Source organism: Mustela erminea, chromosome 8 (genome assembly GCF_009829155.1).
Source record: "Mustela erminea isolate mMusErm1 chromosome 8, mMusErm1.Pri, whole genome shotgun sequence".
In the NCBI taxonomy this organism is placed as follows: domain Eukaryota; kingdom Metazoa; phylum Chordata; class Mammalia; order Carnivora; family Mustelidae; genus Mustela; species Mustela erminea.
In genome coordinates, this window is record NC_045621.1 from 23,237,835 (window position 1) to 23,309,923 (window position 72,089).

Sequence of the window (72,089 nt, forward strand, 5' to 3'; positions counted from 1 at the left end):
TAAAAAGTTTTTCACTGAGTCTAAGAAACAAGAGTTAATTTAATGCTGAATACATTGAACCAGCATTGGGCAGATAAGAATCTAAATTTGATTGTCATAACTGTCAGGCCATTTAGAAACCAAATAACTCACATCCTGCTAATTGCTTTTATGTTCATTTATCCAAGAGACATGAGTCATCTCTCACAGAATCCCAATTATGAATGACTTACACCTTGTCGATGACAGAGCTCTGTGTTATTCTTATAGAAACTTTCCAAGGTGTATATCTTTCTAAATAATTTTAACTTTCTCTGATTTTAGTTTATCTGATGAACTTGCCTTTCTTTCTCAGAAATATGTGACCTAGGGGCTTGACCTTGCCTGCCTCTCTTTCCTGTAGCCAAAGGGTTGCTCAAAACCCAGGAAAACTGAGTTCCTAAACTTTTTTGCTATAAAAAGTGTTGATGCTGTGATGACAGATTAATCCAGGCACATGATTGCCGAAGATCCGTTTTAGAAGCGTGCTGTTTCATTAGGGAATCCAAAAATACCATAAAAGACAATAGAGAAATAAAAATCATGTAGTGCCTATTTGAATCTATTGAAACAAGGGTCACCACATGCTAAAGCAATCAAGTATTGAGTCTAGATATACTTTTATTAATTGGGTATTAACTAATATAGGGAATTAGTCCAAGATTGATGAGGGAGAATCAATATAAATGTAACTCACAGAATGTATTGTTTTCAGTATTTATTTACACAAAATGTCTGCTGATTCAGATTCAGATGTTATCCACTCACACATGTACGTGAACACACATATGTTCATACTCCAGAATTCAGCAACAAAAATGTTTGATCCTTTGGTTTTTCTACATTTCATAGCACTGGAAATAACAACTTTAACCCCTACCATGCCAATATTTCTGTCCATCCTCATGCTCAAATCAATTCTAGCAAACAGCAGCTCAAAACCTGCAACATATACTTGTTTATACTTGTTCAGACCTATTTTTGACAAATATTTCTTGGCTTAAATTTCTTTTATAGCATCAGGTTTCCATTCATATTAAGTTGTCAGTGTGAAACACAGGCACAGGGACAGCTTTACAAGATTTAAGCTATGAGGACTAATCCTTGATTCTTCTAAAATAACTCTCAAAGACTTTCTATCCTACATATCTGGGAATTTCACATTAAGGAAAGATTGATGTATGATTAAAAACAGGGTTCACGTATTGATTCAGCACAGGGAGTGGTAGTACAAACTGTCTGGAACATTATTCCAAATGGGAGGATCTAGCAATAGGGATCAATTTTTCTGCTGAGTCAAATGTTGGCTTCTCTTCTGAGAATTCTGATATATGGGTATAAGCAAATGCTGTATAAGGTGATAGTTTTTTAATGTGCAGATCTAGCTGGTAGGCACTAGTAAAACTATAATTTTTCTTTAAATGAGCAACTTTTCTGGTCTTATTAACATTTATATTTATTAATTCATATTTATAATTTATAAGGCACCCCAAGCTTTGATAAAATACAGGAGTTCTGTTTTCCATAAGTGGAAATAAGAACACAGATAGATTACTTAAGGTCATACGGTTTATTAAAAGCAGAACCAGTAGAAAACAATGCCTACCCTATTATTTTAAACTGACCACAGTAAATCATACCCTTTTGAAAAGAGTCATAAATAGGACTTCAACTCCAAGCCTGATATGATTTCTCTATCATATTTAGAGTTCTGAGGAGCTTAGTCAATTTCTCCCATTTAAGCCTCTCTATAGTCTATGCAGTGTAAGTTCATTTTTATTTGATGCTGCATTAGGACTCTCTGGAATTAAACAATCTCTACAGGGAGAATACTAAATTCTCTAAATAAATTTTCAAATTATCTGAAATATTTGGTTAATGGCTCTTATGGAAAGAGAATAATTTCTGTCCTTCTCTCTCTCTCTCTCTCCATCTCCCCCTCCCTTTCCTTCTTTCCTTCCTGTCTTCCTTTTCTTTCTCCTCCTTCTAGATCTCCTTCTCCTCCTCCTCTCTCCTTCGTGGTCAGCCTTATTGCTTATTAAGACAGGGGATCTCATTACCGTTATAAAAAATGGTTGTCATATCAAACTAACTACCACATTATTACAAATTACTCTGTACACAGTCATATAGATTCCTTCCCTCACATCCTACTCATACTCTCCCTGCTGTCTCATTCTTAACCGAGACACAAGTACATTACGACACAGATAATAATTCTCCTACAATGCAGGGACTATCAATGTCAATCTAAGTCACTCTAGGCCATTATAAATTTTATATGGTAAAGGGGGGTTTGTTATGATGAAAGACATAGGATACTGTGTTCCTGGTATATACATTTATAGCCAAAGGAAGAATCCATACAGCAATTCTGGTTAGAAGTTTAACTTCTGCATTTATAAGTAAATAAAAATCTTACTGCAGGATCCTTTTATCATAGTAAGTTCACTTCTTAAAGCAAAAGTATATTAGGAATATTTTAAAAACCAGTCTGTAGCTATAATCAGGAACCAGGAAGCATGGTAAAATAGACCACAATTGGTAAAGCAGGACTTGGTTACCTAGCATTGGGGCAGGATCAGACAGGCTAAGAATCTCTGGGCATCATGCTTCCTGGTTGTAAGAATACGAGCCAATCGTAGGAGCTCAGCACTGGGCCCAGAGCAGGATGAATGAGTGGGAGAGGTCAAGACCAAGTTGGAAAACAAATGCAAGAGAAAAATACTTGATTTGTGACTCTTTCATGAAGTCAAGATACAAGGAGTTCTGAAACGCAACAAATTTTTATCACTAAGTGTGAAATAGCCTAGATTAATAATTTACATTAGTTAAACCTCTTTTGGCATTAACTGGAAATGTATTTGTGATGATTGGCAACAGAGTTCATTCTTTTCATAGATTAAAAAATTATAAAATTGGTATGACAAACTATACAGATATCTTTCATTGTTCCTGAAATATAAGGATAAATTATAGTGTATTATTATTATAGCCAATAAAGGATCTTCACTCATAAGATGACGACCACATTTCAGAATCTTATCGATTAGTTTTAACAAAGAAATACTTCTGAAAGTAGTTAAATAAGCAAAGGTATAACCATATGCTCTAGATTTCCCTTACATTTAATGATACTATTGGTAGAACACCTAAGATGAAGTGTAGAAAAATAAATTCATTCATTCATTCAGCCATAACTCCATCAAATAGGAGGTGTGGTTTAGAGACACAGATCTGAGGTCATTAGCCAGTGCAGCTGTGGATCCTAGAAAAAAATTGCACCATAGTTTCAGCTCAGACAAATTTTAAAACGAATAGTGTTAATGCTACTAACAGTTTAAGTAAAGTGGAGATTGAGAATTGATCTGTGGATTTAGCAGCATGAGGATTTTTAGCAGCTTTGACAGGAATAATCATTTCTTTCTAGTCGTGGGGGGCAAAAGACTGGTTGGAGTAAGTTCAAGAGAGAGGGGGCAGAAGTGAGAGGCTGCGGATGTATTCAACACTTCCAAGGACTTTGTCTAAAAAGGGAAGGAGAAAAATGGGACACTAGATAGGGTACATCAGTTCCTAAAAGAGCTTCTTACAGTGGGAGAATAACATCCTGTTTGAATGCAGATAAAAAATATCCAGAGCAGGGGGGACAATTGGTGATACAGGCAAGAGAGAGAACAACTGCTGGGATGATATCCCTGAGGAGGCAGCAGGGGACTGGCTCTAGGTCCGAAGTGGGAGAGCTGGTCCCCGTTGGGAGACCAGACAGTAATAGCAGAAAAGACTCTCAATAATAGTTGTGAATAAATTTTAAAATGTTTAGTAGGTTCTTTCTCAGAATTTTATTATTTTTTAAAGATTTTCTTTTTAACTAATCTCTATACCAAATGTGGGGCTTGGACTCAACCCTGAGATCAAGAATCACATGCTCTACCAACTGAGCCAGCCAGGCACCCCAATTCTTTCTTGGGATTTTAATGTCTCACTGTCCTCTTGTATGTGTCTCTATATTCCCGCTTGTTCTTTTGTAAAAGAGGCAATTTAAAATATAATTCAGAGTTAGTGTGAGCATCTGAAAGGAATGAACTTTCACCCTTTCAACTTTCATTAAGGTTTATGGGACATGTACTTAGACTGTGTGAAAGGCAAATTGCTTTTCGTCTGATACTTCTGCAAACTACCCTGAAATTAAGACATCGTTAATGAAATATCCAATAACAGAAAGACACAGAGATTAACTCTTTTCTGGGATGTTCTTCACAATAGTTCAGGGGATCCTGAAACAGGTAGGAAAATAATTTTCTTCCAAGATTATAATTATTTATGCCTTTTTATCCAACAGACTGCATGACCACGTGTCAATGGATAACATGTTGTTAATAAGCATGTAGTGCATTGTTACCAAAAAGATAAGCATTGCACCACTACATGAGAGAAAAGATCTTGTATCTTGGAACTTTTCAGTGAGGACTGTAGGATCATTTCCTCCCATGTGAATCGCTTTGACATTTACAGAGTTCATGGAAGCAAGAGAAAGGTAAGGCCCATTATTGTAAAAGGAAAATGCCATAACTCTCATGGAATGTCCCTGGATTTCTGCCATACAGAGGAAGGAACTTGCAGTGGATGGCAATAAGGAATAAACGTCACTTGTGTGATGAGTAGCTAACCAAGCCACTTAAGGTTTACAGTCATGAAGGCAATGAAGTGTCAGTCTCTGCACAGTTTGGGTAGATGCTAGTAGCCCTGACTACGTTCTGTCATCATCTACGCAATTCATGATCCAAAGGGATTAAGAGACTCAAGCCATTCCTTTGCTCACTCCCGAAAGAGTAAAACAGACACTGGTAAATATTTGTTTAAGAAAGATCGTTTCTGATAAGCAAACTGGATGCCTTTTCAGAGGAACCACAGAAGTAGGATTAGAATTGTCTGGGTGGACTAGAGGAGGTGGTTAGAGAAGGGAAGTTGGGTGTTACCATGGAAGTCTGGAATCCTGCTCTACTGGTGGGTTAGCCTCTGCCGCTTTGGAATCTTTTAATTGCCACAAAGCCCCATTTCTGGTTAAACACAATGGAACTCATTTTGAAAGGAGGAGAGAGAAAAAACAAAGAACAGAGAAGTAGCTTTCCTATTCAGGGAAAATGGTAGGCAGCTAACACTTCAGAGGCTGGGAAAAGGTTTTACAATCCCTGGGACTTAAGGGTTAGCAGGGCCCCTGTACAGTGTCATACGTTCTTCGAGAGAATGAAAATATAGTATCTGAAACCTCAATAAGGCACGTGAAAAGACCCAATATATTCGGAATTACCAATTCTATAGCTCAGGCCACTACATTAAGAGAAAATGGAGAGAGGAGGGACTGTCTCAAGTTTCCTAGTTATGCATGGCGTTTCTGGCTTAAAAAAAAAAAATCAACGTTTTACACACACCCCCCCTTTTTATTACAACAATTTACCTATTTGTCAAAGCATTCCTAGCCCACAGTCCAGGCTAGACAGATTGTGCTTAGTTGAGTGCCACTGGCTAAATTTAACACCCTGGCTTTCTTGTTCTTGAGTATGAAGGAGAATAGCAATCAGAGGTGCTCTGCTCTAGTTCTTTTTAATCTGTTTTTAATTATAGCATAAACACAATACACACACCAATGGGGTGATTTCCATGGATTGTTCTGGCAGGTATCAGCTGGTTTCTAATTGAATGACTTATTTTCTTCCTTTCTTCATTCAAACCCTTTTTTTTATTTCCCCTGAAGGAACACTTTATTTAAAAGGCCATTGTCCATATTATTAATTACTATTTTTAGGTATGCAAGAAGTTTTAAATTTAGAACAAGCAAGATAAGGCAAGGACTATCTCTTTTTGTAAAAATGATACAAAGATGGAGAAATAAGTAATGATTTTTATACTTTTTTCAAAAACGATTTTTGAAATAATTTACCTCTTATGTTTTGGAAAATTTGTATTTCATAATGATGAGGAAAAATTAAACTGTAATATTAAACAAGTACAATAAGCAAATAACATGGGCTCAAATTCCATGATTTTTTATTTCATTGTAGATAGGAACTTCCCCCTTGTTTCTCTATTATTGTAATTATTATAGCAGTATTACTATTATTATTATTACTTTAAATATGTATATTTTAATTTAAAAAATACTTTTATATTAATATTTTATTTTATCTGTATAAACATATAAGTTCTCATTATTCCCACTTGATAAAGAAACAAGAGACTTGGAGATCAAATGACTTGCCAAAGGTCAGAGAGTTAATAATAAGTGGAAGAGTCAGAATGTGAATGTAAGACTTCCAGTTCCAAATTTAGTCATCTTTATGCTACAAACACTGTAGAATTCTCAGTAATCTTCATTTTCATATTTTCTCCAAGTTCCATACTCTTGTTATCATACACAAAAAGTAAATAGATGAATCTTGGGTTAATATTTCATTAAGGCTACATATATTAGCTATCTCCTTTATATATGCCTCTCATCAAATATTTCTGAAGTCTTTCAGGCAAAAATTTAACTTATTCAGTTAGGATTTTTTTTCACAGGTTACTCACTCTATCTAGACCTTGATTTCCAAATCTACAAAATGGGAATGATAACTGTAACTCTTAGAATTATTTAGATATGATTGAAAGAAATATATCTTCATTCTTATGCTTTATTTTTCATTAGAAATTAATCACAAGCATTTACTAATTTAATTTTTTATTTTGTAAAGAGCTGACAAGATTATATTGCAAATGTCATTAATAGTCTAGGCTCAGGGCATCTGGGTGGTTTAGTCAGTTGAACATTTGACTCTTGATTTCAGCTCATGTCATGATCTCCTTGTTGGATCCAGCCCCCTCAGGCTCTGCTCTCAGTAGGCTTAAGATTCTCTCCCTCTCTCTCATCTCCTCTCCTGGCTTGTACACCTGCTCGTTATCTTTCTCTCAAATAAATAAATCTTAAAAAAAAAAGAAAAAAGTCTAGGCTCTCATCCAAATAACTTGGAGGTAAGTTTAGAAAGATTCATAGGGAAATATTTTTCAAAGATGAAAAGAAACAACACGAGAGAATAAAGGAATTCCTTGTTTTTCTACCATGTGACAATTAGGAAGGGTTAGCAAACATTTACATTTTTTAAGAATAATTATATTTTGGGATGTTGCGAAATTTCTGACTTAGCTTGACCTTTTGGTGTTTGAGTTTGTCTGCTTTTGGCATAAGATAATTTCCTGACTTAAAAGACATCAGGCAGTTCTTTCCAATGAACATTTTAATTATTCAAGTTGCATAAATGACTTGAAAACATATGGAATCAATTCCTAACACAATAGTCATTGGTTAAAAAATTGTGAGAAAAATGTTTTTGCTATAAGTGAATTTAATTTTCTTGAACTTCAAATTTCACGGGCTTGAAGGCAGGCAGATTCCCAATAGACCTTAAGCAATTCAAATAGAGCTGACCATAATCCCAGTGCTAATATGAACTGTTGCTCGTACTATTAGCTTATACTGTGATCAGTTTGTATCTACACAATATATTTAATTTTATCATTGCCCTTTCCTTATCCCCTAAAACACATTCATATCATTCTTGAAACTGATGCCAGAATTCTACAAGATAAATCGTACATGCTACAATCCATAGAATATCAAAGAGCTAAAATATGTGATTTGTGCTGATGTTCATTTTGCATGGACTTTTAATGAAAAAGAAAATAGTTCATTTGATAATTAAACCAAATTGTGATGGCCACGGTTTAATAACTCACCAGTATTTACTGTGCTTCAAATTTCTCCAGTATATGATTTTACTACTTGTCTTCTAAGTATAAATTCCAAGTCACTGGGAGCTACAACCCTGCTGTTTTCCCACTTATTTTTCTGTCATTTCACTTAATACCACTGAACATCATGTGGATTGCGTGGGATTATTGCACTTGGTATGAAAAAGCTAGTGGGAGGACAGCAACAGTTATGTTGAAATCAAAGTCTGGCATAAATGCAAAGCCATCTTCCAATTCTCTCCCATTTCCATTTTGGCCCTACTATCATATATTATTGCTAACACTGATTTTGTTATCACTCTGAGTGATTTAATTCTGCAACACATTAATTTTAAAAATCATTATATTTCAATTGGTTTATCCTTAGAACTTTAGTAGAAAATGCATCATCAGATTTGAAATGGTGAAAACAAAGCAAGGTTGACCATTATGTTACTCACTGGTCACCAGACTCCCCACTATAAAGATTTAGTCCATTGATTTCTCAGGGTGGATAGGAATAGAAGTGTCCACAGGATTAAGACTCATTTTGTATTGTTCGTTTGCATTTACCGTTGATTCTTATTGTTTTCAGATTCCATATTTATGAATTTGCCTCCCCACTAAAATTTATTTGTAATCCAAAAATCAGTACTCACAGTGCTTTGTGATCACTTTTGGACGTGCACAGAACAGGAACAAATGTGAGTTCCCAAAAAGCATATCCCTAGCTGAGGTGGAAAAAGTGATATCCTGCCTTCTTAACATCAGTTGTCATTTTGTAAATATGCATCCTTTTCGTGATCTATTTAGTGTCACATTTTCTACATTTCTGTGTTTTGCTGTGGTTTCACGTTTAAAATGACCGACCCGCACGCATAGTGATGAAGGGCCATCTACCGTTCCTAAATGCAAGATGGCTATGATGTGCCTCTGGAGAAAGTGCATGTTTTAGATAAGCTTCATTCTAACCGGGGTTATCGTGCTGTTGGCTATAAGTACAATGTTAATGAATCAACAATAATATTAAACAAGATGTCTTTAAACAGAAACATACCAAAAAACAAGGGTATATATTAATTGGTTGATGAAAATGCAATGAAGCTTGTAGGAACCTAACCTTGTATTCTCCCTAGGAGCAATGGATTAGTATTCTTGGCAATGTTATTGGACGGAAATGCCACAAATAAGGAGAATTTATCCTATATAGGACATTTCATCATCTGGAAAAAGGGACACATGAGAGTTTAGAGGAAATTATTACTATATGTAAGTTTTTTAATGAGATGCTATGCCCATCATACCCTCCCTTTTAAAAAAATTATGACTTTTAATTGCTTTTTTAAAAAAGGCCGTTCTTAGTTATTATTTTACGTTGGTAGGTGTCACCTGCTGCTCTTTCCTAATCTAAAGCTCAGCAGAGTGACTTATTCTGAGTCCACTGGAAGCTAGCTGGTGGTCGTGGCACTTGAGTGCCCAGGAGTGCCCTGCAGTCTTCCAGACTGGCCACATCACGAATATGACAAGCACACTGCTACCTGCAGCAGGAAGAACATAAGTAGATCTAAATTCAAGCTTTACCCATTCGTGCTTATACAATCTAGAATGAGTTCTATACCTTTCTGAGTTTCTCTTTCTCTCTTCTTCTGTAAAATGAAGACAATAATACCAATTTACAAAGGAAATACTTTTCGTTACTGAAACCATTATCTAGAAACCCATAGCCGTGGAAGAACCTTGGGGGTGAGATGGGTGGGGAACCAAGCCGCTCCGCATTTGCCCCAGTTCTGTCTTTCTGGGAGGTTGTCTCTCTTTTACTACCACGGCTAACATCTGGGATCTTCTCAGGCCTAATTTGTAATTCGTAGTAGTTAAATCAGAATTCTGCAGCGTGTAAACAAGGCTTTTCTTGTGCTTTTGTCTTTTCCGTCCTTGTGGCCTTTTTAATTGTTTTTTCCTTATTATTTAGTAAAGTCCCTTTAAAACCAGCAACCTAGAGAAAAACAAAGTTCCCGTTGTGCTAATGAATCTAATGTGGGATTTCTGGCCAGGTCAAGAATAGAGCTGGAATAGAAGGTAGACATAATATTGAGGGTAGCAATGTTAATGGGGTGATGCCCAAGAAACATTAGGGAACAAAGTTGAATTTTTTCATTAGGCATAATTTCCTACTAGTAAGAGTACGCCAGTGGTTGTCACAGGGACTGGCTATAACAATAGATATAAAAGTGTTCAGTACAGGAATATGGCACATCCTTCTGAAACGTTTTGACAAGTTTAAATACGTATGCTAAAGTTAGATATTTTAAAAATTTTTTTGTAAGAAACCAAATTGTACTAGAAAAAAGGAGAGTGATAAGATCATTTAAAAAGTGACACTGATTCCATCCATTGAGTTCAAGACAGAGAAAGTAATATAATCATATAACTTCTTAATGAAATCTGTGGTGAGGATAATTATCCCTGTTTTACCAGAGGCAAAGAGATGTGTGCACATTTCCAAATCATGGGTAGAGTTTAAATTAGGACTGAAAACTTTCAGTTTCCATACATAACCAATACTAAATGAAACTTGTTGTGCGAATTAATGTTGTTGGTTGAATTCTACTGCTCCCTCAAATATGTCACATTTCGTAATTTTTAAGTCTCAAAGAAATCTGTTTGTGCTCATTGCAAGACAATAAAGAAAAATACTTCTGTAAATAGTGTTAAATGACTCCTGCTGGCTGGTGGAATCAGGGAAAAGGGAATGTTAGCCACCAATTTATTTCCCGATTCAGAAAATGACTCACTGTGGAACTTCGTGAACGTTGCTTAACCTTTCAGCATTCCAGTTTCTACAGCTGAGAAACAGGGATAGTATTTGTCCCACCTTAGAATGGTAAATGCTCTAAAAGAAAAAAAAAATTAATCTCATATCAAGGGACAGTAAAGCTGGTTTTTCATGTACTTGAGATATCACTGACACATTCACAAAACAGTTTCTGCCAAAGTTGTATGGTTAATGCTTCCAGATCACCTCCCTAAACACCACATTGTGCACTGAACTCTTTTTATCCTGCCCTGAATCAGAATGGTAATTGCCGTGGGGTGTGTTCAACATGACTGATGAGACGCATCCCACAGCCTGGATCACCGCCTATGCCAGAGAGCTTTCCGCATGGTTGTCAGGGAAGACAAAACTCAACAGAAGGAGAAAGATCCATACGGTGGGAATAAACTTTCTCCTTGAATTTTGATTCTGGAAAATATGATGAAAATTATGAATGAGCCAATTTCATTTGCAGTCTTCCTGCCATAATGTACAACTGTTCTGTTTCCCTCATATTCTGGATACCATAACTTAGGAATAAGATGAACATGTCCTCTCTTGTGCTTATTTTCTCCTTCCCCTCCTTATAAATTTGGCTTTCTTTTGTTTCTAAAGAACAATTATTTACAATAGTTAGCTCAGGTTCTTCTGGTCGCTGTCGCTTGACAAATCGATATTTTTGCCCCTTATTCTCCCAGCTGGGAATTATTGGAGTTCATGAAACTAAAGTCCCTGTGTCCCTTCAACTTTTCTTCTTGATCATCTATTGCTTACATGGAGTTTTAGTTTTAAGTGATAAATTCCAGTATACCTTAACTAGGTTGAGACAGAATGTTATGACCACCAAGAGACAACAAGCAGGCACTAGCAAACCTCATGCTCTCTCCTTTGGCTAAAGTCCTCCTATAAGGAGTGTAGAAATGACACCAAAAATAGATGTATGGAATAGGTACAGAATTCACACACACACACACACACACACACACACACACACAGCCAATGGGGCTCTCAAACACAACTGGACAACATCAGGACTCCAAATTGAAAAGCAGTGGAGAGAAATAAAGCTGTTTAGAAAATAATTAAGATTTCACATTATGAAAGCAAAGCAGACTTTTCCAAATGTAAAGTTGTACTTTAAAAGGGAAAAGAATAGAGTGACTTTCTGAAACACCATGTGCCCATTGCACAAAAGAATGTTTTCTAATTTTATATTGAGCTGCAATTTAATGCCACTGCTTTCAACACACTGTGACTAGCCTTGTCTATAAAACTAGATTTGGATTTTGAAAATTTGGGTTCACAGCCCATCCCTGCATGTCAAAGCAGAGTTGCTAATGTTCATATGTATGTATCCTGAAGTGTGGATATCTAAGCATAAATGTTAAATCCAATATGTGACTAGAAGTAAATAAAATGGATGGTCATTGTATAGTGAGCACACTATCAAGGTGTTTAGATGTTGTTAACATGACGTCACGTACCCAGAACACATAGACAAAGCTTCAAGAGCAATGTTGTTCCATGCCAGGATTTTCCAACCTGTTTGCCTTAAAACATATGAGATATTATTTTGTACTGCCAAAAAGTTTCATGTTTTGAGAATTGCTGCTTACTATGTACACCCTTCTCTTGGAAACTCATAATATATATTAGTCTATGAAATAATCCAAAATTATGTGAAGGCAGTAACTTTCTTTAATTCAGCCTTCCCCAGAATTACTTGACCAAGGACTGTCTTTTATGTTTTTTATTTTTCTGGGAATATCTAATAGAAGCTCTCAGACCCTCGGAGACAGTTTGGAAAATATATATTCTATAATTGAGATTTCAATCCCTTAAATGTAGGTTGAACTTCTGACTCTAAGCTTTCACTGGTGATTCCTTCAACATATTCTAAACTGTATATTTAAATTTTAAATGCAACTAACTTCCCTATTAGCAGAGACCTATTTTAGGCGTGACCTGGGAAAGGATTAACTACAATTCCTTTTTCTTCTGAATCTTCCTTTAGAGAATTTGTGGGCAAGCAGTTTCCTCATTTTGATGGTGAGCAAGCAGAAAGTATTTGTGTAATTGAATCAGTGTATACCAATATCAGAAACTTCTATTTTCTACAATAAAGAGTATTCCACATGGCAAAAAGAAAGACCTGATGAAGTTATTTTTCCCTTCCTTTTTACATATTCTTTTAAAAGAGTATCTGCCAAAGACAAAAAGAAAAAGACATCGAAGCGTCTCATCTGCTTATCATGTTTATCTGCCAGTGCTGTGCTTTGAGCACAGAACTGTCCCAACCACACACGTGTCTCTGGAGATGTGAATTAACAGTGAATTTCGGCTGCAGGAGCTGGAATGTGGTCTAGCAATTCTCTTAAAAAAATAAAAAGAAAAGTACATAAAGTTCATACATACTTTCCTTGACGAATATTAGCGTGTTTTGTTTTTCCTCTCCCCACTCCTTCCCCTATCCAATCTCTCCTTTTCCAGAATAACGGAGGTTTCTCTCTTAGTTTTGTTGTTAAGCATGAGTTTGCTTTCAGTTTTTCAGAAAGAATCATAGAATCTCAAAAGTCCATTTTCACATAAATTGTCCTCCTCCAAACTCAAATCCTTCCTTCCACAGATACATGCACTTTATTAAATGACACTTGTGTGTTTTGGAGGTATCTTCAGTGGAGTAGTGACATTCTCAAGAGTTTCAGCCCCTATTTTATTTTATTTTTTTAAGATTTTATTTATTTATTTATTAGACAGAGAGAGAGATAGAGAACGCACAAACAGGGGAAGCAGCAGAGGGAAAAGGAGAAGCAGGCTCCCAGCCGAGCAGGGAGCCAAATGCAGGGCTTGATCCCAAGACCCTGGGATTATGACCCAAGCAGAAGGCAGACCTTAACCAACGGAGCCCCCCAGGCGCCCCTCAGTCCCTGTCTTAAAGGTGGAGGACAGAACATGGAGACCAGGTGACTTATGCGTTGTCATATAGTGAGTCACCAACTTCCCTGCCAGAAGGAGGCATTTTCTCTATCCATTCACACAAAACTTTTTTTTTTCTTTTCTGTTTTTGTCATGAACTTTGTAACCATCATCAAATATGTTTAGATGAGTTAGAGAAACACACACACACACACACACACACACACACACACACACACACATGTCTTTGTAACACTGCAGCATTGTCCTTGAATTTTTATGATCATTCAGTTAGCATTTGTACCAGGTCAGTGTTAGTTTCCCTGTTATGCAAATCCACACCCATACTAAGAGACTCTAGGTTAGGAACACAGTGATAATATGACTACTTGGTTTCGGTGTTTGTGCATAAGAAGCCCCAGGTCATTTCCAGAAAAAAAATGAAAGATTCAGAGGACAGCCTCACCAGTGAAAATGAGCACTCTCCCTACCCACCACTTGCACCCACTTCTCTCTCTCTCTCAGTAATGAAGAAAAAAAGCAACCATGAAAAAGGGTCAAGAGGATATGCAGTTATGGAATATCAACAATAGACAATGAATTAATTCTCCATTAAGTCAAGAAAGTTGTAAAGCTAAATTTTCGATGCAATGAATAAGTGGCTTCATGAGAATTCTGGGTGCTTAGGAAGAGGGAGTACACCGAGATTAAGAGACATGTCATCTCCATGACAGCTAGGGCCACCCTGCCCCTTGAAATTTAGATGATGCTTGTGCAAAATCCCACAATTTCAAGGCCTGTATACGTCAAGGACTGCTCCTGTCATTTCCATGGAGTAAAAGCTGCCTCTGTTTCTGGGCTCCTATGACCCTACTGTGGCCCCTGCTAAGCACAGAGATAATATTCAGCCCTTCTCACATTTCCACCAAACACCTCCTCCCATAAGAGATGGATGGATGGGACCCAGCATATGGGTGGGGCTAGGGAGGAGTTTTTAATAGAGTTTACATTGAAGCAGTACAAATACTTCTAAATCAAACTTTAAGAAGCTCCATTCTTAACTACTCAAAAATATCCTTGATTGTGCTCAGACCATCTCCTCCTCTGCGCCCCACCCTGCCCCGGTGCCCTTTCAGCCTTGTGGTTCCCAAACACTAAGTCACTCTTTTCCCTTTTTTGCACCAGTCTCACCCCACTGCCCGCCCCCTTCTCATAAGCCATAGCAACGACTTTTCACTTCCTCAAGCTGAGGAGTAGAACCTTCTCTCGATGCCCGCCCACCCCCTCAGGGTCTCACTTTCTATTCCAAGCAGCCCATGATGGGTTTTCCCTAAACAGTGGGGTTCTGGGGCCACCTCTTTACAGATGGAATGTCACCCATGTCACAGTTTCGGCCGGGGCCACTCACTATTTCTTCTCTCTCAGAGGCGAAGCCACTTAAAGACAAATTTTGTGAATAAGTTTTTCATCAAATTCAAGTGCTCAATTAGAGTAAGACTTTATTCTTCCAAAATTTTGCAATGTTGTTGAATTAGGTGAGAATTGGGATAAGAAAACTTACCTCACAAGTGATTAAATTATCCCCACCAAGCACACACGCTGCCCCGTAACAGGGTCACAAGATGGCGGTGGGAGGGTGTTACAAGAGACCAGAAGCTCTGTAGCTACGTGGTCCAGGTGTGAATTCTGGTTCTGCTGTTGCTGTGCATCCTGGGGCAATTCCTTAATCTCTAAGTACCTCAGTTTCTCCACCTGTAAAATAGTAGGAACCCCCCCCTTGTCGTACAGACTAAATGAATTAATATGTATGGAGCATTTTGAAAAATACTGGGCACCTATACATGTGAGCTGGTTTTGTTTTAATTTGGACACATGACAAAAGACTAGAGAAGGGCTGGGCAAAACACAGACAGCAACAGAGCTCCTTTGGCAGAAGTTTTCCCCATGGGAGGTAAAAGAGATGGTTGATGTTACTATTGTAAGAGTTTGGAAAACTCCACTCAGGAATTAGTCCTTTGGCAGGTTCTGTGGTTATACACTTTTGTAGGTTGAATCCTAGAGAAGAGCTAGGGGTCTCTCCAGCCCCAGTATTTTAGAGTTGGGCTTTTTTTTTTTTTTTAATTAATAAACAAGGCTTTATTTTATGAATGAATTTGGGTATTTTCACAAAACTAGATCCTAGTTTCAATTGCAATGGTTTTCTATGCCTCTCATGTACTAATATTTTATTTTCTGAACAAAGTGAACCTAAACATCTTTGAGAAAAAAATTAAAAAGCATGAATGCATATGCTTAACAGAAGTCTTGCTCACGATCTCTCTGAAGAATGCCTGTCTTATACTCTCCCATCTATGGTACCTTGCATATAGTACTGCTCAGTAATTACCATTTGGTTTGATGTTCATCCTAAAAACAAAAACAAAAACAAAACCCTGAAAGATCTGTTTTAAAGACCTGTTTTTAAAAAACTAGCAAGTTCCACACAGGCTTAGCAGCAGCAGCAACAACAGCAATTTAGATAACTTTTCCATCCAATTCTGGGGAGACTTAATCACTTGGGTTCGTATGTTAATTTGCTGTACTTCTAACCACGCAGGAGCATTAGATCAGGGAGTAGTCAGTGAGAAAAGAATATGTTTGTTCTCATTTTCAAGTGTCCTAGGATAAATTGTATTCTATTCAGTGGTGCCAGAAAAAAATCAATACAGATCATAACAGTAAAAATATTCATTATTTGTGAAGAAGAAAGAAGCAGAACAAAGCAAAACAAAACCCCACAGTGCTGGGGAACCACAGATAGTGAAAGCATACCAGGAGCACTATTTGTACAAAACATGTGAAATATCCCCAGATAATTGTTCCAAAGGTGGCCTTGAAGAATACCTTTGGTGTCTAAAATTTTAAGTGATTTGCTTAATGGTCACAGACAATTCATTCATTTTTCTGCGTCTCATTGTTCGCCTGGAGTGATCACATTTAAAATGATAAGAACTGGGGGCACCTGTGTGGCTCAGTGGGTTGAGCTCTGCCTTTGGCTCAGGTCATGATCTCAGAGTCCTGGGATCGAGCCCCACATCGGGCTCTTGGCTCAGCAGGGAGCCTGCTTCCTCCTCTCTCTCTGCATTCTGCTCTGCCTACTTGTGATCTCTCTCTCTCTCTCTCTCTCTCTCTGTCAAATAAATAAATAAAAATCTTTTAAAAATTTTAAAAATGATAAGAACCAACATTTTTTAGACACATTTCTATGTGTCCAACACAGTGTACACAATTCACACATATTAGTTCATTTCATTTTTACAAAAAGTCCCATTAGAAAACTGCTCTTATGCCCATTTTACAGATGAGGAAACTCAAGCAAAAAATAAATAAATAAAAAACCTCATCCAAGGTTATGCAGGTAGTAAGTAGTGGAGGTAGGGTTTAAAGGCATGTGGCCAGGTTCTAGCATCAGTAGTACTACAATACTATTTGATTTATCAGGCCCTAGTACATGCCAGGGCACCATGGTATTCATGGCCATTGTGGTTGAGGCAACATTTCCTGGTTGGACAAACTGAGCATGAGCTTTCTGGTTAGAATTTTAGGGAGAGTAATACAAAGGAGTCCTCTCTTTCCAAGGACCATGAGATGTCTAACCATTACAGAGACCTCCAAAAGGCCACTCATTGAACAAATTCAGAAAAACTGTGTTAAATCTTAATATCTGACTGGACATTCTGGAAAACCAGAGACAAAAAGTTACACTCTCTGTGATAGCTATATTCAATCAGGAGCCATAAGGACTTTCTATTTAAGTGCTGAGAGTTGGGGATTCTCTTAAACACTAGGGTGCCTCTTGTCTCCAGTTCAAAAAAGTGAGCCAAAGTCTATCTGGTCTTCTTCAGGTAGGAAGGCCCAGATGATTTCAAACTCCATCAGGAGGCCTCATTTACACCCTGGATTTTAAGGCTTCATACTCCGAGTCTCATTTCCCAGGTCCCATTTGTGGGGCAATTAGAAAAACTCTCCATGGATGTTGGGTGCTTTGAAATTCTCAGTTGGATGCTTCCTTATGAATGTAAGACAGTCATTTTACTTTAAAGCCATTCGATTATTCCCAAATCAGCAATTCTGTTCCATGACAAAATCTTTGATTGTCACTTGTTTTTCTTTGAAAAGAATAATTTCCAAAAGAAAGTAGGTGAAGGAGTTATTCTAAAAGCATATGAAATATTTGGGATTGTGTGATGGTTATTTTTAAGCAAAAGGTATAGGAAAAACAAGGCAGAAAAGAAAGGGAGATTTCTGTTTTCTTAAAAACTAACAAAGTCCCACCTTAAGTCTGGGAGTATCAGGTTAGAGTAGTTCTGAAAGGATTACCTGGCTCTCAGCCCTTGGGAATTCTTAGCTCTGTGGTGTTTGTTTTTGTCTCCCAACAGAGGTGTGGTATGAAGGGGTCAGGTAGAAGGTGAGCAAGATGTTAAATGCTCCATTTCCTTACTGTGAAGGAACACTCTGCAGTCAAACCAGGTGAGCTGAAATAACTGGATATGTTTCTCCACAGAGCTAGTGTTTTCATCAAACACTTCCTCAACAAATCTTATTCCCTGACTTGAGCATTCTTTGCTGCTGCCAGTGATAGGGGTATGAATGTAGTCAAGACACCGCCGAGAAAAGGAAATGACAAAGAAATAGAACGATATCGTCTGTTTTCTATAAAAGAGATAATTCATACTACACTATCTGGACTTGAATGAATTAGATATTTGCAACTTGATTTTGTAAAGAAATAACTTGGATGAGCTTTTAATATTTAAAAATCTGATGGTTATAGTAACTAGTAGTGATATAGAGACAATGACCACATATTTAGGGGGGAAAAATAGTTGAGGAAACGAGGTAGTGATGTTGAACAGATTCTAATTCAATCTGGGTTATAATTCCCTAATCTAGGAGACAGGGGACTGGACTAAATTATTACTAAGAACAATCTTGCTCCGAAAACTCTGACTGTATCTGGAGATCTCTTAATTCACAAACATATACTATAAACTTAGTCACTGAACAAAAAAGTAGTTGAGCAGTATTATTTATATTTCACTAAAACCGCTTTGAGAACCTATTTTTGGTTTGTAGACAGAATAGAGGAATAAGGGATTTCAAACACAAATGACATATGGGCAATGAAAGATTGACACCTATATTGCCTATCTGCCTTACCAGAACTTTCCTAATGGCTATTTATCCTTCATAAATTCCCATATAAATTATCAATTACCTGTGAAAAGTATTTCTAGTAGGACACTTTTATTTTCCCTATTAAAATTAGTCCAGAAATTCAGACAGTCTAAGAAATGGATACAATACTTAGAGTTGCCAGTGTAATCAAATGCCGTTTGTGTGAGAAAACTTGCATATTCTGAAAGGATTATATCCATTGGATGAAAAGTTCTTGAGCATAGGAACCCACTTATGCGACCTAAGTAGAGTGGAGTGTATTGCTAAAAGGAATTAATTCATCCAACTTTTTCACTCTCACCCAGTTCACCTCCTACGCTTGCCGCACCTTTCCACCTTTTTTCGAAGCTCCTCCTTTTCCAGCTGGGTTTCAAATAAATACTGGCATCCTCATCCGACAGCTAGTACTGAGTGTACCTGGAAGACAGTCCAGTTCACTGGAAAGCACACGGGCTTTTTAGTAAAATATATCTTCCTCTGACTTCTCTGCCATTTACAAGGTATGTGGCTTTAGGCAAATTACCCTCCTTGAGTTCAGCTTCTCCCCTACATAATGGGCATAACAGCATCTACTTTGCAGTGTTACTGTGAATAATAACTAATCTAAAGTAAATGGAATACTTAACATCATAATGGCATTCAATACATTAATTATAGCTAGAATTAAGAAAGTATCTTTTTTTTAAGATTATATTTATTTATTTGACAGAGATCACAAGTAGGCAGAGAGGCAGGCAGAGAGAGAGGAGGAAGCAGGCTCCCTGCTGAGCAGAGAGCCCGATGTGGGGCTCCATCCCAGGACCCTGAGGGATCACAACCCGAGCCAACGGCAGAGGCTTTAACCCACTGAGCCACCCAGGTGCCCCAAGAAAGTATCTTTGATAGGATTTTGAATGAACATATAATTTGATCGCATCACTTCCTACTTTAAAATTTTAAAGAGCCCCTCCTTGTTCTGAAACTTCTAGTCTTCTTCATATAGCTTACAATGTCCTTCCTGCTCCGATTACTGACCTCTCCAGTCACGTTACCAAACCCACACTTTCCACTGCGCTCCGTGCTCTAGCCATACTGAGGGCTTGGTTGTGGTTGTTTTATTATGCTGAGAGAAAATGCAGTCATGCTATTCCTTCTGCCTGAAATGTGCTTTTCCTGCTTGTCTTACAACTAATTCCTGGTCACCTCTTAGCTTCATTTAGTCAATAGACTTCCTGAACCAGCCTGGATTATGAGTTACCAAAACGGTCTGCATTTCTTCTGTCATAGTGCTTACCACATTGTTCTACGATTTCCTAGTCAGGTGTCTATATCCCTCTTACGCTGTGAGTTCATTGAGAGCTAAACTGTGTCGATCCTGTTACTTCACCATAGCCCAGTAACATGCCTGGCACATACTGCGCAATCACTAAATAAGTCAGTAGACAAATGAATGCGTAGACTCCAATTTCCATTTCTGCATGTGGCCAGTTATATGGCTTCAGGCAGCCATGAGAAGGATATGAGCTTCCGATTTCTTTCTTACTTACCACTTCCTTTTTGAATAGGAAAGGAGCATATGGATTAAGCAGAATGCTTAATTTTTAAGAGAAATTCTGCAAATTGGCAGAAGACGGTTTAAGATATTCTTTCCAGGAAGTCAAGCTTGATGAAACAGCCTTGATCAATAGAAAGAGTTCATTTTTATCAATTTCATTATTAAAAATATATAGTATATGTATGGTATGATTTCAGTTAATAAATATGTGTATGCATACTTAGCCGGGGGGGGGGGGAACTGGATAGAAATACTGGAAAGAAATTTTGAATTTGACATCTCTAGTTTTTGTTTTTATAATTTTCTTCCTCATGTTTTTCTGTCTAGTCAAATGTACTCTAATGCTCATATATTAGTTACGTAATTTTTTTACTCAGGTATAATTGACATACAGTGTTATATTCATTTCAGGTGTATAATATAATGATTAAACAATACTGCATATTACTCACTGCTCACTGTAAGTGCACTCTTAATCCCCATCACCTGTTTCACCCATCCTCCACCCCCTGCCCTCTGGCAACCACTCATTTGTTCTCCATAGTTAAGAGTCTGTCTGTTTTTTTCATTTGTCTCTTTTTTCTTTGTTCATTTGTTTTGTTTCTAAAGTTCCACATCTGAGAGAAATCATAGCGTCTTTGTCTTTCTCTGATTTTTGCTGCATTTTCAGATCTCAATTTCTTTACAGTCTTTCCCGATAAGACACTTGGCCAAAGAGAAAGGTTCCTCTTTCCCTTTCAGCGAAGCCCTTCAACATTTACACAGTCTGAGATTTATTTTCTCTATTCCTTACTATTATCTTGGGGTTTTCTGTTTCCTAATTTCTCTAATTGTATATTAACTACTCTCTGAAATTAGAAGTTTGCTTTTAAAAGATTTCATGGTTTCTAGGATGTCATTGAACGTTCTTCCAAAATACTATTGACTTAATGAATTTTGCATAAGAAGATACTTTCTACAGGAAATAAGCAAGAGTGCAGGTCTGCCCACTCCGAAGACACAAATGATTAGTTCTTGACTTTTTTTTTTTAAGGTTTTATTTATTTATTTGACAGAGAGAGTGAGAGAGAGCACAATCAGGGAAACAACAGGCAGAGGGAGAGGGAGAAGCAGGCTCCTTACTGAGCAGAGAGCCCAAGGTGGGGCTTGATCCCAGGACTCTGGGATCATGACCTGAGCCCAAAGCAGACGCTTAACTGACTGAGCCACCCAGGCTCCCTAGTTCCTGACTTTTTAGACCATTATAGCATTTGGAGTTATTTTACCAATTACAATGAATGACAAATTTTAAATTAGGAAAACAAAGTTCTCAAAAATTTTGTTTTTGAAAAAAACAAAATTACCTTCTAAATCTTTATCAGAAATTGTTTATATAAAGTGTATTGCCTTTAAAGACAAAGGAAAAATACAATCAAATCATAATGCTGTGTTACTAGATCATCAGTGAGTTCTTTCTAGTCCACTAACGTAATTTTTAAAAGAATATTTGAATGACTTTGATCTAATCACAGCAAATTTCCTGCTCAGTAGATGATGAGAAATTTGCTTTTAAATGGGAAGGTCGGTAAAGATTTTTTTTTCCTTTTAAGACACACCAGTGTGCTAGAAATAGAAGAAAAGATAGAATAACACTGTTTTTAACACTATTTAAGGTTTAAATAGTGCATCATCATGTATCGCGCATCATCAAATCGATGTGTTTTGCTGATGAGTATTGCCTGCTGACAATTCCTCTAGTTTATACTAACTGTTCTTGAAAATAACAAAAACAAAAACAAACAAACAAAAAAACCCTCTTAATTTTTGTTATTATCAGGAAGAGAACATCTCGGTTTTAGGAAGCTCTCGGAGAGGACAGGAAGCATCTTCATGGAATCTGAAAATGGTCAACCAGATATCCCCATAACATTTTAGAAATGACCAGCCTTTCCAGGTGTAGACCTAAGTCCTGACTTAACCTGAAAATGACACAATCATATTTTCTGAGTCTTGTAATGCTCCTGTACCTGAGCTAACTGGCGAGGATTGGAGAAGTTAATGCCATCACTCTGACCCTCATTTAAATCTCATGGTTTGGGGATTCATGAAGAGTCAGAGCATAATTGTACCTTGCACACACAGTAGGCACCTCAGTGTTTTTTGAGATTGTACTTTAATTATTGAAAAGCCAACCATAAGAAATCTAACTAATGTTTGCCTCACTGCAGCCTGAAGCCACATTCAGCAAACCCACTCAGAATAACCAGGAGAGCCACTTAACAAGCAGTATGAATTCTTAAAAGAAAAAGGAAAAAGGCATGCGAACGATGTCAAAGGCTCTGATTCCTGGATATACATGTGCCCTGACTTTTTGTCACTTTTCCTTTTCTTTGAAAAATGGGAATAATTCTTATCACTGAACCACTAGAATATTGAGTAGACAATAAGTTAGCACTTAAAAAGGATTTATGGTGAAAGATGCTATGTGGGTTCAAGGTATTTGTTAATGTTACTACTCAATCTATTTTGGCCCAACATTGAAACAAAAGCAACTTCTATTACAAATAATATGTTGCTAAAATAACCTAAGGAAAGGAGAATAGAGACGCCTGGGTGGCTCAGCTTGCTAAGTGTCTGCTTATGGCAGGAGTCCTGCATGGAGCTCCGCGCTCAGTGAGGAACCTACTTCTCCTTCTCCCTCTCCCTGTCGCTCCCCCACTTATGCATTTGCTCTCTTGCTCTCTCTCTCTCACTTTCTGATAAATAAATAAGTAAATAAAAAGAAGGAAAGGGAAAATAAATGAATTTCCAAAGACAGATCGTTATCTTCTGGATTATTGAGAATTCATATTGAGGCTATAAGCTTTGAACACTAAAAATAATGTTCTTTTAATTTTTAAATATCTTTAATCAAAGAAGACACATTTGGGGAAGAAAAATAGGTAACATGTTAGTACCTATTTATAAAGAAGTGACGTTTGTAAGTACAAACTAATAAATATGTTTGTTAAGACAGTTTTTATGGCAAGACTGTATTAAGCAGTAGTTTACTATAGCAAATTTTAAAAATGGTATATGTAACAAAAGGTGCATGTGTGAACTCAGGAAATATGCAGGACTTAAACTTGAGCAGGTTCATTTAAGATCTTAGACACAGTCCAAAGTCCAGAAATATGTATGTATGTGTGTGTGTGTGTATATACATAAATTTATCTAATATAGTTCATATTAATATGTTGATATATCATTTATCAATATAATTGTATATCAAATATTAATGATATATTAATCAACATTATATATCCTATATTAATATATGAGATATATTAATATATTTATTATTATATTTATAATAATGAGTGCTGTGTGCTGTGTAAGACTGATGAATCACAGACCTGTATGCCTGAAACAAATAATACATTATATATTAATAATTAAAACATAAAATAAAATAGTCTTAAAATAATAATTATATGTGTGTGTGTGTATATATGAATTTGAACTGAGAACAGATACGATGTTATAACATCTGCCTTCACATAGCCTTTCAATTAGCTTCTAAAGGCTAAACTGCTGCCTTTCCTGCTCACAGGTAGCTATTAATGATAGGATTGAATCTCCAGAAGTGCCTCGTCTAGACTCCCAATAGTGCCTTCCATGTAAAGGAATCTTCACTAGCATAGCAGTCCTGACAATTCTGCCCTCAGGAAAAAAAACAATCACTTAATTTTATTGAGCCCCTCTATCTTCCCATTCTCCTGGGAGCTAAGTGCCTACAGAAAGCATACAGTCCACTCTGTTTTGGACCCAAAGTTTTAGAGGAGGTCCATGTTGTACAAAGCTGGGAATAGGGCGGGTAAGTCTCTCTCAATCTGAAGTTCAATATTAGTAAGTCCATTTTCCAAAATCAGCTTTATCAGTGAGAAAATTTATAATTTGTTTTCCATCATCTTACTATCTTATTTTCATAATTTGTTTTCCATCCATCTCACTGTCTTATTTTTCATTGGTTCAGACTCAGCTGGGAATAGAAATATCCCTTATCTTGAGCCCCCTAAAGACTCCTCAAACCCACAATACAATGGGAGGTACACACATCCCTGCCTTTTCTAAGCCAAAGGAATGAAAGAAAATCTAAGTCCCCAAAGGCTTAGAATAAAATATTATGGATATAAACTCACCAAAATTAAACTCTGCCATTAGAAAATGGAATTGGGTTAGTTTCCTATAGTTATTCTAACAGATTACCACAAACTCAGTGACTTGAAGCAACAGAAATTTATCCTCTCACTGTTCTAAAGGACAGAAGCTCAAAATCAGTTTCACTGGCCCTAAAGCAGGGAGTCAGCAGGGCCATGCGACTTCTCAAGACTCCAGGGGACAATCTGGTCCTTGCCTCTTCCAGCTTCTAGTGATTGCTGGCTCTCCTCATTCCTGGCTTCATCTCTCCATGACCACTTGATTTCTTTCTCTTCTTTGTGAGTTACATCTCCTTCTGGCTCTCTTTTTTAAGGATATATATGACTACATTTAGGGCCCACTCTGATAATCTGGGAACATCTTTTCATCTCAAAATTCTTGACTTAATCACTTACAAAGGTCATTTTTCCTTTTTCTTTTTTAAGATTTTAAAATTCTATTTATTTGAGAGAGAGAGAGCAAGAGAGAACATGAGTGGGGTGGGAAGAGGGAAGGGGCAAAGGGAGAGGGAGAACCTGAGCAGAGAACCTAAAGTGGAGCTTAATCCTAGGACCCTGAGATCATGACCCAAGCCTAAGGCAGCTGCTTAACCAACTGAGCCACCCAGGTGCCCCGGAAAAGTTCATTTTTCTATCTAAAGTAACATTTATAGATTCTAAGTATTAGGACCTCATATCTTTGGGGGACCATTTTTCAGTCTACCACATTAATTTCAGGAGTCACAAATAAGTCTCATTTCCTTTTCCCCTTTTCTCTATATTCTGAAGTTTTACAATTTAAGATTTTAAAATACATAGTTTTACACCACAGTCTTAGAGAATCAAGGCAGTCAGTTCATTCTAGAGTTGGACCACCCAAATAATATTTACAAAGAATATATCATAAGATGATCACCTTTTCTGTGCATGTGTGTGAATTGCCAAATTTCAAATACATGCCATGTAATTTTCTACCTGAAGTGTTGTAAAGTATAAACTTAAAAATGTAAATGATTTCTGCATTTATCATTGACCTTATGAATTCAGGACCAGTGGACTAGGTTTATACTATTTTTAAAATCCTGGTCAAAGCATTTGCTAAAACAGGTCAAATATTAAGTCTTTTTTTTTTTTTTCTTTACATAGAGCATATGATGGAATTAATCATCATTCTGATAGGAAGTTATAATTTACTATCAAATTGTAAAAAATACCCATAGCTAAGACTTGACTTCTTAGTCAAGTCTTGACTAAGAAGGACCATAGCTTGACTTCTTAGATATACTCAATTTCATTTTACTCTTTCTACTTTCTTCTTTTTTTTAAGTAGCTGACTTTGTGTTGTGGCGTTCCACCAATATTTAAAAGATTTGCCACTTGACAAGAGTTACTGCTTGCAGAGATGAGTGGGAGACATGGTGAAAAGTAGGCATAGAGCCAAGCTCTCTCACTGGCTAGGAAACTTATACTCAAGACCACAAGTGCACTTTTCAGTGAGGGCAGGCTATGCTGTGATAACATATACACCTCCAAATTTAATGTCTTAGGGAACAAGACATTTATTTCTCTTTCAGACAGCAGACCAGAGTGGGAGTTCCAGATCAGGAGCAGCTCAGCTCTATTCAGTCATCCAGTGGACCAGGATGACAAACCCTCCATCATCCTTTCAAAGTGGCCCTGGTCACCTCTCTCCTAGGAAGCCAGAAGGTAGACGTGCAAAAGTACATCAGTACAAGAACTCTAGCACCTTGGCACACCAAACTGCAAGAGAGACTGGGAAATGGAGTTCAGCTATGTGCGCAAGAAGAGGAGAAGGAATTTTGGTGAACCGCTCTCAGTCTTTGCCGCATGCACTATATAGATCTCTGCCTCAACAAAATTAAAGGTAACTATGTAAGTAGTTTTAAGACAACTATGTAAGTAGTAATCATGGGCATTTGGGGGTGATTACCAGCATTCACATCTGTGAACAGTAAGGATTTATTCTACTTGAGCAACTATTTATGCTTAAGTAGGGAAAGGGAAAAGGATAGAAATGGTTTATTTTCTTTTAGTTATCCCATATATTAGTTCATACAAATTGTCTCAAGTGATGGTAGCTCAGTCTTTTTTCTAAGTAAACTTAAGTATTATATAATATATGTTGAGAAGTTTTTCTTTCCTCAGTTCTTCAGTCCACTGAGGAAGGAAATAGGCCAAGGCAGTTAAACTTCTTTTCTCAAAAGGCCTAACTATTGGTCCAGGCCGAGTTCCAAGAGCGGAAACAAGGAACGGTAACTAGTGGGACTGTCCTTTTGCCGAATGAAGAGAAGAAAAGAAGAATTCCAAGTCTGTTTCCCAGGCACAGGAAGGACCAGGAAGCTAGGAAATCTCCAATTTTCAAGTCCACTGAGCAGAATACAAGAACAGGGTCCAAAACAAAGAGTTCTCCATTGAGAACCGGTAAGATGGAGTAATCAAGTCCCGCAAGCAGGCTGAGCCTGGAAAGAAGCCCAGAATCAATGGCATTCTTGGGAGGGAAGTTTCTCTGGACCCTGAAGGAGCTGAGACTTTGACATTCCAACCCTGCCTTTAGCTTGTGATTTTGCTACTCCTTCCATTTGGAGAGGAGTAATCTGAAGTTAAACCACTCACAGTGTGAGAATGCTGATTCATGACAAGTCATGAAGGGAAAATAAAACAAAACTTTACAAACAAAATGAGTAGAACTACCTGTAAGGCCTATGAGAAATTAGCTTTCATGGAAAAAAAGGTATTATAGCATGGCTTGGGATTTAAGTACAGTGAATTTTTTTTTTTTTTTTTATCGTGCTTAGATGCGCATTTTATTTTTTTTTATTTTTTATTTTTCCAGCATAACAGTATTCATTATTTTTGCACCACACCCCGTGCTCCATGCAATCCGTGCCCTCTATAATACCCACCACCTGGTACCCCAACCTCCCACCCCCCGTCCCTTCAAAACCCTCAGATTGTTTTTCAGAGTCCATAGTCTCTCATGGTTCACCTCCCCTTCCAATTTCCCCCAACTCCCTTCTCCACTCTAAGTCCCCATGTCCTCCATGCTATTTGTTATGCTCCACAAATAAGTGAAACCATATGATAATTGACTCTCTCTGCTTGACTTATTTCACTCAGCATAATCTCTTCCAGTCCCGTCCATGTTGCTACAGAAGTTGGGTATTCATCCTTTCTGATGGAGGCATAATACTCTATCCCCAGGGGTACAGGTCTGTGAATCACCAGGTTTACACACTTCACGCTAAGTACAGTGAATTTTAACTAAAAAGAGTTTGACTCAATTTCCTGTCCTTGCCACTGAGTAGCCTGTTACCTTAGGCAAGTGATTTACACTCTCCAAATCTTAGTTTGTAAAAAAGAAAGGTAAAAATACTACCTAACTCATGTTTTCTGGGTGTATGTGTGGATTTCTTTAGGATTTAAATGAACAAATGTTCAACTATATTTACTAAGGTATAGGCACCCAACGAATACCAGTTAAAAATATTTTGAAGAATGTTCAAATATTTTTCTGTGTTTCTGGGTATAAAAACTGCCTTTATAGCTATTAATTAATTGATTAATTAAACCATTTTCCATGACCTCTTAGGCTCTATTGAGGGTAGGGGTTTAAGTTATGACAACTGACCTATCTAACAAAGTAATATGCTAATTTAAGAATGTTCCCTCTCAGACATGAGTGTTCCCTGCAAACCTAGGTATAGTTCTAAGCTCTTAAGGAAATAAATACCAATAAAAAAAGATGACATAGTTCAAGCAATGTGGAAAAACCATTCACAGTGATATCTCTCAGCATTCTTTCAGATTTCTCAGCATATGAGTTGTATAATATGCCAAGAATTTATGATTTTCTGCAATTTATTTAATATTTCCAAAATGGGCCATATTTCCTATCATTACTCTGTCTAGATCATTATGAATTTTATTTTCAAGGACTTCTAGTCCTTTCTTAGGAGCCCATCATCACTGGGTCTGCCAGTGCATCTTCTGGCAAACTGTGAGAACAACATTTGTTGGCAATTGTGGGAACAAAAGAAGATTTTTTTAAAGGTGATGAAGCAGAAAGGGAAAGCAGATGCCCCTGAGGAACAAGGAAAAATGTCAAGGGAATTTGTCTATCTTCTTGGCATCCTAAGGCCTGAAGGTAAGGGGGATGTGCCAGGTTATTGCCCCATGAAAAGCAGAAAGGGAAGGGTTCCTATGATCAAAAAAGATGGCTTGGAAAAGGAAGGTGACAGTCTTAGAGAAGAGGAGTTGCCACATAAATTGGGAGGCAGATAAATCTAAGATAAAATTGGGAAGTGATAAGATAAAAGATTTCCCAAATGCACTGGAAAAATTAGCGGAATCTTCAAATTGTTTTATAATAATTATATTAACTAATATTTACTAAGCATCTGTTAGGTGCCCAGTACTATGCTAAGTACTTTACATGCTTTTCTTTAGTTAATACTGTATCCCTAAGAGGTACACACCAATATTTTCCCCATTATACAGATTGGGAAACTAACAATTGTAGAGGTTAGGTCCTCAGGCTTATGTGACTTTATGGACTAGTATAGAACCTGGCTAGGAAAAGAACTTGAATGTATTTTTCAGTGATACCTAAATTCTAAGAAAACTTTGCTCACATCCTCTTGGATGGATTGATAACTAGTTTTATGTCTGGAAAGACATGTTTCTCTGAGGTCACGTTGCTGCACTTTCAAAAGGGTTTCCCTCAGGGGTGTTTCATCTATTAGTATCAGCAAAAGAATCTCACAGAATGACTAATTTTTAGTAATTGTGACCGGCAAGTCTTTGTTGAGTCATTCTCTTCAGAAATAACACCCTGATTCATCAGATCTGTTTTTAACATTAATTATAGTTAACATCTGACATATTCCTTACCCTTTATTTACATCACTGAATACTAGAGAGAAAATAAGACCAGCCTAGCTCAGATTATTGTTAAAATAATAATTATTAGTGATCTAGGGTGAAAATGGAATTACTTCAACAGCTCATGAAATCAGATATGTCTTATATTTCATAAGATAAAAAAGATCATGATTAAGAACTTTTTCTTAATGCTTAATGTTACTGTTGTACAAAAATTGCATGGTACAAATTATATGCTTTCACATTAAAAAAAAAAGATTTTTAATGTGTTCATTCTAAGAAGTGAAATGATCAGTAAGGAAGCATCAACTTAAAATTAGCTGTCTTTCAAAAGCCTTGTGAAACTAACAAATGACTTACCATGAACAGCTGAGACTTCTAAAAATTGTCACTACCATTTGCATAATAAAGTGTGTTTTGGCCTTTAATTAAAAGTGGTTAGTTTTTGAACTTCTAATGTAGGTGTACAGAAAGATGTCACCAACACTGGATCAAATAGGCTAATTTTTTTTCTGGACTAGTCTCTTTATAGTATTATTGGCACATCATATTACACTATTTTCAGGTGTACAAGTTAGTGATCTGATAATTTTATACATTATGCTATGTTCATCACAAGTGTAGCTACCGTCTGCTCGATTACATCACTTTTATTATATCACAGACTGTATTTCTTATGCTCTGCTTTTATTCCCATGACTTACTCATTCCATAACTGGAGGCTTGTATCTCCCTCTCCCCTTCACCTATTTTGCCCAGTCTCCCCACCCACCTCTTCTCTGGCAACCATGGGTTTGCTCTCTGTATTTATAGTTCTGATTCTGCGTTTTGTTTATTCATTGTTTTAGATTCCATTTATGAATGTAATTATATTTGTATTTGTCTTTCTCAACCTGACTTATTTCACTTAGCATACTATTCTCTAGGTTTATCTATGTTTCTCAAATGCCATGATCTCATTCTTTTTTATGGCTGTGTGCTATTCCTCTGTGTGTGGGTGTGTGGGTGTGTGGGTGTGTACGCGCGTGCACGTGCACACCGCATTTTCCTTATCCATTCATCTACTGATGGACACTTGGGTTGCTTCCGTGCCTCAGCTATTGTAAATAATACTGCAATAAACATAAAAATAAAAAAATTTTCTAAAACATTTCCTTTGAACCTCTCCTTCCCCCCAAATACCATAAATCACTTATCTCTCTTCTTTTCCTGCAAAGCCTTAGTATGTACCAACTCCAGTCTTAGTCCTTACTTACTTCTCCACACCAGCCCTTTTTTTGGTCATCAGTGGGCAGTCCCATGTTGCTTCAAAGGTGGAATCAGTTTGCCTCTTAGCTCCCTCCAATGCTTTTATCCTTTTGATGTATTTATCTTTTTGAGTTAGTGTTTTCATTTTCCCTGGGTAAATACCCAATAGTAGAATTACTGGGTCCCGTGGTATTTCTATTTTGAATTTTTTGAGGAAACTTCGTACTGTTTGCTACCCCCACCAACAGTGCATGAGGGTTTCTTTTTCTCTATATCCTCACCAACATTTGTTTTTTTTTTTTCATCTTGATTTTAGCCATGTGACAGGTATGAGGCGATATCTCATGGTTTTGACTTGCATTTCCCTGATTAGTGATGATGAGCATCTTTTCATGTGTCTGTTCTGTGGGCCATATAAATGTCTTCTTTGCAAAAATATCTATTCAGGTCCTCTGCCTATTTTTTAAAAATTGAATTGCTTGTTCAGATAGACTAATTTAGAGAGAAACCTTTTCTCCTCCTGTGATAAGACAAAAGTGCCTGTGGTGAATATTTGTTGTTTTTTTAAATAAGTTTAGCATCCCTTTCCTTTGGTTTGATAATGCCTGGATACTGTCTGATTTTCTGTGGGATATAACCATTCTCCTCATATACTATTGTGGTGGGACCATAAAACTATGTGCAAAGAGTGGGTTTCCTAGGACAGAACATGGTTGGAGCTGAGTCTTTTGATTACAACTCCCCAAAGAGATTGTCACTATTTCTTCACCCAGATCCCTGTTACAGCTCTACTTCTGTCCCTCTGCACGTCTGGTTGTACTTCCCGTTTCTCAGGTATTGGGAGCTAGTCTGCATTCTGGCACTAAATCTCACTCCTCTTTATGTTAGTCTGTTTCTGTTGCTTGACTTAACTGGTATAGTAAAATGTCCTTTCTTCTTTTACTGAAGATCTTAAACACATTTGCTCTTTTTAACCTCGTAAAGGAGGTCAAACCTTTCCTGAAAGTGTTTTGAACTTAACAAATATAACATTTTCTGTTACAATGAGCTCTTTTTGATTAAAAGAATCATACCAGTATCTAAACTGTCATAACAAGTAACTACATATAGTAAAAACAAGAGTTCTCTCTCATTCTTCATTCATTTCTTCTAACCCTCATTATTTTGAGTTCTCTTCACTGGAAAAACAGTTAAACAGAAGGTTTAACTATTTTGAATGTGAATTTGTTTTCAATTCTTTCTTCTAGAGTGTTCGTAGAGCCAACAAGAGGTTGTTGAAGGCCCCCTTCTCAGATATTGAGACAGGTAAGAAACTACCTTTCTGTATTAGGCTAACTTGTGTCCTAAAGCTATACTATAAGGAAGGAAAGCATGTTTTTAGACAATTGGGGTAAAATTCACTTAGATCTCAATTATTTGGCCACTTGGAGTTGAAAGAGTTAGCAGCTTAAGGTTTAAATTGACAAGTTAAATTGAACATAGATCCAGCCACTCACTGAGGAGTGACAGTTAGCAGGTTGGGCACAGGGATTGCCTCCCCCATGAGCAAATGCACTAACTAGGTTGAGATCAAACTAGATGTCTCATTATATTCAAAACCAAAATCCATCATATATAAGGTTTTTTTTTTTTAAATCACAAAATATATACACAAAGAAGTGCATAAAACTGATAAGTACATTTTAAGAACAATTATAAAGGGAACACATTCAGAACTATTTTTCATTCATTATATTCAGTATTTTATATTGGCATACTGAAAGCTTCCCAAGACTCCCAAGACCAAGGTTCCATGTGATGACCCTTAGTCCTTGTCCTTACCCCTATCAAAGCACTTATCTTGTTTTTTCATATCTATTGAGACCTCATAATTACCAGTGTTTACACATAAAGCTCCTTAAGGATATGGATCATACATTATTACCATTGTATCCTCACAGCTAGGCACAGAGTTGGTCGCTTAGTAAATCATGATAATAAATGAATGAAAATAAGTAAGTGACCCATCACTGTTTTCAAGCAGCTCCAAGGAAAATGGGAGGAGATAAACTAGTAAAACAACAATTAAATACAATTTGCTAAGTGTTTTGATAAGGAGGGGGTGAGAGTCACAAAATTGGCACCCATGTCAACCACAGCTTCCTGGAAATGGTGCGCTGAGCTTTAGTGGAAGAGCAGGTGTCAGCAGTTGAGAAAGCAACAAGAAGGAGTAAAGTGCAGGAGGAGCAAGAGACCTAGTAACTTGAAAGGCTGTTAAGAGACTAAGGCATAGTCTAATCAGAGGTTCTTAATGCAGACTCTGCAGATCCTGAAAGGTCCCTGAAGAGAATATAGAAGGTTCATGAACTTGGAAGAGAAAAGAAATAGATCTCTGCTTTCACTAACTTTTAACTGAAATTTAGCATTTCTTTTGATTATGATATAGGTGACAAATACAGTAGTGGTAATAACCTGTGACTTTGTCATGCAGACATCAAAATTTCATATCACAGTAGAGATGTTTGCAGATATCTTGAAATATAGTTTATACTCATTTTTAATTTGATATGGCAATAAAAGATCTTTAATGTTTTGATAAATATACATTAATTGTTGTTAATATGCAAATTTGTTATTTGATATTTAGATACTTATTTCTTTATAATTCATTTCCTTTCTAATTATATGTATTTTATTTTATGCATCTAAATGTTTTAAAATATTGTTCTGAGATGGGATCTATCAAATTCTCCATATTGGCAAAGAGGTCCAAGACAACAAAAAGGTCAAGAACCTTTCATGGTGGGAGTCAGAGAACAGGGTTTTTAGAGGGACGGATAAATGGGAACCTTGGGGCCAGTTCTGTCACCTGAATAACTCAGTCCTGGGAGAATTTCTCCTGCCTGTCATTATTTTCCCTTTGTCCCTTGTATGGGGCTCACCCATTATGGAGGCATCATTTGCACTTAACTTTATCTAGACAATCAAGGCACAAACTTGCTAACTAGTGATTTCATTATACCAGGATACAGTTTAAGATCTTTGAACCAAGTTCCTTTTGTACAAATTACAAAAAAAAAAAATCATAATTTTCATCATAATAAATTATATTGAATTTATACATGACCTCTTTTTTTTTCTTTTAAAGATTTTATTTATGAGAGAGAGAGAATGAATGAGAGAGAGAGCTCTCGAGAGAGAGAAGGGTCAGAGGGCAAAGCAGACTCCTTGCTGAGCAGAGAGGCATGTGGGAACTGGATCCTGGGACTCCATGACCTGAGCCAAAGTCAGTCGCTTAACCAGCTGAGCCATCCCCAGGTGCCCTACATAACTTCTTTTCAACTAAGTTTTCCATCTACTATGTTTGTCTTCATAAACAAGTCCTTGAAATAGAATAGATATACAGGAGAACAAGAAAAGGAAAATATGACACAGAGATTTTTAGAGTTGGTTCACTTACTTAACAAGTGCTGAATGTTTGCTATGTACTCTTTATATAACAATGGAATGATACAAGAAATAAAAGACCTAATTTCTAACTTCAAAGCCCATTTTATTCTATATATGGAGTCAAACTATGTGTCTGCAAAAGAGTATGAGACTGTCTATCAATATAACTGGCTACAAACATCCAAAGGAATGTACTTGAGGAAAGTAATATTTTAACACACATAGAATTGGTGATGTCTCATGGAAAAGGCTTGTAAGTTCCCCTTTCAAGATTGAGAGTAATAGAGGAACTAGCAAGTGTAGAGCATTTGGCAAATTCTGAGCCCTGTGCTAGTCTAGCATTTGCCAATTTTCTCATTTAATCTTCTCTGTAATTTCATTAGATAGATATTGTTATTAATCTCATCCTACCCAAATTTAGGAAGATTACATAAGTCCTTCAAGGTCCTACAACAAGTAGATGACAGATCCTGCAAGTGAACGCAATAGAGAGCTCTTAAATAATTAACCTCCATGGGGACCAGGACCGTCATTTTCTTCATGTTCTTCTGCAGCAGCTAGCACAGCGTTTGGTATACTTTAGATGCTCAAAAGTTTGTAGTTGAGTGTATTTTAATTAAGTCAGGACAGAATGGCTCTGACTTATTAAGTGGTAACACTGAAATTCAAGTTAACTTCCTGTTCATTCTTTCCTTTAAACCCAGCACTCCAGACAATTAACAGCAGAAACAGAGACACGATTGCACTTCATTACAGCTCCTCTTCAGTCTAGCTCAACAACGAACGACAGCAGCAAATTACATTAACATACAGAGGGGGTGAGAGAAGCACATGCCTTTGTGTGTGTTTGTATATGTTATTTACCACAAACTCCTATTGATCATTTAATTTCTTCTTGTCTTCAATTTCTTCTTATTACCTATATTTATTACGTACCTATATTTATATACCTATATTTATTACCTATATTTACATAGGTATCTATATTTATTATGTTGTACCTATATTTATTACGTTGTTGTTGTTGTGATGTTCTGAATATGTCCATGTGAGCATATGTTGGATTTTAATCTCATTTTTATTTCTTTATATTTACTTTATACTTTATATCTTACAATATCCTCTCTCCATAAATAATATAGGCAGATGACAAATTGTTTGTACCTTTTATTTGTGTCCAAAAAGACTATCCCCCTAAATACATCATTCACTTATGTTTTATTCTTTTCCACCTAGGGTCTGGAGAGGAAAACTGCAGCTCTTAATTTCCAAAGGCTTGCCACTTGGTTTCCTTGGAATTCCCACCTCTATGGTTCCTCTCCCTAAAGAAAACCCAGTTGTCAGCTTCAGGTTGAATTGCCTAAATCCTTGACTTCTTCCTGTGAGGCTTTTACTGAGGCCAATTACAACTAATATTAGCATTTTATAAGTAACTACATCAAATGCTTCTCAGAATTCCAATTTTAGGATGCCATCTCTTTTCATATTAGCAAAATGGATGTTCATATTTTTTCCTACAAACTCATGATGCTCACTTCAAATGACATATTTTGGATGAATTTTGGTTTCCTCTTAAATTTTGATCTATGATTTTGCAAATTTTTGACAATCCAGTCCCACGACAATATTTAGGAGGTCAACTATAGGTAACTATTCAAAAACAATTCCAGAAGGTATTCTCTTGCTCCCAGACCATGCCTTATTGTTTCAGTGGCTAAGTAGTATTTCTTCAGTGGGTCCTTCATTCAAGCAGCATTAGCTAAACAAATGGTGTTCCCTACTCAAAGAGGGGTCCTTGAAACAGCATCTGTATCACTTGGGAATGCAGAACTCAGGCTCTACCTGAGCCTAATGAACCAGAAACTGATCTACATTTTATCTGGACCCCCAGGTGATTTTTATAAGGTTTAATCTAGCACACTGAGACTAAATGATTGGTGGTAAGCCCTCAGGGATACAGTATTAAGATGAAATCCTCAGTTAGATTTGGGCTGGATGGAAAAGAGTAACAGAAGTGGCAAGTGAGGGGCACCTGGGTGGCTCAGTGGGTTAAACCTCTGCCTTCAGCTCAGATCATGATCTCAGGGTCCTGGGATCGAACCCCACATCGGGCTCTCTGCTTAGCGGGGAGCCTGTTTCCTGCCCCCCCTGCCGCCTGCCTTCCTCTCTGTCTACTTTAAAAAAAAACAAAACAAAAGAAGTGGCAAGCGATAAATGTCATGACTTTGGGAGTGGGATACCTTGATTGCACCTGTCTTAGCTTTCCATCATCTTCTACTTGATCAAAACAACTTTATCATGAATTTTCTCACAACACAAACTGTCTCATTTGGTCAGGCCAAACTTTGCATTTACATTATCCTGCAAATGTTGTGTGTTTTCACTTATTGTATTAGTCAAGGTTTTCTAGGGAAACAGAACCAGAAGGAGAGAGACAGGTAGGTAAGTAGATAGGTAGGAAGATAGATAGATAATAAGAAAGTGGCTCATGGAAATTGCGGAGGCTGGCAGGTCTCCCAGGAGCTGCAGGATGAGTTAACATGCTGGAGACCCTGGAGGGCTGATGGTTTGGTTCCAGTCTGAGTCAGAAGGCCTGAGAATCAGGAAAGCGAGTGGTATAAGTTCCAGTCCAAATGGCTCAAGACCCAGAAGGAGCCAGTGTTTCAATCTGAGTTCAAGATCAAGAAAAAAGCCCATGTCTCAGTTTGAAAGCAGTCAGGCAGGAAGAATTCTTTCTTTACTTTGAGGGGAGGTTCAGTGTTTTTGTCCTGTTTAGGCTTTCATTGGATTGGATGAGACCCAACCGTATTAGAGAGGGCAATTTCTTTACTCAGTCTGCTGATTTAAATGTTAATCTCATCCAGAAACAGCCTCATAGAAACACCCAGAATAATGTTTGACCAAATATCTGGACACGCCATGGCTCAACCAAGCTGACACATAAAATCAAACATCAGACTGTCCTGTTTTTGTACCCTGGGGTTTTCCTCCTTCTACTACACATCTTTTGAGCCATAGCTCAAAGCCTGTGCTTCCTGGGAGGCTTTCCCTAACTTTACTTTGTGAATTTCCTCCTGATCCCCATTGCCTATAGCACTTGAGGAGTCAATATCATGTGCCAAGGCCAGGGTAATTTACTATCTTTCATTTTCTACTCTTGTTTTTGGTGTGTTAGATTTGTCTCTACCTAAATAATAAAGGGGAAAATCTTGTCATACTTCCCTGCAAACTTCACAGTACTTAGATTATCCCCAAAGCCTGAGTAATTGATTTTTTATTTTTCCCACTTCAGTTCATAAAAATATTTATCTTAGTACTTTTACTAAATAGAAGATTATCTTTTCTACAAGAAGTGCTTACAGCTGAAATGACCATTGTTACTACACATTTACTGACTGGGAACTACTTGGAGATAGCCATGATGTTGAATTTGTATAGCATCATTTTTTTAAGTTCATAAAATGACATCATTTTAGATTTTGTCTTAGCTTGGATTCCTACAGTGACACAGATTTTTCTGAAAGAGCCTTGGGTGGTAGTGTGTTCATACATATAGCCTACATGATATTGGGTAGGTAGCCATTTTATTGTAATGTCCTAGAATCACTACAGGTGGGAACTGGGAAAGGAGGTTAACGGAATTGCACAGAAAGAACCATGGACTGTGTAATGAGAAGGTTCATTTTTTTCAGCTCAGAGTACATGCATACATGGATGTTTCCCTCCCAAAGGAGTTTAAAATGTCCACTGGTTGGATTGCTTCAGCAAGTCACAGTCTGACCATGGTAGAAGAAATGAAATAAGGGTTCCATGAGAGTCCACAGCTCTGAGCTTATAATGCCTGTGTCCTTTCACTCCAGGGCAGTCATTAGTTCTCCTCAGCACACCTGGAGGACAGTGATGACATGTAGACGGAGAGCCAGGAGGTAGGTGAGAAGGGACAAATGGGTCTCTGTCAATATCAGACTTTGGCTGTTGATGAGTCTTGCTGACACAGGCATTGACACAGGTCCTCACAGCAGCTCTCAGGGCTAGGTTAGTTACATTCTTTCTGGCAGTGACATCTGGGCATTAGCTCCCTATACTTTGATAAACTGATTCCCATGCCCATGCCTCTTTCCCTGGAACTTTGCTTTCTTAGATGGTCATACTTAAAGGAAAAAAGAGACACTAGAGTACAAATGGGGGGTTTATATACTATATGTCTAAATACTTAGAAGTTTAGACCAACAAATACTTGACTGAAATATATTCCTATCTATGTCCTTGACCTGGAAAGTCAGGTTCAAGTATAAGATGCATTGTAGCCCTTCAGGTACAGTTATGTCTTTGGTAAAAAACAGTTACCCTTAACCAAAAGCTTAGGAGATAGCACAGACTACTCTTTGGAGGATGGACAAGCCAAAGAGGCCAGTGATGTCCAATAGGCTCAGTGCTTGTGTTGGGTGGGAAGTTCTGAAGACTCTGGAATCCAGAGAGTCATCCTAGATGACTGGACTCCCTTTCCACTGGACTCAGTGGAAAGGGATACAACCAACAGATAACTAGAGTCAAATCTCTAATGCAGAAACCCAAACTACAGCATTCTCTGAGGTTAGTCTTGAGGCATAGGTGGCAGACAGTGGCTCCTGTACGTTAGTAGAAAAATTTCACCATAGCATAGCAGGGAGGATACAGAGAAGACAACCTAGAGGAAAACTCACACATACACCACTTAGGTCACAGAGTTAAAAGCTTTAGTTTCAGGAAATGTCCACTCAAAGATGTCTGGTATTTGCAGCTGATATCAGGACGAATTCAAGTCCTTCACATTGGGGAAAAACTCCATATATAAAAAGTGTGCTCAGGGTCAAATGTATATGTAAGTCAGACTTCCAATGATTTTTCATTAAAGTCCCTGAAGCAAGATGCAGGTTCCCAGAACAAGCAAGACAGGACATAGAGAAGAGAATTTCCAGAATTTAGAAAAAGAAGAATCCAGACCATCTGAAGTCAGAAATTATGTTCTTGGTTACAGATCCTCTTACATATCCTTATGGTTTACCGATAGCAAAATGTAGATGGTTCTCCTTTCAGAACCAGGGTTCAGTCATTCTGAATATATCCCGTTATCTACCTGAATCCCCCAAGTCATATTATTTATAGATACTTACACCAGCCCAGGAAAGCCTCTCCTCTACCAGCTCGGGAAAACCAGTTCTGCCCATGTTTTCCCATCCCTGCTTTCAGTGACTTCAGGATGGTTGCTCAAAATTGGCATGAACGGTAGTACGTTTTAACACCATGGAAATTGGCAAACATTACAAATCAGGGTTTGTCTTTCCCTGGAGAACCTTGTGTTAGGAAATTACTAGCATACAACTGTACCTAGTCCCAGAGTGGGCAAAAATATCAGATAACTAGCTATCTTAATGATGCCAAATATTTTCGGAGTAGGGTATGTACTTACTACTCACCGAAGCATAACTTATATACTTGTATCTAAATGTGATTCTAATGTATATTTTTCCAAAAATTCCTTAGATTTTGTTTTCAAAGGTTAAAAATGAGAAATATCAGTAATTAAAAATTGTCAGCATTATCTCCCAGATTACTTTGTCCAAATGTGATTTTAAAAGAATAATAACGCGTTTCCTAGGAAGCTAATAAAAATTAGTTCTGAGTTTTAAAAACAGGGAGGAAAAAATATCCTGAGCCTGGTCAGAAAGTGCTACTAAGCTCTTGAGAATAATTTTGAACAGCACAAAGCCGTTGTCATATTGATGATTTCACTCTAGGGTTTGTTTTCAGAAACTGCCTAGAGCACCAAATCCAAAAAAAAAAAAAAAAAAAAAAAAAACCCCAAAACCAAAAAAAAAAAAACAGGTGTGTGTGCATTTCCTCTGGGAGTCTGTCATCCCTTTGGTTCCCCTCTCCTGAAGGAAATTTTTAAAAATTCAAGTTTCCTCCTTCGAGTCATGCTTCAACACGCCAAAAGGCAGACGGGGCACACCTGCTCCACCTTCCCGGCATGTCGCTCATCAGCAGCGGGGAAAAGGCCTGGAGAGGGAACAGTGACAGTGATCCTCGTGATCAGCCCCTGAAGAACTGGGAAGGGCCTCGGCTGTTCTCTGTCTGAAGGCATAAAGTTGCAATATTTGGGGAAGTCAGAAGTACAGGGAAAACTAGCTATGTAATTCCTTTACTGGGAAGAAGGACTGAAAACTGTTGTTACCGTTTGTCAGCTTTCGGCTGTTCGAGAATACTAGACCCGCATGCCCTGACTGCATCCCTGTTCTCATATATTTGCCACATCTGTGGAGAAAACCACAGACTAGAAAGAAATTACCTTGACAACCTCTTTCACCCAAAGAGCTGTGTAGTATTTTCTCAATGTTCTAGTCTATACTTGCTCCCAAAACACATTTGTGGGGTGGAATTGGGAAGTTTCTGATTTGAATTTACTTTAACAGTTCTGACGTGGCTGTGGTTTAACGTGCCTAGTACAAAGTAAATATCTTGAGTTCTAATGAAATTTTAAAGAATCTCCTTCGGGGCAAGCATTACAGTGTAGACAATTCACTGTAGTAGGTTTAATAACGGCCCCCAAAATGTCCATATCCTGATGTTCAGAACCTGTGCATGTATAATAGTCTGTGGTTAAAGGGACTTTGCAGGTGGGACTAAGTAAGGGCTTTTAAATTGGGAAGAGTATTCTAGATTATCCAGGTGAGCCCAATGTAATCACAGGTCTAAGCGGGGGAAAAAAGGGGAAGATCCGAGAGATTCAATGTTGTGCTGCTGTCTTTTAAGATGGAGCAAGGGGTCTAGAGTCAAGGAAGAGGCAAAGAAATAGATTCTTCCCTCCAAACTCCAGGAGGAAGGCAGCCCTGCTGACATTTCGGTTTTAGCCTGGCGGAAGCCATCTCAGACTTCAGATCTCCAGAACTGTAAGAAAATAAATTTATGTTGTTTTAAACCACCAACTTGTTACAGCAATTGTAGGAAACTCCTGTATTTACCAAGCAAAACTTAAAAATCTCTTCAGCTTTTATGGGGTAAATTTTAGCTGCAGTCCCCAAGATTAGAGCCCATGTATATCTACATCTCACCCCACACTGTTCCTTGTCAAGGTTACATGCAAATCACTATTCAGGTTTTATACCCAAGGTACTTCTGTTTCAACAATGCTGTTTTGATTTGAATGCCAAAGGATAATTTTTAGACTTAAGGAAAAACATATGATAGCATCAGTAGACACAGACATATTTAAAACCCTAACAGAGATTTCACTGTTGAAGCAGATAGGTTGTCAGTTGATTATGATGACTTTTCGATGAGTAAAATCTCACATTCTGGGGAAATGGAGACTGTGTTTGTGTGTGTGCAGTTAGCTGGAAGGATTATAGGAAGCAAAAGAAACCTATTTTAAGAATGTTATCTAAAACTTCAAGGGAAGTCTAAGTTTGATTTCCACTACCCCAACCCACCCCACCCCCACCAAAGAAAAGAAAAAAGATGGGGAGTGGGGTGCCTGGCTGGAGGGAATAGCCCGAGTCACTGGTGTACATGCTGGGGGTAGGGAAGCTGGTAAGGCACCAGCAGAGCCATCTCTTAAAGGGCCCGGGCAAATGAGGCACAATGCTTCAAAGGAACCATAAAGCCAAAGAAGAATACAGGTTTTTAACAGACTTTTCCCTGACCTGAAAAGCCATAAGACCAATCAAAACAGAACTTCTGTAAGGAAGAGGCATACCTTGGAGAGAAGCCAGAGCCAGCCACTGGAGCAATGCTTGTTTTTGATGTTTCCTTATGGTGAATGGGTATGGGTCCCTCGGGTGAATGAGGAAGGAATAGGCAAAGGTGGCGATCCTGTTTGGGGGGAAAAAGCGTCTCTGATGTTGACTGTGAAAAAGGCAGAAATAAGATAACAGAATCTTAGGTGTTAGATGGCTGTTTTTTGAAATTTACCTTGATGGGATTTGGGGAAACTATCCAGATTTGGGGACGGAGCAGCATAAATCCCAATTGGTCAGTTTCTCTTTAGCAAACAGAGAGCCTGGAGAGGTCTCTGAATACAAGTCTCAGAACTGCATGATGAGCCAAGTGCAGTAGCAAGTAGGTCCTGAGCCCATTTTCACCTGGGGTCGAAGTGGTGCATGAGACCCTCAGAAAAGCAGTACCTGTTGTCAGTTTTCTAGTAAATACCAAAAGCTAGCAACTCCCGTCTGGCTGAATGAGATGAGGGCGTCCAGGTGCCCTTTCCTAGAGGGGTACATTAATTTTCTCTCTTCATCAGTTCATTGCTTTGGACACACAATGCTTACTTTGCAGCAGTGACCAGGGTTCTCTGTCTCTTCCACATCTACCTAGCTGGCCAAGCTTTTAAAAAAAAAAAATTCTGTACAAGAACAGTATGCATCCTGCCCATGTCCTTTATCTACTTCTCCATCCACATTATTAAAACCACTCAGTGTAGACCCCAGAGTAGAAGTTTGAAAACTGTACTATTTCACAGATCCCTTTAAAAATCTAAAAAAACAAACAAACAAACAAAAAAACCCAAAACCAAAAAACGTGCAACCCTCTCACCACACCCAAACAGGCAACTCTCCTTACGCACGGAATTATACACCAAACGCCACCTATATTTGCAGGAGTTCATGAACCCCTCCAAAGCCCGTTTATGGAAGCCCACGTGAAAAAGGCCTGGCCGCAAAGGATTGTTTCACCCTGTGTTAGGGTTGCCAAGAGCTTTAAAACTGGAGAGAAGGCGTGCCGTGATGCATGTGGCTTTTCTTTTGAGATAGCTGGGATCTCTCCATGAGCAGTTGAGGAGTCGAAAAGCAAACAAACGTCAACAGTTCTGAATCCCAACATTGTTTAATGACAACCTTCCCATGTTTGCCGACTTGCTGCTTAACAACAATCCTGTTGACACTGTGTAAAAAGCGTTCCAGGTCCTCCCAGGTAAATAACCCACTCCTACTGATCACCTGGCTGCCCAATTGAACCTTTAATGCACCCAGACTTCATGAAGATGAGTCATTCTCTTTGCCAAACGTACCTTGATATGTAAACGATTTTACTGCTTCACGAGATCTTTTCATGCACTGATCCTGGCAAAGACGATGACAAGAATGCATCAGCTTTAAGTGAAACTCTGACTAGAATGAAATTTTTCCATATTTGTGAAAACTGTAAATACCTAAAGTTTCGGAATCATTTCTGTTTGTCTTGCTCGAATAGGTTTAGCACATGACATTCTGGACAGGTGAGAAGATTTTTGTCCTGCTACTTCATTTGCTGCGGAAGGGAAGTCTCTCACCAAGTTAAGTGAAATTCAGGGATGTGCAAGAGGTAAATTTGTGACCAAATCATTGATTTGTTATAAACAAATGGGCGAATGGTAGGTTTCCATAGAAAGGAAAAGAATGACTAACACTTAAAGGAAGCAGAACTTTGATGTAGAAAAGACAATTGTGGAGGGGAGGGCAGAGGAGAAGCATTGAGCCCTTGCTGGCTGCTGCCTCCAAGGCAAAGGTAACCTGATCCCTCTCAGTACCCCTGGCTAGAAGCCCAAGGCTAGAGCAGAGAACTGACGAAGGAAGCAGGGGCTGGGGCTCAGAGTTTGTTGGATTGGCTGATCAGGCCCTTCCCTAACAGCCAAGAAGGAAACGGATTACCTGTGGCTGTGACTAAGAAGCCCGTGGCCAACAGGACCTGCATCGTATTCTACCAAGAAGTATAAGAATAGTTCCAGCTTTCATGGTGGTTTTACTCCAGTTTGGAAACAGGTGGGAATGTCTGGGGGAAAAAAAAAAAAAAAAACAGGTCCAGTTTAAACTTTAAATGGCAAATAAAGATAGAAAATATTTCCCAAAGTCAAAAGTGATTATATTGCTGGAAGTAACCTTAAATGGCAGAGCTCAGACTGGTGGTAGATACATCATCTAGGATTGATTCTGGCATAAGATAAAAGGAGCCAGGATTGGAATTGCATAATGAAGATGTTGAGAACATAAATTATATGTTCGATATAATTTAATCTCCCCCCTACACTCCTATGTTATAGATGAGGGGCTTCACAGAGTTTCTGAGTCACAGTATGAATGACCTGTGATCCTCTGGCCAGTGGCAAATCTTATAGGCTCCAGAGTTTTCCAGGACTAGTTTGGGGATGCTGGAGATAGAGAAATGGATATAAGAGGTATGGCAATGTAAGGCCAACTGCAGATTAACACCACCTGAAGAAGTGCCAAAATAGTGAGAAGTTGTCATAGGGTAACCAGGTATTGGCAGACTTAGAATGAATTTTGGTGCCTTTGTAGGGTTCTTTTTAACTTTCTTGGGTTAGAAGCCTCATTCTTAGAAAGCATATTCTAGTCCTTCTTTTTGCAACCATGTCTATAGGAGACCAAAAACAATAGAGTGCAGAGGTTCTTCCTCTACAATATCAGGAAAATGATCTATACCATTCCTCTTGTTTAATAGAAAGTTCTTAGAAATGTCATTCAACAATTTGTCCATAATTTGACTGTTTTTAAAATGATAAGTTCTCATTATTTCTCGCTATAAATTGAGAACAAATTTTAAGCTAGGCAGATTATTAGATTCTAATATCCACATGAACTTTAAGGAACTGAAGTTCTAAAAACCTACAGTAAAAAAGAATGGACACCTTGATTTGGTGGTTAATATTTTTTTAACACTCAAGTAGAACCTTTTGCAAGGTTTTTAAAAGATCATATTCCATAAGAGCGCATAAGAGACTTCTAGGAAGTTTTCTACAATTTATTAAGGAACTTCGTTTACTGGAATTTATTATAGAACTAGGAAAAATTGAACTGTCTGGAGTATCCAAAAGGTTTCTGTTCTCTGAATTCAGAGTTTCAGAATTCAAAATTCACTTTAAATCATTATCCCAGATGTAATTTTTTTTTTTAATTTGCTGTAGTAAAAAACTTTTGCTACTATTTTCAGTGCTCTGGATACAGCAAGAGTGATTAAGATGTGCTTTTAGAAAAAGTGGATCCTAACTCAAAAAACTAAAGAACCATGAAATTAGTTCTAGATCATGTTACTACATGGTTATACATGTTAATGTATACATGTTAATACATGATTGGTGCTCTTTTTAAGTATAGCTTCTTCAATTATTGTTTACCTACATTTGATTTATCCTCACCTTACATTAAAACACAATATCCACTTGGCCATCTAATGGGGTGATACTCGGCCACAGGAGAATTACCTGGAGCCCAAAAGTAAAGCACTCCATTAAATGATTCCTAAAACAATGTACAAAGAAAGACGTCGACACTGTTCTTTTCATTTTTGTAATTTTCTTTTTATGTGAGAAATTAACTTTACATGACTGTCTAGGTACTTGAATAATCAAATAAACTAGTTGAAAATATGCCAGTGTAGTACATGAAAGCATTTTGACATGAAGTGTCTAAAGCATTTTAGACTCCTCTGAAGAGGAATATGATAAGTAGCAAGTGTTACATCAGTATAATCTGACTGTTAATTACCAAAGGATAAAACCGAATCCAAACACTGACTTCACAAGAGGCAAAATGTACAGAAATATTACTGGAAATTTTATAAGCTATAAACTCAACACTGCAAGAGCATTTTCAGAGAAAAACACAACATCTTGTATCACTTAGGTTTTAGAAATATGGTGGATGGACTTTCCCATAGAATTTGAAATGAGAAGCAGAGAAAGAAGAAAGTGTATTGTGGTGTTAAGGACGATGAGTGTAGCTATTTCAGGACCAGGCCTTTTTTCCTAAGCATGAAAAACGCAACAGCAATGGCCAAGCAAGTGTCGAATTTGTTCTGCCAGGATTTAGGAATAAACTGATAAAGTTCCAAGCAGAATGACTCTGCATATCACTCCCATCACCGAGAAACTGTTAGGACAAAGCTTCTCGGTTATGCTTCCAGTTGAATTATCAGAAAGTGCTAATCAGAGCACTAACTTACCCTTCAGAGAACTTCCATATTACTCATGGTATTTAGACAATTCTAATTCCAAACAATGCAGAGCAGCTAGGAAAGAATCAGAGTTCACATTCAGTTGCTGGCCCTTGGAACTTACTGGAGCCAAACTACAAATGCTAACACCTTTTCTTTGTTCTCCTTTTTGTTAAGCTATACTAGTCATTTGATCACAAATAGGTTGAATCTTTTTAGGTTAATACAAATATGTAGGATTTTTGTTTAATTTGGTTCTTAGAATTATCAATTTCTAGCTTCTATTTTGTATTCCTCTGGTCCTATAAATTCTAGGCTTCTTCGAGTCTTCTCAGGTCCCCATGCCAGCTGAAGCTTCTGCCCTCCTCTGCTGTTATGTACGTCGATGGCAAACGGTTTAGTTGTATACATTTCCATTGTACCAGTAGACTGAAAGAAAAAGGGTAAAACCACAAGGAGTTGAAAGTATAAACTTTATCAGAAATCTCCTTAATCTCCAGGTATTAAAAACCTTAACATTTTATTCAGGTAATACAATAAATACAATGAATATTAGTGTTACATATAGCATCTTTTTCTGATCACAAGAATGAAGAAATATGACACATTCACAATGCAATGTAAATTCAAGATTTGGGTGGAATACTGTAATTATCTAATCACAAACACAGACCCAGGAAGAAAATTGTTGAAAAAGGGGAGGGAGGACAGAAAACTTCCATTTGGTCTCTAATAAAGTTTCATATAGAGGCACCTGGGTGGCTCAGTGGGTTAAGCCTCTGCCTTCAGCTCAGGTCATGATCTCAGGGTCCTGGGATTGAGCCCCACATCGGGCTCTCTGCTCAGCGGGGGGCCTGCTTCCCTCCCTCTCTCTGCCCGCCTTTCTGCCTACATGTGATCTTTCTCTTTCAAAAAAATAAATTAAAAAATATTTAAAAAAATAAAGTTTCATAAAATCTTTAACATTACTTCTGTGGAAAAAGAAAAAACAACATTGTTAAAAGCATAGGTCATATTAAAAATCAGAATCTCTATTTTATACTCATTTTCAGAAGTCAAGAGAGCTCAGATGAAAGAGAATACTAGCCTGAGTTGAGTATCTACATGTTCTTTCATTTAATTAATCAGTACCCACTAAAGAGGAAGGCACTTGAAGTGTAAAAGCAGTTCCTTCTTCTTTCTCATACTTCAACCTGTAAATTTAAGACTAGGCACTTAAAAAATTTTTTTAGGTATCTACTTATCCAGACAAACATACAAACCCACTGGTGCCTTTGTGTGTGAATGTACCCAGTTGTCAGTGATGTTGTTAATGGGGAGGTGGTACCAAAGGTAGGCAGAGAGTGGAATTTTTACCTGTAGAAGTTGAGAGTATCTGGCCAATTCCTTTGAAATATGGCCCAACTCTTGATATGTTCATTAGTTCATTCATTCATTGGTTCATTGGATTTCATTAAAATCTTTACTTAAAATCTTGATTGAGAACCTACTATGTCCTAAGCATTGCCTTTAGCACAGTTAGTCTCCTTTTAAATACTAACTAGCAAGCCAGAAAATTAGTCCCTATAATTCTACAGAGGAAGTGACTCAAATATACTTGAGTTTGTTTCACTAATATCAAAATAGTACCCTCTTTTTGTTTTTCAAAAATACTGGAAACGATGAATAAAGAAGTGCATATACATACATATACATACAATACATACACATACAATACATACACATACAATGGAATATTACTCAGCCATCAAAAAGAATGAAATCTTGCCTTTATAATGATGTGGATGCAACTACAGTGTATTTTGTGAAGCAAAATAAGTCAGAGAAAGACAAATACCACATCATTTAACTCATGTGGAATTTAAGAAACAAAACAGATGAACATATGGGGTGGGGGGTGGGTAGAGAAGGAAACAAACCATAAGACACTCTTAAAGATAGCAAACCAAGGATTGCTGGAGGGAGGTCGGTGGGGGATGGGCTAGATGGGTGATAGACATTAAGGGGGGCACTTGTGTTGAGCAGTGGGTATTTTATGTAAATGATGAATCACTGAATTCAGCTCCTGAAACCAAGATTGCACTGTATGTTAACAAATTAGAATTTAAATTAAAATTTGAAGGAAAAAAAAAATAGTAGAAAAAAATACTGTCTAAACTACATACCCACCTGAGGGTTATTAGCCTTAAGTTAGTGATTAAATTGTAGCATAGGAGCAAGCTTCTAGGCAGTTTAAAAAAAGCAAACTGGGGAAGAGAATACAATGAATAAGTATACTGTAATTACCTTTACTTGGAAACTCCGCCTAAAAGAAAGCACATCTCCTTATATATCTTTTCTTTGTCCCTGAGAAATAGGACCTGGTCTTTAATGAAGTTCTGTATTTCTCTTATCCAGATTGGGAGCTTGGAGTCTGAAATACACATCTTGGCAGTTGACAAATACTTTGAAAGGAAAATTTGATGAATTTTCCCTAGTAAAGTCAATTCCCTTTAGGAAACTAGAATTATGTTTTATATGTAAGTACATACACATTACAAATTCTATAGAATATCTTTTCTCCAGAGATGATTTGTTATTTTCTTTGTGAGACCTGGACTGTAGAGTGTGATCTCTGCTCTGCCATCAGAGTTTTGCTCAGGGAAATATGACCATATCTGAGTTTGCATGTCACCCTTCCTACTTCTAGTCCAGCCTATTACTGCTGGAATATCCCAGGCATAGTTAAGGTATGCTTTTTCAATTCAAACAGAATGCATTTAAATCTTATCTCACATTAGCTCACATACAGCAAAAACCTCATGTTCTCCGTTTTTCCAGAAATTCTGGCAGGAGAAGCGAAGAGAGGGTTAAGATGGTGTGTGTGCTTTTCCTGGTCAACCCTGGCTCTGAACTGCTTATTATAAATTTGTTATAGATTGTGATCCTTTCCCCAAGTTGTATCTGTACGGTCCCTTATAACCCCGAAGCAAAACACAAAACTATCTCCTTCATGTTTCCCCTAAAATAGCATCCTCCCTAGTCATTTTTATTAAAGGTTTGGGGATAACTAGGAGATTGATGTAGCTAGCCTTATCATGTCTCTTTTTCTAAACTTTCCCCAAATTTCTGTTACCCTCTTGTGATTATGTAGAGCAGCTACACTCTCTACCGTTGCATCACCAAAACCGCATTAATATGCCAGCCTATGCCACGGGCTATCTACTCTTGCTCTTTCCTTGGACTGGTACCACAGAAATTCACTGAAGTTCTAGCCTTGGCTTATTCTGCCCTCCCTTCCTATCCCTAATAGACTCTTCAGGGAAGGGAACAGCATTGCTGAATTTCTACTGATAAGACATAAGTCATTCCCTATGGGAACCAAAGTAGCTCTTACAGTTTGGGTTTTAAAAACCATTTGTTTCTTTCTCCATAGTATTAGATGGTCCTCAGCTTTGGAGATTGCATTTTTTTTTCACCACAGGATCACAGATGAAACCCTTTCCCTTTCCATATGGAAATCTATATAGATTGGCTTTCAGACCAGTTATGGGTTGCCCATAATTATAATCTCAAGATCCAACTCTTACTGGTCATACCAAGATACTCTAATTAGGGAAGGGAAGGAAACTTGGAATTTCCTAAGTGTCTGCTCTATGCCTAAGATGACAGATTCACGAAAACTGAACAAAATAGGTACTAGTGTTTTAAATTTTATAGATAAGGAAGCTGAAATCAAGAGAAATCATTTATATAAAATCACATGGCCAAAGACTGGACCCAGACCTTGTGACTAACAAAGATGTGTGCCCTCCCAAAATATCCCAGTACTAGGAGAAATAAGATGTTAAACTGTAATTTCCAAAGTATTTGACCCCTCAGCTCTGGGAAACTTTGTTTCCAGTCTTTCTCAGCCTCTCAGATTCTCCCAGCAGGTGATAAAGGCACATTGTAAATTGCCCAGGGGCAAATAACCTCAGTCTTTTTTTTTTTTTTTTTTAAGATTTTATTTATTTATTTGACAGAGAGAGATCACAAGCAGGCAGAGAGAGAGAGGAGGAAGCAGGCTCCCTGCTGAGCAGAGAGCCTGATGCGGGACTCGATCCCAGGACCCTGAGATCATGACCTGAGCCGAAGGCAGCGGCTTAACCCACTGAGCCACCCAGGCGCCCCAACCTCAGTCTTAAAGAGCCCTTCCCTGTCCCAATCTGGGACAAATTCAGACATTATTTCAGGAATCCACCATTTAGTACTGAATTAAGAAATATCCCAAAATCAATTGGAAAATTGTGTATTTTTTATATTATATTTTTATATTATAATTCAGTTAGCATATAATTTATTATTACTTTCAGAGGTAGGATTTTTTAAAAAAGATTTTATTTATTTATTTGACAGAGAGCTAGAGAGAGAGTACAAGGAGGCAGAGAGGCAGGCAGGGCTGGGGGAAGCAGGCTCCCCGCTGAGCAGGAAGCCCAGTGCAGGGCTTGATCCCAGGACCCTGGGATCACGACCTGGGCCAGGCAGCTGCTTAACCAACTGAGCCACCCAGGCACCCCTCAGAGGCAGAATTTAGTGATTCATCAGTTGCATATAACACCCAGTGCTTATTGGCACGTGGCCTCCTTAATGTCCATCACCTGCTTACTCCATTGTCTGCCCACCTCCCCTCCAACAACCCTTAGTTTGTTTCCTATAGTTAAAAGTCTCTTACAGTTTGTCTCCAGAAAATTGCATATTTGAAATAAACTGAAAACCATATTTTTGGATTGATAGTTTGAGAGGAAGTGAAAGTACAATTTTTTTTGCAGACGGGGTCATGAGGTCTGGTGGTAAATGTGTACACACATGTATCTTTAAGGAGCTATAAATCCACTCATCCGGCCATGTCTTCAGGAAACCATGTAAGCAAAAAATGGAGAAATGTAGCATTGTCGCTGCCCAGGTGTTTGTGTACAAGTGTGTTGTAAAATATACATAACATAAAATTCACCCTTTCACCATTTTTGAATGTACAATTCAGTGGCATTATGTACAATCACATTGTTGTACAATCCACACCACTCGCTATCTAGAACTTTCTCATTCTCCCAGACTGAAATTTCATACTGATTAAAAAATAACTCTCCAGTTTCCCTCCCCAGCAGTTTTCAGCCCCCCAGGCACCCCTTTTCCATTTTCTGTCTTATAAAGTGAAATCCTACAGTGTTTGTCCATTTGTGTTAGGTTTGTTTTACTTTGCTTTATGTCCTCAAGGTCTGCGCTGCTGTTGAACTCCCCTTTGCCACCGCTGGATAATGGCAGCAACACCCATAGGGTGAAATGCCCGTGGCTTGGTCCTGTCCAGGAATACCAGAGATGGAGAAATTTGATAAATATGCAGATTAACCAAGCAAGAATAACATATTTGTTTTCATAAACATCGGCACTTGAGCAGATCCGCAGAATCCGGAAGGACAAAGAGTTTTGCGGATGTGTTCTGCAATGTATAAGGCAATATTTTAACACTAGGAATAAGTATTAAACTTAGATTTTTATTGATTAGCTTAACAAAGACTTATGAAGCCCCTACTATATTAGAGCTACCAAAAGAATGAGATAAAGATCCCATCATAAATGAGAACAATGAAAATTTATGTTCTTAGACTTATCAGCCATCCTTATGAGCCTCACTAGGAGGTGATATATACAAAAAGATAACTGAAGGGTTAAAAATAAAGGTTTTACTGGTACTGTCAATGAATATTATTCCTAGAGAAGAAAGCCATTTTTATTAAAAAGGAAGCATTGTGGCTTAATGTAATGGAAACTGTATTAAGAGCAATGTATTTCTGGCAAAACAGTGCTTAGAACCCAGTCGACAAAACAAGCCAGGCTGCTGTAAAAAGTTAAAATATTTCATCAATTCCAAGACACATGCTTCTATCTCCTCTTACATCTCTAAAATCAAAAGATATCTTATAATCTATAGATGAAATTGGGTAAATAGAATAAAGTAAATTATTTTTGTTTCTTTCCTGGGGTGGTTTGCCTTCCTTTTAAGGGAAGGTTTTTTTGATGTTTTTTGGTTTGGTTTCTTGGGGCTTTGTTTTTAAGAACTTGTTTATGAGTCTTCCATTTGCTGGTGTTTAATGATTGTATGAACCTAGAATTTAAATGGTGCGAAATTCTGACCTTCATTTTTATTCTTTGTTCTGACCATCCCAGAGTGCACCCACTGAAGCAGAAACAAGGTCTGAACATGTGTACCTGAGCCCTTTCTGTGGAAGGCTCTGGAACGTCTCTGCTTATGTTTGAAACTTGCATCTTGAACCTATCTACCTCTATCATCTGGGACAGATTACTTTAACCTCTCTGTGACTCAGTTTCCTCCAATGGTGAATAACGATCTCTACCTCATAGTGTTAGGAGGGTCAAGTGAGTTTAGTATAAGTAAAACACTCAGAATAATGCCTGGCACATACTCGTCCCTCTCAACGGTTAGGTGTTCCCATTGTGTTTTCCTTCCTTACTGTCTTGGTTCTTCTTTCTCTCTAGGTCCATGTGTTTAATTTTGTCCCTTCTTTGGACAACTTTCAAAATTATATGTTCAGCACGGGCCTTCCCTCTGACCTCCAGATATGTACTTCCTCGGATATCTAAAGGTATCTCAAAACTAACAGATCTGCTAAATAGAATTCCTAATATTTTTTAACCTTCATCAGACTATTCCTCTTCCAATTTTCCCAGTTTCCATAAATGGCCCTAGATCATCCTTTAAATCACCCACTTGGTCTACCACACTCCACATTCAAGTTCTTAGTAAAACCTGTCAGTTCTACCGTCAAAATCACTCAAATTTGACCATTTCTCATGACCTCCACTGCATTTACTCTGCTTCATACTATCAGCTCTCTTGAAAAATTGGATTACCTTCCTACTGATTTCTCAGCTTCCTTCTTCCTTACTTCGCAGACTCTTTATCCAGAGTGGTCCCTTTAAATTGTGGCCCATTATCTTGTTTCTCTTTTGCTGAAGTCATTTTCCCTCTACTTCCAGTTATGCCTAAGTCCTAGCACAGCCTCTTGGCTGGTACTTGATCTGGCCCCACACTACGTCTTGTGTCTCTTCTTTCCCCTTTTTATTCCGCTCCAGCTGCTTTGATTTCTTCAAGTGGCTCACGTACCATCCTACTCTTGCTAGTCTCTCTTCTGACAAATGTCAGGATAGCTGGCCCCTGTATTTCCTTCAGGTCTCTTATCACATGGATCTGTCTACCCTGGTCCCAAGGTGGAAGCAGCACTTATTTCCTTCCCCCGCCCCCAGTATACTCTGTTGCTTACTTCACTTTCCTTTGTTCCCTTTCACTTATCAACCCTGATACATTATCTATTTATTTGGATTTCTCCTAGATCTAGGACATTTTGTGCAGCCTGTATCCCCAGGGCCTACAACAGTGTTTGGCACATAATAGGGGCTCAGTAAACATTGAATAGATGAATAAAATAATGCATCACTTTGTAAGGATGACTTTGTTGGGATCCTTATTTGAGTGGCTGGATTTCCCATTGCCCATGGATTTATGTTTATTTGATGGATCTGGAAGATTTAAGATTGGGTTTAGAAGGGGTTTGTTTTTGTTTTTGTTTTTGTTTTGCCTCTCCCAGCTTCCTTTGGAGATTTGGACACTGTTTCTCTTACTCATTCAGAGCCAATCAATGTCACCCCTTAGTCTGCCAAAGTGGTTGCTGAGTGATGAGACATTTCATCCCTCTGGGAGCTGAAGATACTGCCTATGCAGCATGTACTGTTGCTTCTGGCTATGAGTGAAAATCTGAAATTGATCAAGCCACAATCCTCTACGAGGGAGCATAGGCAAGGAACATTCCAACTCTGGGTCAGTTCATAGGGCCTTTCAAGTCTTCCCTTCAATACTGACATGGATTTTTTAGTGCTCATGAAAGCAAGGCACCCCAGAGAGTTTGCTTCAAATACACGGAAGCATTCCCACAGAGCTTCAACCACAACTCTGCAGAGAGGGAACTCGGTCTCTCCGGTGACGAAGCTCATCATATACCTTTACAACTTAATCTCCAATAAAATATTTGAACCAGGAGAAAAATCCCTTGTGAATTTTAATGTTAGAGCTGGAGCAGTTAAGAACTCCATTTTTTCTCGCTAATGGGACTTTGTGCTTTAGAACCAATATAATGATTGTCTAGCCACTGTGGTGGTTTTAGTCTGTTCAGGCTACTGTTACATATGTAGACTGGATGGATTAAACAAGAGAAATTTATTTCTCACTGTTCTAGAGCCTAGGTAGTCCAAGATTAAGGTGCCCATAGACTTAGTTCCTAGTGAGAGCCTGTTTCCAGGCTTAGAGATAGTCACCTTCTGGCTGTGTTCAGATGATCCTTCTTCACTGCATGCCTTTGGAGAGAGAATGAGAGGCCTGTCTTCTGATAAAAGCGCTAATCTCATCATGAGGGTCCCACATGCATGACAACATCTATACCTAATTACTTCCCAAAGGCCCTACCACCAAATACCATTACGTGGGAGATTAGGGCTTCAATATGTGAATGAGGGGGAGGTGGTTACTAATACTTAGCTCATAATTATTGAGATAATTACTAGCCAATCGCATTTAGGCAAGTTACTCAACTTTTCTAAGCCTCAGTTTTCTAAATCTGTAAAAATAGCTACATCGCTGAAGTCCTTTTGGTACAGTACTTGGGAAATTGTCTCTATAGAGCAAATGTTCATTTTTATCTTTTAAATATCTCTGTTTACCTTTTGTAATCACTAAAAATATTCAAGAAAGTATTCTACTTACAAAGAAATATGCTCTAATTTTTACTTCTGATTTATAATGAATTAAAATGTAAAATATACTATCTCCCAAATGGAAATGGGCTTTAGAGGTTTCTAAGCTCTTATTTTAAAGTACCAATTTTCATATTACATAGGAAATTTAGCAACTGTTATTTTATAAACATAGAGTGTAAAAATTCTACTTGACACTTAAATACTATAGTTTATTTTTATCAATCTAACATGAAAATAGAAAGTGAACATGTTCTGACAACTATATTTTTTTCTCTTCAGTGAAAAGCCTAGCTAAGTTGTAGGCATACTGATACTTAAGAAATGATACCTTTACCTCATCCCGATATCTGTATAAACGTTAACATAGAATGAAGTTCATGACAAAAATGTTAGCATTTTAACTTTTTTAAATATTAGTTTCTATTTTTAACATTATCACCTCCTTCATTTGCCGGATTTCTGCAGTTTTTAGTGCAGACAATAAGAGCTCTCTTTACCTACATTCTGTTACCTGCAGTGGTCCCTTTAAGTTGTTAATCACTGTTCTATCACTCTTTTGCTAAAATAACTGTTCATTGTCTACAGAGATTCAGTCATTTATTAATTGGGACTTTATTTATTAAATGCCTCCTGTGTACCAGGCACTGCTCTATGTGGTGAGTATATAGAAATCCTCTTGAATACATTAAATACCAGTGTGAAATGATAGATCATGCAAGCAACCAAGACTATTTCAGATTTTCAAGAGTGTTCGAAAAAGCTAAAGAATAGTAAACAGGGGTAGTATCTAAGATAGCTGGTCAGGTGAAGAGTCCTAGAGGTGGTGTCATCTGAGCCAAAATTTGAGCTGAACTAACCAGCTAGGTTTCAAAAAAACAAACAAACCAGAAGAGTGCCACGTTGAGGGGAGGAACAAACCTAAGGCACTTGATGGCAGATAAGAAGAGTTTAGCATGTTCAAAAGCCAATGAGTAGAACCGTAGAGTTGGGAGCATAATGAATAATCTGGAAGGAAATTGTGGGTGAGTTTGCAGGAACCAGATCATAGAATGTAATCTGAAAGAGAATATTGAGATTTTGTTAAAATTCAATCAGAAGCCAAAGAAGAGTTGTTTTGTTTTGTTTAAAGATTTTATTTATTTATTTGACAGACAGAGATCACAAGTTGGCAGAGACGCAGGCAGAGAGAGTGAGGGGGAAGCAGGCCCTATGCGGAGCTCAATCCCAGGACCATGGGATCAGGAACTGAGCCGAAGGCAGAGGCTTTAACCCACTGAGCCACCCAAAACTCTTCTGTCCCCCAAAGAAGAGTTTTAAGAAGGAGAGGAGGGACATAATTTGACTACATATTAAAATGATGAATTTGACAATTGTGTGCTTAGGGTGCTACAGAGGAGAACAAAAGTGAAAGCTGGGAGCCTACATGTGTGACTATTTCCAGCATCCAGGCGACAGGTAATGGTAGTTTCACCATGGTGGTAACAGCAGAGATAAAGGGAGAAAGCACAGGCTCCTAGATTTCCAACTTGAGCAAAGGAGAAATTGGTGGAGCTGTGAAGGTAAGCCCAGGTTTAAACAAGATGGGAAGGTATCAGGAGTTCTGTTTTCAATGTTTGTTTAGAAGATACAGGTAGAAATGTAAAATATATTGTTAAATATGGGTACAGGATAAAGACCTATTTAGGAGCTATTGGCATCTAGGTGAAATGTAAATTTGCTGGGCTAGGAGAAAGTATAACTAGGAGAGTGAGCACCTGATCAGACTGTGGAGCACGCCAGCATTTAGAGGTCTCATTCTTAAAAGGGAACTAGAAGGAATGGAGATGGAGCACTCAGAAGTAGGAGAAAAACCAAAAGAATGTCTTTGAATAATAAAAATGATTATAAGCAATTCCTGGACCAGATACTGTTTTAACTGCCTTAACCTAATTTAATCCTTAATTTCAAGATGTAGGTACTGTTATTACCTATTTATAAGCAGGAAACCAAGGCACAGTGAGTTGTCTTTTTACCCAGGTTTACACAGCTCATATGTCATGGATCTAGGACTCAAAGCTATCTAATTCCAAAGGCCATATCCTTAACTAGGACCCCATATCGACTCTCTGACTTACAAATGAAAAGTAGCTTTCCTACCCTCTTTAAAACTATGTATGTGTCAAATGTCACTGGGAGACAAGATAACAGGAAAGTATACATTGGATTTGTAATATGGAGATAAGTTATTTCAGTGGAGATAATTTTTCAGTGGAACATTGGTAATGAAAGAAGGATAAATGGAGCTTAACAGGAAAGAAGGAAGCAGGAAGTGGAAACCACAGTGTTGAAGTTTTCTCGTGCAAAGTTCCGTTGCAAAGCAGAGCAAAGAATTGAGGCTGTAGGTAGAAAGATGTGCTGGTTATTTGGTCTGGGGAGCAGATCACGAGGTAAAAATAGAGGTACTAGAGATTTACTGGGATAAGGTCTCTAAAGGATAATGAGGAAGGAGCAGGTAGATGGGGAGAGCCTCTAGATGATACATGTCTCACTCCTATGAAAGGAAAAGGGAAAGAAAAGCAGGATTAGGTGGGAAGAGATCATGGTGCAGCTCTGAGGAAGCCTCAACTAGCCTAGCTAGGGAGCTCAGTCAGAAAGTTGCCTGTATATCAGACACATGAAAAAATGTTTATCATCACTAGCCATCAGGGAGATTCAAATTAAAACCACATTGAGATACCACCTTATACCAGTTAGAATGGCCAAAATTAGCAAGACAGGAAACAACATGCGTTGGAGAGGATGTGGAGAAAGGGGAACCCTCCTACACTGTTGGTGGGAATGCAAGTTGGTGCAGCCACTTTGGAGAACAGTGTGGAGATTCCTCAAGAAATTAAAAATAGAGCTTCCCCATGACCCTGGAATTGCACTACTGGGCATTTACCCCAAAGATACAGATGTAGTGAAAAGAAGGGCCATCCCTACCCCAATGTTTATAGCAGCAATGGCCACAGTCGCCAAACTGTGGAAAGAACCAAGATGCCCTTCAACAGACGAATGGATAAGGAAGATGTGGTCCATATACACTATGGAGTATTGTGCCTCCATCAGAAAGGAAGAATACCCAACTTTTGTAACAACATGGATGGGACTGGAGGAGATTATGCTGAGTGAAATAAGTCAAGCAGAGAGTCAATATGGTTTCACTTATTTGTGGAGCATAACAAATAACATGGAGGACAAAGGAAGAGGAAGAGGAGAAGGGAGTTGAGGGAAATTGGATGGGGAGGTGAACCATGAGAGACTGTGGACTCTGAAAAACAACCTGAGGGTTTTAAAGGGGCGGGGGGCGGGGTGGGAGGTTGGGGGAAACCAGGTGGTGGGTATTATAGAGGGCACGGATTGCATGGAGCACTGGGTGTGGTGCAAAAACAATGAATACTGTTAAGCTGAAAAGAAATTAAAAAAAAAAAAAGTTGCCTCCTTCATGAGGCAGAATGACAAGTATTTAGGAGCCTTGTTATGCTTAGACATTGGCTAGGGTTATCTGGAAAGAGGCTCGCCTTGGCTTAAATGTAGGACTTCCTAAAAGGTGCTGTGGCTATAGACTGTCAGCTAACTGAGCTTCTAGCGGATCAGTAAGACCTTTTTAAAAGACAGATCTTAGTGACAAACCTCTGTGGCTGTCCTATTAGGGTTATTTGTTTTGTATACGGGCTTTATAATATTTGTATGTTGACGGGAATCAAAGTATAAAAGAGAACACAGTGATGCAAAATGTATAACAAGTACAATGGGACTGAACTTTGTCTTGTTGACGCCTCTAACACCAACATTTTGGGTAAAAGAAAAGTTTATCCTAAATTAAAGGCATTCAAATCGGCAAAGAAGAAGTCAAATTATCACTCTTCGCAGATGATATGATACTATATGTGGAAAACCCAAAAGACTCCACTCCAAAACTGCTAGAACTTATACAGGAATTCAGTAAAGTGTCAGGATATAAAATCAATGCACAGAAATCAGTTGCATTTCTCTACACCAACAACAAGACAGAAGAAAGAGAAATTAAGGAGTCCATCCCATTTACAATTGCACCCCAAACCATAAGATACCTAGGAATAAACCTAATCAAAGAGACACAGAATCTATACTCAGAAAACTATAAAGTACTCATGAAAGAAATTGAGAAAGACACAAAGAAATGGAAAAATGTTCCATGATCCTGGATTGGAAGAATAAATATTGTGAAAATGTTTATGCTACCTAAAGCAATCTACACATTTAGTGCAATTCCTATCAAAGTACCATCCATCTTTTTCAAAGAAATGGAACAAATAATTCTAAAATTTATATGGAACCAGAAAAGACCTCAAATAGCCAAAGGGATATTGAAAAAGAAAGCCAAAGTTGGTGGCATCACAATTCCGGCCTTCAAGCTCTATTACAAAGCTGTCATCATCAAGACAGCATGGTACTGGCACAAAAACAGACACATAGATCAATGGAACAGAATAGAGAGCCCAGAAATAGACCCTCAACTCTATGGTCAACTAATCTTTGACAAAGCAGGAAAGAATGTCCAATGGAAAAAAGACAGCCTCTTCAATAAATGGTGTTGGGAAAATTGGACAGCCACATGCAGAAAAATGAAATTGGACCATTTCCTTACACCACACACGAAAATAGACTCAAAATGGACGAAGGATCTCAATGTGCAAAAGGAATCCATCAAAATCCTTGAGGAGAACACAGGCAGCAACCTCTTCGACCTCAGCCGCAGCAACATCTTCCTAGGAACATCGCCAAAGGCAAGGGAAGCAAGGGCAAAAATGAACTATTGGGATTTCATCAAGATCAAAAGCTTTTGCACAGCAAAGGAAACAGTTAACAAAATCAAAAGAGAACTGACAGAATGGGAGAAGATATTTGCAAACGACATATCAGATAAAGGACTAGTGTCCAAAATCTATAAAGAACTTAGCAAGCTCAATACCCAAAGAACAAATAATCCAATCAAGAAATGGGCAGAGGACATGAACAGACATTTCTACAAAGAAGACATCCAGATGGCCAACAGACACATGAAAAAGTGCTCCATATCACTCGGCGTCAGGGAAATACAAATCAAAACCACAATGAGATATCACCTCACACCAGTCAGAACGGCTAAAATCAACAAGTCAGGAAATGACAGATGCTGGCGAGGATGCGGAGAAAGGGGAACCCTCCTACACTGTTGGTGGGAATGCAAGCTGGTGCAGCCACTCTGGAAAACAGCATGGAGGTTCCTCAAAATGTTGAAAATAGAACTGCCCTATGACCCAGTAATTGCACTACTGGGTATTTACCCTAAAGATACAAACGTAGTGATCCAAAGCGGCACGTGCACCTGAATGTTTATAGCAGCAATGTCCACAATAGCCAAACTATGGAAAGAACCTAGATGTCCATCAACAGATGAATGGATAAAGAAGAAGTGGTATATATACACAATGGAATACTATGCAGCCATCAAAAGAAATGAAATCTTGCCATTTGCGACAACATGGATGGAACTAGAGTGTATCATGCTTAGTGAAATAAGTCAAGCAGAGAAAGACAACTATCATATGATCTCCCTGATATGAGGAAGTGGTGATGCAACATGGGGGCTTAAGTGGGTAGGAGAAGAATCAATGAAACAAAATGGGATTGGGAGGGAGACAAACCATAAGTGACTCTTAATCTTACAAAACAAACTGAGGGTTGCTGGGTGGAGGGGGGGTTGGGAGAAGGGGGTGGGATTATGGACATTGGGGAGGGTATGTGCTTTGGTGAGTGCTGTGAAGTGTGTAAACCTGGTGATTCACAGACCTGTACCCCTGGGGATAAAAATACATATTTATAAAAAAATAAAAAATTTAAAAAAAAAAAAAGAAAAGAAAAGTTTATCCTAGTATTTATATGGTACCAATAAAAGTATTTTTAGTGACTCTTATCCTAGGAGCTATCTCACTGAATATCAATTCTGATCATTCAACTCCTATAACTCAATATCAAAAAAAAAAAAAAAAAAGGAGAGGGGTGGGAGACAAAGGTTCTGAAGATAGACCTCCAAAAAGGACAGAAATGGCCAACAGGTTCATTATCACTAATCAGGGATATGCAGATCAAAGCCAGATAAGATATCACATCCCGGTTGTTAAAGGGGCTATTATCAAAATTAAAAGTGTTGGCAAAGATGTGGAGAAATTGGAACCCTTGTATACTATTGGTAGGAATGTAAAAATGGTGCAGCTACTATGGAAAACAATATGGAGTTTCCTCAAAAAATTAAAATTCAGTTCTCCAAAATGAAAAATCTTGAGGAGATATTTGTACTGCTGTATGCATTGCACCTTATTCATTACAGTCAAGCCATAAAAACAACTTAAATGCCCATCAACGGATGAGTGGATAAAATGTACTATATACATTAGAATATTACTCAGCCTTAAGGAAATCCTACCACAGGAGACCAACAAACACAGGTAAATTATGAGGACATTGCGCTAAATGAAATACTCCAGCCAACAGAAGGACAAATACTTTATAATTCCATTTATATGAGAAATCCTTAATAGAGACACAGTAGAATGGTGGCCAGGAGGGACAGGAGAAAGGGGGAAATAAGGAATTCCTTTCCAGTGGGTATAAAGTGTCCATTATAGTAAACAAATTTCTGGAGATCTGTACAATATAGCACCTATAGTCAACAAAACTATATGGTACTTAAAAAGTTAAGAGGGTAGATCTCATCTTAAGTGTTTTTCTACAAGTTAAACATATATTTTAAAAATATATATTTTATTTATTTATTTGACAGACAGAGATCACAAGTAGGCAGAGAGGCAGGCAGAGAGAGAGAGAGAGAGGAGGAAGCAGGCTCCCCGCCGAACAGAGAGCCCGATGCGGGGCTTGATCCCAGAACCCTGGGACCAAGACCCAAGCCAAAGGCAGAGGCTTTAACCCACTGAGCCGCCCAGGCGCCCCCAAGTTAAACATATTTAAAAAAAAATTCTGGATATGGGGCGCCTGGGTGGTTCAGTGGGTTAAGCCTCTGCCTTCGGCTCAGGTCATGGTCCCGGGGTCCTGGGATCCAGCCCCGCATCTGGCTCTCTGCTCCGTAGGGAGCCTGCTTCCCTTCCTCTCTCTCTGCCTACCTTTCTGCCTGCTTGTGATCTCTGTCAAATAAATAAATAAAAATCTTTATTAAAAAAAAATTCTGGATACTCTTTAATAAATAGAGCGAAAGTTTATAATCAGTGTTCCTCACCTGAATGCACGTGGCCTAACACACAGGCTGTGAGAAATAACATTCTGAGTCAAACATGCCCACTTGCTTACTTTGCATGTCTCAAACATCTGAACAAATCACATAATCAAATACAAACTTGATGTTCCTTGTGAGTACAATTGGTAAATAAGTAAATGTCATCCAAAGCTTTTTCTTTCTGTGTCCATGAAATGGTGATATGAAGGTGCAACTGAAAGTTTTAAGGACAAGACACCAAGGTAAATTGTGCAAGAGGTCACTCAACTAAATTGTTCTTAAACTTTAGAAAACCCTGCTTGGTACTGAAATGATGATAAAGTGTTCAACAAATACAAGTCAAAAAAATTGAGACTTTATTCTGTGCAAAGCAGTAATCTTGTTGTCTGCCTAACTGGATACAAGGTCAGTTGTATAGGCTGCAAAAAAAGAATTAGGGATTTGTACACAAACACACACACACACACACACACACACACACACACACACACCCCAAAATGGAAAGAACTTCACAGATTACCGAAAAATAGATGCAACTTTTTTATATTAGATCAAGGTATGTATACATTTGTAAGTCCGGACAGTGTTTGTGAAACACTCTTCTCTGACCTAATGGACTTCCCATTAGGAGTAATTTTAGAGGTTATCAATTGCTTGGGGATTCTTGGTGAAAATTAGTAATCTGAGGAAGCATAAAGGCAATAATATAGCAGGTATATAAAAATATTCACAGTCACTCTTTGTTCCTTGGGAATTTAGATGGCTAATCCCATAAGATTAATAGTACTTGTTATGTAATGCAGAGAATGATTCCAAAACAATAGAAGTCACCAAGGAATAGTAAAAGGGAGTTAAAACTGAGGGGAACCTTGCTTTTCTGATGGACCTGGAGCTGTTGGCAATCTTGGCCAATGGTTGCCAGCACCATGTCCTCTTCAAACCAACTTATGTGCTAATTTCGTTGAAGAACCTGACAATGGAGGACTTTAGTTTATTCAATGGCTTGTTTTGTTTTAACACCATAATGATCTCAATAGAGATGACTGACTCCTTACTTTGTGTTGCTATAGCTAGTTCAGCTACTAACAGGTTATCTATATGGGAATGACTAGGAGTAGTTTTAGAGGGGAAAACAAGACTGAAAAACCTTTAGGTGTCATGGTTACAGGCACAAAATTGCTACCTCTGTGGCCCTTAGAGAAAATTGACGTTGCACACACTTGGAACAGCAATATGCTCCTTTGACTACTTTGCATTTGTGAGGGGATTTCCCCTCCAGAAGGTGCAAGGAACTCTGAATTCTGTCAGGCTCTCAGCAACACTGTGAGTGCTTCATTTACATGAAGACCCAAGGAGTGAGATAAACTAGGTCTCAGACCTGTAAGTTAGGAACAATATTTCTGCAGAGCAAAACTGATTGTGTGCGTTCAGGCAACAGGATTAAGTGAATGCCACAAGCGCTTTTTGTGAAAGGTAAACTTCTCCTGGCTGAAGAGAACAGCAGTAATTATTCAAAATTCCTGAAGTAGGCCAACCATTTGTCCAGAGGGCAAAGAAATCCTGCTTGACTGGCTTCCACTCGAAACCAGTGTCAAGTTCCTGACCTTATGAACTCCTCAGAACAATATTAGGTGGAAAAGGAGGAGCTGTTCTCTTTAGCTTCTGTCTCTCTCTCTCTCTTTCTCTCTCCCCTTCTCCCTTAACTAGAGCCAGCAATGTGGCTATGTTTGTATTGGCGGTCACAGCTTATTTCTCAGAGAGAATCATTATATTTGATAATAGACTTTCATTCTTTATAAGTTAGATGGTATTTTTCTTACCCCTCCCCCCTTTTTTTAAAGTGAGAATGTTCCTTAAGGAAATCCTTTCTTTCCTTACAGTGGGCAATGATTGTAGAAGAATACGTACATTGCTGAAGCTGACCCTAAAAGTTTACCCTTAAGAAGACCATGCTGTGTTAGTGATCTTTTGCCTTTTCTGGTGTTTTCTGGGTGGGACTGGTGACAGTTGGTCTCAGAACTGGAGAAAAGGGAAGAATTAAACTTGACCATCTAAAGTGGTAGCTCTTAACATGTGCGATGTCACAGGTCTCACTGGAAGATACACTCCTAACAGAAAAAAATTATATGCTCATAAAAAAAATAAAGTCTTGAGAATTTCAGGACCCCCATGACATGCATCACTTGACCTCACCACAAAGGTTATGAATATAAGTCCTATATAATGAAAGGGTGGAGAGTCTTACCCTACTCTATCAAGTTGGAAGACTCTGGATCCCCCACCATACTGCAACTTATGGCTAAAGACGTTGGGTGTTGTTATGTAGCTCCATTGCTCTGAGCTCTGCCATCAAGAAATAACAGCTGGGTACTCAGTAGTAACTACATTCTTCATACGTGCTGGTTATAAAGCAAATGCTCTACCCTATCTCTCTCCAAAGGTTGGGTTCTTAAACCTTCAACCACAATGCATTGCAAAACTCACTTGGAGCACTCAGGAGTTTACTTACATGAAGACACACGTGATTTCAAAATTATCTCTTGCTGGGTGGTTTTGCAGTTACCTCTATGAAATGATCTGTCAATTTTAACTTTAATCTTAGGGAAAACCTAGCCATATCTTGATACATTCTTCATAATCAGCTTGGATAATACTTCTGAATTAGAAAATTAAAAGTATCCAAAGAATGAACTAACCTCTCACTCCTTAAGACATTCCCTCCAGGGCAGGCTGAAAGTATCCTGGGAAAAGCAGAAAGGGAAAGCTTATCATTTTTCTATCCTGAGTGTCCTGGGCTGTCAATTCAGCAGCTTTTACAAGAACTAAACCTGCTTTAAAAAAGAGAGAGAGAGAAGCTTAAAAGTGTTGTACCATTAGCTATTCTGATTCTAGTCCATGCCAGGAAGCAAAGGTTCTTATTATACCACGTTCTATTTTTGATCTAATCCCTACCAGCAGCCTGAAGTCTCAGCATAGTAATGCTGGGGAAATTCTTTGATGCTAATGGGAAGCTTCACTGCCTTGCCCCTTAAGTTAGACAAACAGACTGTCACTAGGAGTGTCATTTGGGCTCAAAAGAGCCAGGGATAGGAAAAGTGGGCATCTGAAGTAGTCTCTGTGGAGGGTACTGTAGCAAGTCAGAGCCTCCTGTGAAACTTCCCCATTTGTTAGGTTGGTGATACAGAATGAAGGTGATGTGTGTCCCTACTCTGATCCTTTAGAGCCTCAAGACAACCTGGTATACATCCTTCAAATACCCAGACGGCACTACCTTTCCTTTCTGTGCCCTCAATAGGATATGGGAAGAAAAGTCACACTCTACAGCAGTTACTGAAAACAGTTCAGTAGAACACCAGGCGTTAAAACCTGGTACCCTCTTGTCATGATAAAGATTGTAACAAGAACAGGAAATGGCACAGCACAAATCCGTTTGCGTGATAATCATCTCATGAATGTAAAGAGCATAGGAAATGGAACAAATGTAACCCATTCCATTACCACCTTCAAACGGCAACATCCTTGTCCTAGTCACATGCCCTACTTATGGTCCTGAGAAAAGAACAAAGGAAATCAAAAGGTCGACTGACCCTAGGGACCAAAACAGCCCAACATGTTTGTGAGTGTGTGTGTGTGTGTGTGTGTGTGTACCTTTCCTCCTCTGAACTCTGTTGCATTAGAGAATTCCTTATAGTTGATTCCCTAACTTTGACCTGATGAAGCAGTCAGATGTGTGAGAAACAAAGCAATGTAAAAACCAGACTCATTTGGGAACCCGCACATGTCTTATCACTGTTTCTCCATGTTGAGGAAACCCTGACCTTCCCCTAAGCAGAAGCCATGAACAAAGAAGGTGACCGGATGACTGACGCTCTGTTTGTCTGTCTTTCTTCCTTCCTTCCTTTCAAGATTTTATTTATTTGAGAGAGCTAGAGAGCACATGAGTTGCGGGAGAGGAAGAGAGAGAGGTAGACCCCACTCTGAGCAGGGAGCCCAATACTGGGGCTCCCAGGACCCTGAGATCATGACCTGAGCCTAAGGCAGACACTTAATGGATTGAGCCACCCAGATGCCCCTGAACAATTTTCTTCCTCTTGCCCTCATTGCTTCCTCTGTTTGGTAAGGAAAATGGAGCTCTGACTCCAGGGGTGTCCTCTCTCCCCTTTCTGAAGAGATTTGCCGCTTGATTTGGGCTTATCTAAAAGCAAAGAGGAGATCTCAGTAACACAAGTAAGCCACCCCTGACTGAGGTCAATCAGGCCAGGGCAGAGCGGGTGGTGTAATCCTCCACACGTCTTCAACCCGGCCAAGTTTTCCAGGAGGTTCTGTTTCCCTTGGAAAGCTCTTTAAGTAACACTCTGTGAAATTTAGAATCAATCCTCTTGTCCCAAGATGACTGCTTTCGTTGTGAAAGGGAAGAGTGACGAAGGATGGCTGAGTTTATCAAATACTAAAGGGGATGAAAGCCAGATTGCCTGGGGTACTGTGTCCATACGCTGCCACAAACAACTCACTCACTCTGCTCAGCTGGCTAATAACTTCTTACATGGCATCCAGGGAACTGTACTACACATTTTCTTCTCCTGGGAATTTGTTCAGGCAAGCAAGCCTAACTATGCATTTCAGGCATCCTGGATGCCTGTCCCTTCCTGATGATAACCTGATTACCAAATGGCTCTGGCTGGCTAATAAGGAATGCAACATGGTTATATGTCAATGTGCTGTTGAGAGATTCCAAGTGATTTCATATCTTAACATAATGGTTGGTGGCTTCCTTATCGGATGCCATGAAAAAGTGTTCTGTGAAGTACACCCATTTCCTAAGTATCCTAGCCTGATTCCCAAAACAGATTACATTGGAATTATCTTTACAAAGAAAAGAATGAAACCCTACATTTCAAATGGCCTAAAATTACAGTGGATATAAGCAGTGAAAAATAATCCTTTTGGGGACAACAATCCTACGTGGGGAAAAAAGATGTACTGGAAAACTGGCTACGTAGTTTCTTTTCTAAGGGGGTTTAACTGATTTTATATGATTATGGTCAATCAGAACAATGTGTCTGTTTTCCCCATTTTAAAACATTCTGTAGTTTCTTAGGGACACCTGGGTGGCTCAGTCGGTTAAGCGTCTGCCTTGGACTCAAGTCATGATCCAGGAGTCCTGGGATAGAGTCCCACATTGGGATCTCTGCGCCAGGAGCCTGCTTCCCCCTCTGCCTGTCCCTCCCCCTGTTTGTGCACTTGCACATTCTGTCTCTCTCTCTGACAAATAAAATCTTAAAAAAAATCTTTTAAAACGTGATATGATTGGGATAACAGGCGTGTAGGCCAAATTATTAGATTGATCTACATCCTCTAAATTTTAGTTTTACTCTTTTTATCCTTGTCCTTTTCATCCCCAAATGACCAGCTTATATGTATATCTTTACAGCACAACTATTTCTTTGCATTCTTTCACTATTCTATGGAAGACACTGTGGCTGTTTAGAAAGAAAACTAAAGTGAGAGCGAAATGAGGAGCCAGATCTCAGTAGCTGGGTAGCCCGGGGTCATCCCTTGGCAGTGTGGAGCCTCAGTTTTCTCATTTGTAAAGTGAAAATGGGTCTACTTGATATCCAAGGTCCCTTCTAGCTCTGAAATCTAAGTAAGACACATTGGGGTTTTTATGAAGTCTAAGTCCATGACATGGACATCACCCATATTAGTTGTTGATATTTGTTTGTGGACTTTTAAAAAAATGTTTTATTTGGGGCGCCTGGGTGGCTCAGTGGGTTAAAGCCTCTGTCTTTGGCTCAGGTCATCATCCCAGGGTCCTAGGATGGAGCCCCGCATCAGGCTCTCTGCTCAGCAGGGAACCTGCTTCCCTTCCTCTCTCTCTGCCTGCCTCTCTGTCTACTCGTAATCTCTGTCTGTCAAATAAATAAATAAAATTTAATAAATGTTTTATTTATTTATTTGCCAGAGAGAGAGTGAGAAAGTCTGAGAGCACAAGCAGAGGGAACTGCAGTCAGAGGGAGAATCAAGCTCCCCGCTGAGCAAGGTGCCCAATGCAGGACTCAATCCCAGGACCCCAGGACCCTAAGATCATAACCTGAGCCAAAGGCAAACACTTAATCCACTGAGCCACCCAGGTGCTCCAGTTTTGAGGATTTTTGATGAACATTACATTAGTTTTTTTTTTTTTTGAGGAGCACATTATCTTTTTTTCCCATGAATATTAAAGCTCTCTTATTTCTTGCATATAGTTCTTTATCTTTATAGGTGAGAGGTACTTAGTTGCCTTCCATGTGTATTTGTTTGTTCAGTGTCTATTTTTAAGGACTAAAGACATGAGAATAGGAAAGAAAATTACAGAGTGAGTTATATGGAAAGTTTGTAAAGCACACCATGGACCTATGATAGAGACAAGGAGGGGGGTTTTTATTTTGTTAATTAGGACGCTGCATGTGAAATCTGCAGAGTAAGAGGGTTACATGTTTAGGAATATAATGAATGAAAAAGAGTTTGTATATGTGAAGCTCTGAACTATATTTGGTGAGAGGGAGACATCGACTTCTGCTAAATCATTGGGCCCCAGTTTTATATCTGTGAATAATAAACCATTCTCTGGATTTATCATTAGAGAATATTAGAACCACCTGTGCAATTCTGAAGCATGAACTGCAGTCACCTTGCCTAAGATAGATCAATGCCGTCTATACATAATCTTGAAATACCCCTCACTGGAGCTATCCAACTGCCAGGCCGCTGCCGTTCTCTGTCATCTGCTCTGTTCCAGCACCCTCTTGGGTAACCCAAGTCTGTTTCAAAGGCTTTCACACTGCGGAACCAGAGATAAGAACTGTCTGAAGCTTGCACAGACAATAAATGCCGGCCACAGCAAGGTGCCATTTCCCACCCCAGAAGTGGTCTCAACTGAAAGGGGAACTTTCTTTGATCTTATCCAGGGACTTCATGCCATTAAAATTACTCCATTTCGGCATTCTATTTCCCAATGCTACAGTCATCTTGGCTGGTTGGCTATTCGAATACTTGAGGTTGCCTTATTTCAAACTACTTCTCACCTAGACAAATTAACTGGGAATTCAAAGCACTCATCTTGTGGTGTGCAAAGGATACAGAGACCACCTTGTGTGCAAAGACAAACTGGTCACAAGGTGTCATCTCTATTAGTAGCTTGTGACCAGCTTACCTCTCTGGGAATCAGGTGGTATCTTCTAGTAAGATTTTAGATATGTGATTTTCTCCTAAGTTAGTTGCTGGTACCAAGACACCTTTGACTAAACTAATAAACTGGTGGTGGTCAAGCAGATCTGACTTCATTACCAAAGGTTAAGAAGACTATGGAAAAAGTAAACCAAATGTTACAAGCTCTACTACTACCACCTACTACAGAAGTAACAACTAAAACGATACCACCCCCCCAAAAAAGATCCTCCCGAAGATTGCATTTTCATTGCCCCACTTGTCAAAGATAATCAGAACCCAGATGAGAAATGTTCCTACCACAACACAGGATAACAAAATATAGTATAAACAATAATGTAGAGTATCATATTGCTGTACTTTTGGTAATCTGTACCAGTCTGTTAGAAAGATAGGAGACCAAATTAATGGGGGTTGTGGTGATGATAAGAGAATTGAAGACAAATAGAAGGTCAGTGTTTGCCATCTCAACTACGGATCTATGCACCTGGTCATAGGTCAAAATAGGTTATATTTATGACCCACATACCATATGTCTGAGTGTTTGTTGCTTGTATGCATGCATTTAAGCTATGGGGAGAAGCCTAAGGTATGTTAGAGGGAAGTCTGTATATTTGAGATAATCTGATAAAAGTCAAATTAAAGACATATCATATTCACAGGTTTGTATGTAACCTCTCTCAATTCCTTTCAGTTAGGGAAAAGGGGGCATTGGTTAAATTGGAACCACGTGTGCAATGTTACCTCTGAAAATGGCCCAAGGGCTCCATGTGTCTTTACTAAAATGAGAAAGACTCTATGAATAAAATAGATTTTTTGAGCTGAGTATTGAAGAAAATTTAGGAATGCATGTAGATGAAAATGTGACTAAAGAAGAAACCAGGAAGAAACAGCAGTAGCTAGGTATGACAATGGGAATGTTGCTAGATGACCTCAAAACCCGAATCAGGCATTTGAGGGATTCTCAGAGAATTGCAGGATTCCAGCAATGGAAACCAGTTAGTAGCATTTAGATGAACATATCTATGGAGAAGAAGATCTTGGATATGAGTGGTGAACCAAAAAACAGCCCCAAATCAGTATAAAATAAGAAAACATACATACAATAACTCTGACATTATTCGGGAATGAAATTTACCGGGTTCTGACATCTCTGAATATGCCGGGACCAGGAAAGACTGCTGCTAGGGGTCAGAGGCTGGCTCTGCCTAGAGATAAATGAAGCTTTCTTCACCTCTTTTCCCTCTTCTCCGCTACATATTTGGAAATGAATTTTCTTCTGATGTTAAATAAGTAAGTTATGACATACAAAACAATGATGGAATAAATCCTGTTGTTTTTCTGATTCAAGAGGAACTTCAATTTCTTGCAATGACTCATATTAAAAATGTTAACAGAGTTGTTCAGGGAAGATACAGAATAATGATTAACAATTATTAGGCATCTTTGGTGTTGGGTACCATGCAAGGGGCTTTACATATGCCTTCCTATATATTTAGTTGTTACTGTTCCTATATAGATATTCCAGGTCATCTCTTTCTGTTTATCTTATTTTATTTTTTTAAAAGATTTTATTTATTTATTTGACAGACAGAGATCACAAGTAGGCAGAGAGGCAGGCAGAGAAAGAGAGGAGGAAGCAGGCTCCCTGCGGAGCTGAGAGCCCAGTGTGGGGCTCGATCCCAGGATGCTGGGATCATGACCTGAGCCAAAGGTAGAGGCTTTAACCCACTGAGCCACCCAGGCGCCCCTCTCTTTCTGTTTTAAATAAATACCACATATTATGTATAATATTCACCCACTTACTGAAGAAATGATTTAAAACAAAACCCAGTGTGAAATGGCAGGCACATGCAAATGGAGGTCTTAAGAAAAACTGAGAAATTCAGGGATTTTTTTGACAAGTTTAACATTAAGATATAGGTGGGTACCTGGTTAGCGATTTTATTAAACAACAACGAAAAGGATCTAGCAAAAGAAGAGCCTCATGCTGTTGTAACTAGAAAGTTCTATAAGCATACATGGTTGGATTTAAGAAACAATATTAAGACAGAAAAGCTAGTATTTTGCATCATTTGCTACAGTTCTGAGACATCACTGCAATTATTTCCATGGGGGTAATGAGCAAATTTTGTGGACGATTAGGAATCTTGAGCAATATTAGCATATATGCAAGATAATCTTGAGCAAGACTCTTATTTCTGTACACAACTGGATAAACTATGTCTTTATCTTAAGATATCTTGACTGGAAGATTCACTAGTTATAAAGGAATTTCAGGTCCACAAACACATATTAAGTGCATAGGTATATGGACCACTATGCCCATTCCCAAGGTGCATCAAACTGAAAACCCAAAACTCATTTTCTCTAAATGCTTCGCATTAAGATTAAAGATTCTTACCCCAGAAGAGAAGTGCCAGTATATTAATTAACTCTCTTCTAGGCCCTTTACATGGGATCTGTTTATGTAGCACCTAGGATTAGATAAGACAGCAATTCTACATTGTGTTAAGTGAGTAAGAAATATTTCCCATTTTTTCAGATTAAATTTGAGCCACAGTTGCCAAACACTCTCAGGTATTGTACCTGGTGGGGGGGGGGGTGGTATATATATATAAATTTCTGTCCAATATTACATTCTATTTTATCTTCAGTAGAGCAAGCTGAATTAGAATTTCTAAGATGCTAAGTGATATTATAAAAAAGAAAAAAGAAGTGAAAAAATTAATCTGCTGTAGGTATGCGGTGTTCTGGCAATGTTTTACTATTTGTAGAGCAGGTTTTATACACTGCCCATCTTTTAAATAGGAGAATAAATAATGTGGTCGTAAGTGTGTAAGCAGGAAGTTCCCTGAAAGGAAG

The 72,089-nt window shown here is 38.3% G+C and overlaps 2 long non-coding RNA genes across 3 annotated transcripts; both read right to left on the reverse strand.

The window, feature by feature from the left end:
• Positions 1 to 8,830: 8,830 nt before the first annotated feature.
• LOC116597359 lies at positions 8,831 to 15,281 on the reverse strand. The gene is made up of 3 exons (XR_004288571.1): positions 15,072 to 15,281; positions 10,575 to 10,672; positions 8,831 to 9,320 (listed from the first exon to the last, which is right to left on the reverse strand). It is a non-coding gene; the product is annotated as an uncharacterized LOC116597359 (long non-coding RNA).
• A 26,459-nt stretch (positions 15,282 to 41,740) lies between these two features.
• LOC116597360 lies at positions 41,741 to 43,777 on the reverse strand. 2 transcript variants are annotated; one of them, XR_004288572.1, is made up of 3 exons: positions 43,663 to 43,777; positions 43,044 to 43,095; positions 41,741 to 41,848 (listed from the first exon to the last, which is right to left on the reverse strand). It is a non-coding gene; the product is annotated as an uncharacterized LOC116597360 (long non-coding RNA). The 2 variants fall into 2 exon arrangements; XR_004288573.1 differs by lacking the exon at positions 43,663 to 43,777 and adding an exon at positions 43,185 to 43,390.
• Between the last annotated feature and the right edge of the window lie 28,312 nt (positions 43,778 to 72,089).